We start from the raw sequence: 72,089 nt of genomic DNA, 5'->3' as shown, positions 1-72,089 counted from the left end.
TAGCTTCTGGCAATTACTAATCTATTTTCTGTCTCCATGGATGTGTGCCTGCTTTGGACATTTTATATAAATGGTATAGAGTATGAGATTTTTTTGTCTGATTTCTTTCACGTAGCATACTGTGTTCAAGGTTCATTCATTTGTAGCATGAATCAATACTTTATTCCTTTTTATTGCCACATAATATTCCGTCATATAGATTATCCATTTTGTTTACCCATCTTTGGCTGAGGGATGTTTGAATCGTTTTCACTTTTCAAATACTATGAATAATATTGCTATGAACATTCATGTGTGAGTTTTTGTGTGGATATATATTTTTATTGTTCCTGAGTATCTACCTAGGAGTGAAGTTGCTAGTTACATAATAACTAGGTTTTACTTATTGAGGAACCACCGGACTGTTTTTCAAAGTGATTGCACCTTCTTACACTCTCATGAGCAATGCGTGAAGGTCCCACTTTTTCCACATACACTTCAACACTCATTCTCATTTACCCGTTTAATTTAAGCCATCCTAGTGGGCAAAGTTTCCCATTATGGTTTTAGTTTCCCTAATGACTGATGACATTGAGTGTTTTTTTTGTTTGCTTATTGGACATCTATATATCTTCTTTGGAGATATGCCTATTAAATCCTTTATTCATTTTTTGGTATTGTTCTTTGTCTTTTTATTGTTGAGTTCTAAGTGTTCTTTATATCTTCTTTTTTGAAGTATATTTTATTGATTTTACTATTAGAGTTGTCCCAGTTTTTGTCCCCTTTATTTCCTTCTGCCCTGCACCCCCCTCCCAGCAGCATTACCCCACCTTAGTTCATGTACATAGATCATACGTATAAGTTCTTTGGCTTCTCCATTTCCCATATTATTCTTAGCCTTCCTGATACAAGTTCTTTATCAGATATATGATTTGTAAATATTTTTTTTATTTTGTGACTTTCACTTTTTTGGTGGTGGTATCATTTGAAGCACAAAAATTTTACATTTTGATGATGTCCAATATAACAAGTTTTTCTTTCATTGCTTGTGTTTTTGGTGGCACATCTAAGGAACCATCACCTAATATAAGGTCATGAAAATTTATGTTTGTTTTCTTCAAAGAGTTTTACAGGTTTACCTCATACTTAGGTTTACAATCTCTTTTGTGTGAATTTTTGTGTAAGATGTGAATAGAAGTGGTTTAACTCATGGAAGACTCTCTTTTTGAAATTGCTGGGCTCAAAGACCATTATTCTTACTTTACATGATCTTCATATATTGAGTAGGCTGCCAACCCTCTTTCCACCAAGTCCAAATCATTCAACTTCTGGGACCTGCTCTTTCGGGTCGATTGACCAGAGCGGTAGCCTTTCTTTTTAAATGACTCCTGTAGATTAATAATCGTGGTGACATGTGTTGAGAGAAAATGAGGTTCTACATGCTTTGGAGTGGGCTGATCTAAAAATGGTTTTCTATATGTTGATCATATAGAACATACTGTTCTGGACTTTCGGTCACAGTCGAGTTTCGAATTTAGTAAAATATGTAGCCTTGTCTAAACTAAATAGAAAGTTATAATTTCCGGAAATAAAACATTTTAGTAGCCTTTCACTTTTAGGACCTTAAAAGAAAATTTGTTAACATCAACTCAAGTCGGTAGCTGATCATTGGAGGTTTAACAGGGCAGCGTTTATCCAGGCAGTAGTGGGAATGAGTCTGCTTTCTAACTAGGTTGCCAATTTACTCCTGAGGGTAGCGCCTGGTGATATAATTAGCTGGCAAGGCTTGCAGACAGGCCCCCTGGTGGTAAAGATGAGCCATGTGCTCCTGTTAATTGCTCCCTGGTTACAATCTCCAGCTAGAAGCTGACAGTTCACTGTATACAATTCTCATTTGGCAACTGAGTTTTCCCAAGTCAACAAAGCATAAGGTCATTAATTCTCAGAAGATGGGAAAAGGAGCACTTTAAAAATGATTTGCATGCACAATGATGCAGTGGTTTTTCCACAGGTCTAACAATCAGAATAATATTTTGTTTCAACTAGGATTGAAATAAGTTTCCTAAATTGATAACAAAACTTCCATCATTATAATTTTATATTCCAGTGTCCTTATGTGTGTTCTCATTAAAAATATCATGCTGTCCACTTTATAGAAGGAGATACTCAAACAAAAGCACGAGACATGACAGACACGTGGTGCAAAGATGCTCAACAACACGGTTTTGATGGATTGTTGCTCCAGCTGGTTATAGATAACCAATTCATAATGAACTGAGCTAGGGATCGAACTGAGCTTATATCTAAAAAATTCTTAATCCTGCTTTCCATCAGTTCCAGATTTAAGCAGTTTTGGCTTGCGTGTGAATTTGTTGTAAAACGAATGAAGCTTAAGTCTCACAGTCTTCTGCTTGCCAGCACCCTATCCAGGCCCTGTATCCAATTTGTTTCCCCAATTTTGCATTCTTTTTTTCAAAGTACTGCCCAAAATATTTAAGTTTCAAGTTTCACAAATCTGGATTCACTCTTGTCTGAGTTACCCAGGCCACCTTTCCTTATGAAGCCTATTTCTTTCTAATTGCAAGAAGTAGTGGCTTAAATGCAGGTGACTCCTAACATGAGTTATTTCTTCAAGTTATATGAAGAGATGGCAAAAGGCAAAAACCCTGGGCTCTTGTGTCTTAAGAAAAGTATCTCTCTTTATCTGTGGACTCTATGTATGTCTGTTTTCGCTCTTTTGTTTCAAACCCACGGTGTATCACTGAGTGAACAGCTGGGGTCTCATGTGTTTACTGGCTGCGGAGTTCGGCTCTCGACTTGGTGGGACTGGTGGAGAAGCCAGTTCTGCTCTACCTGGTGGCTCCGTAGTCGATGCTGTGTGGGGTATTCTACTAGGGCAAGGACTCGGCGTGCCCACAGGCTTTGCCAGTCCGGGCGGCAGTTTCTATGAATGTAACACAGGTGTGAATTGGCTTTCCTACTTCAGAGATTTCAGGTGCAGGTCAATCGAACAGATACTATTAGGAAAAAAGATGATTGGAAAATAAATCTTACACAGAAACTTCTGTGTAAGTTCTGTGAAGGTTAGACTATATGCGCTTTTTATTTTATCTTTTACCCCCCAGTATAGTGCAAGACCTGGTGTAGAGTAGGTGCTCAATAAATATTTGCAGCACAAGTAATTACACTAGTAGGCTGTGGTGGTTTTTTCGTTGAGCTGATGCATTAGTTATGATACCACTGGCTGTTTTAATAGCAGTCCCGAAAATCTCAGTGGCACAATGTACAGAGTTTACTTCTTGCTTATAGAAAGGCTGTTGTGGGAGGGAGGAAGGCGGTTGAAGGGAAGAGCATTGAGCGGCTCAGAGCATCAACATCCGGTTCGCCGAGGTGGAAAGTGAGAGCGCAGGAGGTACCATGGGCTGGGTTTGGAAGTAGAGTGCAACCTTCTCATGCTCCGTTGGGAAGAACTCAGTCACTTGGCTTCAACTTACTGCAACTAGCCTGGGGTGGGGTGGGGTTGAGGTCCCTGGCCAGCTGGCTGCTTCCCAGGAACACCTCTGCTCAGTGGAAGACAAAGGGTGGCACAAGGGGGCAGCGCTGCATTACGGGACCCACAGAGAGACAGGCAGGAGACAGGTGATCCCAGGTAGGAATGATGTGGCATCTGACTAAAAAGGAACAAGGAGGAAAAGAGTTTCTGGAACATCAGCTGGAGAGGATGAATGGAAGCACAGTAAGGATGCAAAGCAAAAATAGAAACAATTAACGTGAGAAACGTCCTGTGAGCCCTTTGTTTAAACACAAAGCTGCATGCTTTGCAACCCCAGTCCCTGTGTCTCTCGCTCCATTTTCCTCCTTGACCGAAACCTTCCATTCATTGTTCATGCTCTGCTCTGCCACAGAGACGATGAAAGCCCTTCAAAAGCAGTTTGCAGTCTTGACTTTGAGTAAGAATGCTACACAATACTAAGTCTTCAACATTCGACTTACTCCAGTTTCGCCTAGGTGATGTTCTCTTAAAAAGTTTGTGCATACTGTTTAGAAAACAACTTGTCATCCATTAGCAATAGGAGTTTTTTTTTAGTGTTTGTTTGCTTTTTTTTTTGTAAGCCTTCCCTTGCAAGTGACCTGGGCATCTACGAAATGCATTTCTAAAGAAGGTCTTCACACCAGAGTGAAGATGGCAGTCTACCTCTGGGAATAAAATTGTGCTGAAGTAGTTGCGAGTGAGTCAGCCTCAGAGAGAAGCAAATTGTTTGAACGATAGACTTAATTAACTTGTGTTTCTGTTTCCATCACAGCAGGTGTGATGTTCCAGGGCACTGCTGATACACCTGAGCAGGAAACTAGAGATGCTTCTAGAAGAGTTCGAAAAATGACAGAAGCGTTCAATAAGGCCACGGTGGTCCCAGCAGCTCTCCCCTGCCGCCCTCTGAGAAGGCTCCGAAGGGAGGGGAAATAGAGAGCTGAGTCTCCTGGAGCTTTGTTTACTGTATTTTTTCACTTTAGAGGAGCATTTAGCACAAACCGAAGTGCAGTTTGGGCTGACTGATGACTCCATTAGAGGGTGCATGCTGCTTCTGGGTGATGGGGAGAGCCCAGAAGGTGAGGTGTGACTGGTTTATATGGAAACCCAAATTGAATTGATTCCTTTCCCATTTCTGAACTGACAGCCAGAAGTTTTTCACAAGTGCAACGAAGCACGTGTGGGGAAATGCCTTAAGAATTTTCTTAGGTGTAGTTCTCCAGTAAACAGATCAAACAAATCGCTCTTTGAAAATACTTCTAAGTTGGACTTGCCTTCATTAAATGTTCTTTTTTTAGCCTTTTTTTTTTTTTAGTATTTATTGTGATGTGTGTTAAATATGGCAGTAAAATCCCCATGGACACACTGCAGAACACAGACACAACTTCTTGTCTACTTGTGATTTCAGTCTGGTTCCATCCACTAATGATCAAGCCATGAGAGTCACGTGGGTCTCCTGCATATTAAAGAAAATTCCACCTACTTCTTATTAATAGTACTGAGGAAACTAGTTGCATTTAGGGTCAATGATGCAACACTCGCCTGGTAGAGAAATAGTCCCCTCCTTCAATTCTTATTTTTGGCCAGAAATTTTGCTGCCAGTTTATGACATGGTTTTGGAGTGGAAAATATAATTAATAGGTAGAACTTTTTGAAGATTCACGTGAATTCTGGGAGATGAAATAATTAAACACATTACTTTTAGTCAAGACTCTGATTACAATGTTGATGCATAATTTGTGTGCATTTTTATATATGATTTATTCATTCATCAAATATACGATCAGCGATGATTGGGTACTTCCCCTATGACCAGCAGTGTGCTGGGGCCGGCAATGCAAAAGTGACCGAGACTGTCACAATGAGTTCGCAGCAGGAGGAGACCTGATCTGGCCAGTTTATCCATTCTATTGTGTTCAAAGAATGTACATTACATGTGACCTCAGGAATAGGTTTTACAAAGTTCCCTTACATTGTCCCAGGTAACTGTTGGCCTTTTGAAAGTCAAGAGATATGTTGCAGGTTGGTTTATCCCAGAAGCAGGTGGACGGATGGAGTTAGGGGAGGAAATATTGTATTGGGTCGTAACACCCGTGAGGGGAAGATGGAGGAAGCCTGTCTGGGCGGGAGGAGCCCTCGGGTCCCACAGACCCGGCCGACCCGAGCTCTGGAGCACAGATTCCCAGTGTTGGGTAGAAGTGGCTGCATCTGTGGTTCCTGTGCCATGCATTCAGCCTCCAAGGAGCCATGGTGAGCACACAGGGGTGCTGCGGGGTGTGGTACATGTTCCAGGGAAACACAGTAACATTTGTCAGACACCCTGCAAACTACACCGTGATCTTACTATTTCATAAAGGGAACTGGTCTTAAGGGGTGTTAACTGGTCTTAAAGGGATTTGGTCTTAAGGGGTGCCATGAAAAAATGACTGAGACTCTTCATAACCCGAAGGACTAGGCCCCCCTCTTTGGCTTTGAATAAAAGATTCCTGATTGGCCTGGCTTGGGTCACATAGCCAGTTCTGGACCAATTGCTGTGGCTGGGGAATGTTTGGTCCCATCTGGTCTCAGGTCACATACTCCTTCTCAGGCATTCACACACTTAGCTTTCTCTCGTGATTCAGGTCTGTCTACTCCAGTGTCACGTCTTCCAAGTCCCATAGGCAGCGTTCATCGGCCACCCTGCTTAATTCTCTTCCTGACACTCATCACTGTTAGAAATTATATTATTTACTTGTTACTCTGTGTGCTTATTGTCTGCCTCTTCCAGGAGAATACAAGTTCCACAGGTGCAAAGTTTATACTCAATCAGTATTTGCTAGAAAAATCGATGAGAACCCAGGGAGGAATGGTCCCACGCTACATCGAACCTCCACGGGCATGGTTCTGGGGAGCAGAACCGTGGAGAGCAGTTCTCCCAAGGAAGCAGAGATTTTAGACAGAGAAAAAGCAACAGTCAGCGGGCTGTTCCAGGTCGGAGGCAAGGTTCTCAGTTCAGCTAAGGCTGCCCTCGCTGTGGGTTGTATTCCGGCTCCTTTACCCCAGCTGGGCCATTCGATTGGACTCAGTTCCCTTGATGTCAGCAGACACGGCTGTCAGTGGGATTATCAGAGAGCTACAGCTGGTGATTCCAAACAACTTTATGGAGAACCAGGAGCTGCTATGCAGCCCTAGTATCTGTAATCCCCCAGAGCCCTCGTGGTCTGACAACGCATTTCCATCTCACAAATGTGTTATATGGGTCTTAGTGTGACTATTTAGTCACTAGGCGCAGGCTTATGAATAAGCTTTTATGTGTTGAGCCTTGCATCTCACTTGTGAACTGCTTCTTATCTAGATGATAGAAAGCAATTTCAGTAGCACTTAACTTAATTGGTTTGTGACCAGACAAGGACCCTGGGCCCCACTCACAGAGCCTGGGCAATATGCCTCAGTAATCATAGAAAGCATGCAATCTTTTATGTTCGGTCACCTCCTTCAATCACCCACGACTTCTGAGCATGAAGGCAGGCAAATTCTCTGCCCGTTAAACATGGTTTGTGGAACTTCACCTTGCAAATAACGGAAAGAAATTATTAGACATCCAAAAGGTTGAGCTCTATTAACAAAAATGAGCCAGACTTCTCATCTGTCTTGCCTATTTTTGCATTTTTATTTCCCCTAGTTACAGAGCTGCGTTCCTTTATGTTCACATTAGCATCCTATTCCCAAGCTCCCATTTGCACTATTTTCAAAATATTCTTTTTGCTTTAGAAAAAAATAGTCATATGTACTTGATTGTCAACTTGGTCAGAGCAGACTGTGAACTGGGACTGTTATTAAAAGAGCCCTCTGCATCCACCACATCAGTTTTGACACCAACTCACGTCATCTTGGAGGTCTCATCCCCTCCTGTATCAGTTTCCTCACCTGTAAAATGAGGAGCCAAAAGGCCCGTTAGCCTTTGTGAGTTTATAAATTTCAGCACCCTGGCTGTGGGGCGCTTCCCGCTCCTCCCAGCCGGTTTCCTCTTGCCACTGCCTCAGGGTGAGGGTCCCTTCCCTGGTCGGCTGTTATCTTCATCAGGCTCCCATCCTCATCTCCAGCTCTGGGCTCAGATAAAAGCTGCTCTGGAAGCTGCTTTTACCGAGGCAACCCCAGCCTCCTTTCTGGAGGGGAAGACATTTGCTGCTCTGACACCCATGGGAATTTCTCCTCTTCCCAAGGTAAGTTTCCGTGGTAAATGCAACACAGCCCAGGGCCCTCTGCTCGGCTGCTGAAACCAGGCCGTTGGCTGTTGACTCTAGCCAGTGATACTCATGCTGCCTGTCGGGGTGGGGGAGTTATCTATTTTTACCTGACATGATGGAGTATAAATCATTTGCCTGGTTTACAGTAGCTCAGGGCCAAAGAAACCCCACACTTAATAGGAAATACCGACCCGGAGCACTCAGGCCATCTTCTGAGGCAAAACGACCCACACAGAGGGCGGACAGGGCAGAGGCTGTGACTTTAGTTAGCTTTCACTTGAAGGAGGGAATAATTATCGTAAAAATTAATTTCACGTGGCTATCAGGCAGCCCAGGGTTTAAATGCTATAAAAGAATTACAGTAATTAGTGCATCCAACCAGCACAACAATACAAATAATCAGTGGCATTTGTGATTTCCAGCAGTGCATTTGCTACCTGGGTAACTCTCCTTTTGAGTATGTGTTTCTAAAGAACGTGGTTTTTAATAGCTTTGACTTGACATTTGTATCTTGAGCAAAACTGAGAGGGGCAGCCCAAGACGAATTGCGCTAACAATCCAACAAGCATGGTTGCTAGCGCTCCGGCAGGGGGCGCTGAAGCAATGCCTCAGTGTGTCTTTTTCTGTGTTTTCCTTTCCTGTTCTTCTTTTTAATTTATTTTTTTATTCATCAGTTCCTTATTTTAGGTTTATTTAATGGGAAGCTGATTGCCCTAGCCAAATGAGTCTTTTTTTTGCATAATCTACAATGCAATAACCTAGAAGCATTTTAATTTTAGCATTATTTTAAATTGAGGTTTCTGCTCTGTTAGATTCTTTCCATTCAGAGAATACAGAGATCACAGAAAGAGCACAACCATGGCCTGAGCGCCAGCTTTGGATGTTTTTGAGCAGACCCCCTGGCTTGTTCTCCCAGCCGCTGTGCAGCTAGGACACAGTGCTCCGCTCGGTGTTGGAGCCCATGGCAGAGGGGAGGAGGAGGGGCGCCCGGGAAATTTAGTTTCTATCAAGTCAACAGCCAAATCGAGAAACAAGATTTTCACTAGCAAATGCTAACTGTAATGAAAAACTCCTAACCACGTACACAGGAGGAAAACGGATCTGTGAGCACTGCACTGTAATTTCTCGTGGATCACAGTTCGCAGCGTTTGGCTGCACAAGTCAAGGACCATCCAGGTAAGATTATCTAGGAAATCCCCTGCTTCAGAAGCCAGCATCCTTTAAGTCTTCAGTATTTAAATGCAGCTGTATTGCTGATTACATGTCAGAACTAGAGCACCACTGAAGTGCCCTGTTTAGTGATTAACTCAACGGACCAATTTTGCTTTCAGACACTTCCACTGGAGGAAAAATTTGCATACAAATTTGGAAACGACTATCATCTTTCTGGGTTATGCAGGGACTGGAGGATGCAAAATTTGTAAAGGCCACAATAATCCTCTTCTACAATTGTCTTCTCTTTAACTTAATCGCTCACTGAATCATCTTTATCACCAGGAGCATGGTACGGCCGCAGGGAGGTTGCCTGGACTAAGTCTTTTCTCATTTTCAGTGCTGTATTGATTCGCATGTCCCCAGTCTGTCTGCTCAGTAGGAATCAGCACTCAGGGGGCTTTCAGCTCTATGGCTGGATTAAAGTCTTTGGCTGTATGTGAAGGTTCCTTAGTACAAGTAGGTACCTGCTTTCTTGTTTGCTTTTGTGTTTATAATTAATCCACCTAGTGCATTAGAAGTTTGAGATAGAATCTCAGCATTCCTTGCCACAGAGAGAAACTCCTATGCCAGCTTAAATGCCCCCTCCCTCCCAGATCCCCAGGCACAGGTAAACAAGGGCCTCCTCTGCCATTGCCGGCACTGTGACCCACTGAAGGCCAGGAAAGAGGCGTGAAGCAGTTTAACTGTAAAACCCAGCCTCTCTCAGCCAACTGGGCCATTTGCTAGTGATGCCCGGGGCACTTCTCCACGACCCTGGAGGCTTGTGCTCGATTTGGAGACTGCATTTTCCACTAAACAGACTGAATGGAACATAGAAAGGACCAAGAATGAGACTAAACTTTTAAACCCCTGAATACATAAAAAGCCATACTAAGTAATGAGCAGCAGATGTTTATTAGGGGCCTTGGAAGAAAGCAAACGCAGTTGGTGAAGACTACCCATAAAATCTGAACTGTGAGCAGCTGCAGACTCAGAAAACCTCCCGCAGTTGGAGAAGAGGGTCTGACACAGGAGGGGTCACGAGGTGCACCCTGACCAGGGGTCAGAACGGCAGGCCCACTGCTGACAGTTGTGAGGTCCAGGGTGAGAGTACAACAGGGGACCCACATACTATATGTTTGAATATTTAAATCAGGTTCGAGAATTCAAAAGTAAAATGTGATCAAACTCCCTATCTTGAGAAAGGCAATTTCATAAAGACTGGGAAGGTCAGGTTCAGAGTGAAACCTTTCATTGTCCTCAGGCCTGTGACCTGTTCCCTTTTCTTATCACCCCAGGCTTCCTCTCACATAGCAAGGGTCCTCCTGTACCCACATGAGGGTCCCTCAGCTTGAGGGTCCGAACTTCAGCCACAGCCCTGTCAATAGCTGACCCCTGGCCACCACTATGGCACTGGAGTTGCCTGCACCATTAGCAAGGTCCCCTCCTCAAGAGACAGCCCAGGAAAGAGCACGAACATCTCGGAAGTGGGCTCTTGAGCAGGGAATTCCGGGGTCCTGGATACTCATGGGGAGACCTGGAAGGGGGTGTGGGCCCCAGATATGTCCTGTGGGATGGGATTCTCTAAGTCCTGGGCGGGCTCTCCCACCCTGGCCCCCAGGCTGCACAGGCACACAGAAGAGTCTAAGGATCCTCGAGATGAAGACTCGAGAAGAACATCTGGGCCAGATCAGAGTGGGGACAGTTCCCTCGTCACACTGGGCCAGTGTCAGCTCTTCCTGGTGAAAAGGAAATGGAATTTCCTACAATCACAGTACTCCACAGTGTGCTGTGTGTAAGTCGTCGTGTGTGGTTGTACTCTAGTCATCTGTCCATGGTTCTCGCCTATCGTGTAGGTTCAATGATTAAACGTAGCCTTACCTCCTTGAATCGAAGCCCTGGGTCCAGATGAATCCCAGACAACGATGGCAGTGCCCCTTCTGGCAACCAGCGCAGAAAGACCAGTGATCAGTCTTCGGGGATCTTGAATGTTGAATCCTATCTGTGGGCGCTGTAATCACCAAAATTCTATCACAGGCGTAGGAGTGGGAGAGGGGGTTGGAGCAATTAGGAGTGAGAAAACTGTCTATGCTTCTATGCATGTCATCTTCCTTCACCTTTTCAATAAACCTAAGAGATGAGGTATTTTTGTATGCACCTTATCTCAGAGAGCTGGAATACTGCCACACAGCTCACAGCTCCTATTACGACACTTAAATATTACTGTACTTTTTTATTTATGACTTTTCCCCTGTGGATTTCTTGTACGCACAGTCCATGTTTCTACCTGGTATGTTATAGGCACTCCATACATATTGTTAACTGCACACTAGTTTCTCAGGCACTTAATATTAATTATGTGAGTTATTTAAAAGCCCAGCAGATAATGAAGCATACATACCAAAGAGAGAGTTAATAGAGGCTGAGGAACCCTGCTAAGTGGACAAACACAAGACATGAGCATGTTAATGCTGTCATTTCTAGTCTCTTGAGTAGTTTTGCAAATTAGCCTTGAACCAAAAGGGGGTTCACCAATTCCGTGTCCCTGAAATGCAGTTGAACAGTGCCAGGGGCTGCTCCACGCGGAACCGAAAAGGAGAGGAGCACACGACGTCCAGCTCTGTGCTGAATGGCCAGCTGGCGTGGGGCAGCAGCCCGGAACCTGGGCGCAGGTGGTGCTGTACGCTGACCCAGAGTAGGACATGACCACGGATAGATGGTGGATGCTAAAGTGGCCCTCAGCGATGGGGCTGTCCTTCCTCTGCAGAGGCATCATTTGTGACGGGCCACCTCCTGACCCGTCTTTAGTGATAGCAGTTACATCAGATTGTGCCATTTTACCTACAAAGCAAAAAGATTGTTTGCATGGCCTAGCTGTCGGGGTGGAGGAAGGCCTTGTCCTCTTTGGGTGAGACCTGGATGAAAACTCTGCCCTTTTACAGATCGCGCTGATCAGTAAGCAAGTGCGGATCTGTTGCCCAACAGGCTTCCTAGCATTTCCTCACTTAAATTATACTTTTAATTTAATTTACTGTGCTTTAAACTTACTTTAAATGATACTATTGAATTACACTGCTCTGCCCTCCAGCAGGGTGGGGGGACCACAGGGAATGGTGACAAGTACGAGACAGCAGGGCACAGTGCTGGCCCCCGTCAGCTCTTCCTCCCAAGCTCACACTTTGTAACCATCACTTCTTGGGAGCGGTAGGGGAGGGCAGCGGGGCCTGGGTTGCTGGGGAATAGAGGTTTCCTCCTTCCGTGCACATTCCAGCAGTGGTCGCTAAGTCATACCTCGTTTATTGGCTTGGGAGATTTGAATGCAGTGAGTTAGCGAATGGCTTAAGGAACCGTATGCTGCTCAGTCTGCCTATTTGTGTCCTGCAACTACAAACAAAATATTTAAGAAGCAACAGTTTCTTTCTAGGGGTTGTGCTTCTATTAATATAATTGTAGGTCCTCTTCTTTATGACACCCTTCTTCTGCTTCTCTCAGGGGCTTGATGTTATTTCTGAAGCAATTTGGGGCCCCGCACCTGCTTCCAGCTTTTTGATGGTATGTGATCAACTGATTAAGATAAACTACCACCAATAAAACTATATAGATGCATCACAAGGGTCTTAAAACAACTAAATATGCCAGAAGGTACTGTAATAGAACTTTAAATGTCAAACTTGCTTTTCTTCAGTTTGAGTGGATTATCTATTGCTTTTCATTGAATGCTAGTGGCCCAAAGTGCCTTCTTATTTCATTGAGATCACAAGAAGTTCAGCGTGATCAGTTCAGTGAAACATCTTTTCATGACTTTTTTTTTGAGGAAGTACCATGAGAGTTAGAAAGTCCCCGTCTTAAATGTTCACTTCTACCCCTTTACCCGTTTTTGGTTATTCGGTTTTTTTGAATTATTTACCCAAATATAGTGTCCTGAGAAGAAATCAATAATTTATTTCATTTTAATGATGTTTTATTGATTTTGCTGTTACAGTTGTCCCAATTTTTTCCCTTTTGCCCCCTCCACTCAGCCCTGCCTGCACTCCCTCAAGCAATCCCCACACTATTGTCCATGTCCATGGGTCATGCATACGGTTCTTTGGCAACTCCCTTTCCTACACTGTACTTTACAGCCCCATGCTTATTCTGCTACTAACAATTTGTACTTCCTAATCCCTTCACCTTTTTCTCCCCACCCCTTGACCCTCCTCCTGTCTGGCAACCATCAAAATGTTCTCTCTATGGTTCTGTTTTCTGATCTGCTTGCTTGTTTATTCTGTTTTTCAGATTCGATTGTTGATAGATATACATTTCTTGCCATTTTATTGTTCGTATTTTTGATGTTCTTCTTCTTAAAGAAGATCCTTTAACATTTCATGTAATGCTGGTTTGGTGGTGAAGAACTCCATTAACTTTTTCTTTTCTGGGAAGGTGTTTATCTGCCCTTCAGTTCTAAATGATAGCTTTGACTGCTGAAGTAATCTTGGTTGTAGGCCCTTGCTTTTCATCATTTTGAATATTTCTTACCAATCCTTTCTAGCCTGTAAAGTTTCTTTTGAAAAATCAGCTCACAGTCTTATGGTGGCTCTTTTGTAGGTGACTAACTGCTTTTCTCTAAGGTAAGAATTCAAAGTATTACCATTGAATTGTAAAAAGTTGGGATGCATTTCTACTCGATCTTTTATGATTAAAAATATGGAATGAAAGACATGAAATTTTCCTTCCAGAGTTAATATGTAAATATGTTTACATATTTAAATATGTTGCTTACATATTTAAACATAAGCAACATATTTAAATATGTTGCTCATAGTGATCAAGGGTCTAGAGAAGACAAAAATAAGCAAGGTCTCACCATGGCAATGCTTGGGGTATTCTACAAGTTGAAGGCATTGTTTCTGTTTTAATGTGGGCTTGGGGCGTTAGTGATTTCTAGTTAAGACATAAGATGTCTAGATTTTTTCTTCTCATATCTCATGCAGATATGTACCTGGAGGGAAGTTTCTCTCTAGTACATGTTCCATTTCATTATTGGACTTGGCTTTGGCTCATGTGGAGCAGTCCTGGCCAGCTTTACAAACAGATCAAAGCTCTTTAAACCTGTGCTGCTGGCTTTTGTTCGAGTTCGTGATGGCTGCCTGCCTGCCCCAATGGGAACACAACTCTCAGGTCCTCTGTAAGATGCATGGACACTGAATGGTCTTCCCTTCAGGGTCTCCACCGGGTGAAGTGCCGGGATCCAGCTAAGGACACTGTGCAGTGAAAACAGGCTTGCACAGAAAACTCAGTGTCATTGTTTGAGCAGCGGCAGGTTTTAAGAGGAATCTGAGATCCAGGAGTTCTGTTTTATTTGCTTTACATTATAATGGATTTCTAACTCAGAACACCAAGATGAAATTGGTCAGCTGATGATTTCAGAAGGAGCAGCTAGAGTTTTTTTAATGTAAACAAAAAGTCAGCTAGATATTTCATCAGCAAAAGTGGGTTTACTCGGGAATAGAGAATTGCAATCCTGGGCAACCCTGGTAAGCCACAGGGTTAAGCCACAGAGTGGAAAGGAAGTTGGAAAGGGCTATTACAGTTTCCTTGAACTTTGTGATTGAGGTGGGGTGTAAGAGCTCCCCCTTCTGGCCTTCCTACTTACCTTTAAATGAAGTTTCTGCTTACTAATTTTTTTCCTTTTCCTTTTTAGTTTTCATGAATGCTATAGCTTTCCTTTTGCAGTGGGCACCTGTTGGTTTTTTCCTGCTTCTCATTTCTTCTGTCTTCTTCTGTTTCCCAGGTGGGACTTCCTCTCCCCAAGAAGAAATGTGAGGAAGTAGTTATTACCTAAATTCTTGTCCCATGGCCATGGGCAAGGTGCTCCACTTGTCCAGGTGTCAGATTTCTTATCTGTAATGATGCAGTTCATAGGGTGAGGGTTGGCACTTAGCAAACACTGAATGAATGGTGCTCTTATAATGAAAATCATGTAGAAAGCCAGGGAAGTATTAGTTTACTCACCTGCTGTTTAGCTGGTATCTACCTGGCATAGGTGTTGGGAAAGGCCTTAGGAAGCAGGCTGTGTAGATTCCAGGGGTCAGACCCATTGGCTGAGGGAGGCGGGCATAGATGCTCAGATTTGGCAATCCTGTCTCCTAAGTGCAATGTATTGGTTTCTGTTGGAGAATTGCCCTTGGCAGATTTCTGACCTGGAGCCTGTGCCTCTGGGGCCTGCTGAGGACTAGGACTTTGGCTGTCTGCTCCTCACAGTACTGTCTCCCTCACTTTTCAATTTCACCCCTTGAGTGGCGTTTCTTTCTCTTTCTGCAGCAAGGGAACCTCCTCTGTTGTTGCTCCATTGTTCTGCTACAACTTTTTTTGAAGATTCAAGCAAGGTTTTAATACATTAACTTATTCTTAAAGCAGCTTAAGAAAAGATTAGTCTGTTTTCCTTCTCTGTCTTGCATAGGGTGGAAACAGTTTGGTAGATGAGACTCTCATTTTCTTTCCTCTATGCCCACGACCAGCAGCATCAGCATCACTTGGGAGTTTATTCAATACGCAGGTCCTGGGGCTCCGCCGTACACCTAGTGCATCAGACAGACACATGGGTGGGTTTGAACAAGCCCTCGGGATGAGAGCTCACTAATCTGTGAGAGCCACTGCTGGTTCTGTGACTTCAGAACCAGACTTCATCTCTAACATGCTTTTCTTCAGTTTGTCCTGGGGAGCCCCCAGAGCGACAGACATAGAGTCAAGGACTGTTGTGTCTGCTCAAAGCATCCATTGCCCCACTCAGTTTTGTGTAAGTACTTCATTCACTGGGCTGGATAACCCCGTCTGGAAGGCTTCCCGTGTGGCCACCAAGCAGGCTTGGCCTCTGCTTATTTCTGTCCTAACTGGCTCTGTGTCCCACCCACCTGTGTTCCCCAAAATGCCTTCTCTCAGTAACTCCGTTATCTCAGAATGAACCAGTGATGCTTCAAATGCACTTCAGTGAACTTTCTGGACTTTTCTGATCAACATTGTCCAGATTTTCTCTACACGTTTGTGTTGGGGTAGCCACAAATGGCTACCCCAATCTATTTTTCTCACAGTTTTATTGAGATGTAATTGACATACAGCATTGTATAAACTTAAGGTGCATAACATAATGACAGCACATATATACTAAAAAATTGTTGCCACAAAAGTTTAGCTAACATCCATCACCTCATAATTACCAAACATTTTTGTCTTTGTGATGAGAAGGTTTAGGATCTACTCTCAGCCGCTTTCGAATACACGGTACAGTGGTGTTAACTACAGTCATCGGGTGTGCTACATCCCCAGTGCTTATTTATCGTACATCTGGAAGTTGTTACCATGCCTTCCCCAATCTTTAAGGCGATTTCCAGTTGCTCCAGTTATGGACGAACACCCAAAGCTTTACGAGGGTCCCAGTACTTTCCTGAGTCCTGAGTGCTTTGCCCTGTGGGGATCACTCCGGTTAGGTCTGGAAATGTGACTTCTTATCTTCTGTAAGGTGTCTCTGGACCCCAGAGAGCCCTCTTTCCCAGTCCCATCTCTAAGAACAGTGGGACCCGGGAGCGCCTCCTTCCAACTGTCTCACCTGCCTAGCTCGGCCTCTCAGATCTCATTTCCCTTTTTGTGTCTGGCCAGGACCCACCCTTCCCCCAGAACACAGTGCTCCTCCCTCTGGCTCACCTTCCCACCATTTCTCCCCTCCTCAAGGGGAGTCTGACACATGCCTTTACCCCCACCATTAGTCTTGGAAAATTTCAAACCCACGGAAGTGGATAGACTAGTCCAACAAAAGTGTCTACCCACTTCCTCTGGACTCCCCAGTGGCTGACATTTGGCCACATTGTTTTATGCTCTCTCTCCACAAGCACACACTTTTTTTTTGGAACCATTTGAAAGTAAGTTGCAGATGCCATGACACTTTACTCCTAAATATCTCAGCCTGTGTTTTCTAAGATCAAGGACATTCTCTTCCATAGCCACAACATCATTATTCTATTCTGTGCAATACATGTAACGATATTATGTACTATGAATGCTAACTCACATATAGTCCCTAGTCAAGTCACACCCGTGTCCCAGTACTTACTGTGTGTTAGTACGTCTCTGTAGTCTTCTGGCCTGGAACAGTCAGTCCCCTTGCCTTCTTTAAAACTTTTTAAAGTTTTCTCTTCCATACAGTGGCATTTTTGAAGAGTGCAGGCCAGTTGTTTTGTAGAATGCCTTACACCTGGGATTTGTCTGACTGTTTCTTCATGATGAGATCCAGGTTAACGATGTTCAGCCAGAGTCCTACAAAAGTGATACTGTGCTCTTTTCACACTCCAGTGTTGGTGACATCTAGTGAAATTCGGGTTACACAAGTATAGGAACATATAAGGCCTCTTATAGGGCCTCACAGTCTGATGCAATGACCTTATGTTGCAGAGAAGTCACAGGACTGTCCCACGACACAGCTGGTGGCAGTTAGTTATTGCTGGGACACCATGTACTGAATTCTCCTAAAATTTTAGCATTTACTTTCTTCAACTGTTTAGGACCCTAGTGGGGATGAAATGAACACCGGAGACACGGGGCAGCTGACGCATTTGCACAGACGCCAGAGTGTATTACCACAAAGCTTTTTCCCCCTGGCTTTGCAGTCTGGCAAATCCCCCTGGTGACCTCCCTGAGAGGTACTCCGGAAGCAACGAAGGTCTATTTTCAACAGGAAAGACAAGTTTTATGGAAGGAGTGGCCTCTACCAAGTTCAGAAACACTTCTAGGTTAAGAGAAGCAGCAGCCCAGCACTTCTGAGCTATTTGTGTCGACTTAAAAGGCAAGCGTCTTTCCATTGACCTGTTTTCAGCGCTATAATCCCATTACCTTGGCGCTATCCTCTGGAGTTTTGCTTTGTTTGGGAATTTTAAATTCCTTTATTTGTAACAGATCAAAAGCTATCTGGCACACTCGCCGCGCGCTGCGGGCTCTTTGATGGGTCTTGCAGCCTTCCTGAACACTCACGTCGGCATGTTTCCTAGGTAACCGCTCCCCGTTTTAAATCTCGACCCTGCATGCAAACCTTTCAACTCCTCTGCCTAAGAGATTAACTGGGAACTTTGTTGAGTAGAAAACCATGACTTATCGTGAGACTTCTCAGATAGCTTTGTGCCATTGGGTGGAGCGTTCAGGTTTCAGTGGCAAGGGCTTGGTGGGCTGCGTGCTAAATGGTCTGTGCAGGGAGTGGGGGGCATGCCAAGTCCCACCGCCTCACCTCCGTCCCTGCTTGGGACAGTGGGACAGTGGGACAGTGGGACAGTGCCCAGGCAGAGAGGTGTGGTGGGCGATTCAAAGGGCTCAGAGCAGGGTCCCCAAACGGCGGCCTGTGCACCAAACTCAGCCACCTCCTGCTTTTGTCTAGTCCACTCTAAAAATGGTCTCACACTTTTACCATAGTCAGGAAAACCCCAAAAGAATGATATTTCTTGACATGGGAACATAATATAAAATTGAAATTTCATCGTCCCTCAATAGAGCATTATTGGAACACGCCCACGATTACTCATTTATGCCTTGTCTGTGGCTGCGTCTGCATGACAAAGGCGGGCCCAGTAGTTCCTGGGCCCATAGCACCTAGAACAGAGAGCATTCATTCATTCGTCAAGTGCCCAGGAGGCACTTTTATGGGCGAGGCACTCTGCTAAGCGTTGGAGGTTGACAGATACATAAAAAAACAACAACTATGTCTTCTTTTGGGGAGCTCCATGCACCAGGTGGCACAAGGTAGAGAGAAAAATTACACAATGAGGTAAGTGCCATAGTACGCATGCGTGAAAAGTGCTACAGGTACCCAGAGCAGGTGGCCTTTCTTGGAGCCCGGGGCAACAGGGCGGTGTGGAGGGGGAGGCCAGCAGCCGACCATGCAGCTGCTGGGGTGGGGGCGGGGAGCTCTGCAGTCCTCCCTCACACAGCCGCTACTGTACCATTCGTGGTGTTTCTGAACGGTCTCCCTTCCAGTGCGTGATTTTTATGGTTGCATTCATAGCACAAATATAATTTTGTATTCTACTTACTTGTCACTGGCTGTCTGTGGGAGGCAGTTTCGGGCTGGCATTAAGTGCCAGTGTTGGGATTAAACTGTCTGGAAAGTCACCAGACTTCTCTAAGCCCCAATTTCCTCATTTGTAAAATGAGGACATAATGCAAACTGCCTGTGGGAGGGTTCCACGAGAAAAAGCCTCCAGCACATTTAACAAAGGACCTGACGGGTAACAAGCACTCTGCAAATGTCAGCTGGTACAGCCCGCCTTCTTGGCTTCAGCCCACTGCCCCGACTCGTCTCCTCCGTGCAGGAATCCACCAGGCAGACGGCGAGTGGGTGGGAGGGAAACAGCAGGATGGGGGTCAACTCTGGGTAGGGCGCACTTCAGGAAACAAGGATGCCTGTGCAAGGGCACTGAGGTGTCGAGTCACATGCTGTCCCCCAAGCCAACAGATTTAACAGATTTAGTTATTCACCCGTTACTTTATCAAAAGATTTGAAGTAGATTATATGGACAGATAAAAACTGCTCAATGGGACTAGGGCTAAGGGCCGTTGACAATGGTGCTGCCCCCCTGTGGCTTCCAGGAAGCAGCTCAGGGCTTTCGATGTACCGGATGCGCAGTGAATGTTTCTTTAATGAAAACACGGAATGGCATTTCAGGTAATGGAAAGAGTTTGGCACAGTGAGGGCCCGAGAGAAATGGCAGGAAATGCTGCTAAAATAATGAGGGTTGAGTCCTGCTGCTGGTAAATTTGTGCCTGTTGTGGAGGTTTTCCAGTGCCTTAAGCTGCACACAGCAGTAAGTCCAAGAATTCGAAAACATTTTATCTTAGCAAGAAATTTAAGAAGCATTATGGAAAACCGAAAGGGCAAATCCTGGAGTCAAGGAGCACCAGGTAGAAAGGTCCAGGAACAGCTCAACTGAGGAATAACAAAGTAGAGATCCAGAGGATGGATTGGGGAGCAATTTTTGCCGTGGCGGGATTGAGTGTGACGAACCAGGGAGAAGTGTCCGGATTGAGAAACTGATGATACAAGAAGGAAATTGTTATGTGGCGCAAAGTGCTGTGAGTTTGGTTGAGTTTGCATTGCTGTGGGGTTTTCCAGGACTGAGCTGGCCCCGGGGCCCTGGGGCTCTTGAATGGTTGGGGCCAGAGGTGTGGAGTGGAGTCATCAACACCTGGGCTGGAGCAGAAGCTGCAGAAGTGGAGCGGTGGCCTGGGAGAGGAGGCCTGGGAGCAGGCAAGGCACAGGACAGAAACTCGGGAATGTACACATGCGAGGAGCAGGTGAAGCGAGGGGAACTAGGGGAGAAGGGAGAGAGTAAAGAAAAGAGAGTATCAATCAGCTAAGGGAGGGAACCTGGAAATGAGGAGGTTCAAACAGCCACGGAAGAAAGATTTCCAGAAGCAAGAAGTGGTGTCCAGGACCCAGAGCAGGAGTTCAACAGGGTGAGCCCGGAGAAGAAAACATCACATTTTCCGTCATCGGGAACCATTACGGACAGTTGTTTCACCAGCATATCAAGGGCAGGATTTAGTCTGTGGTGCTTCTGTGAGTGAAAGGATAAAAAGGAAGTTGATTGCCTTCCATCTTCCTTGACTATAGCACTGACGCCTACTCATCACCTTGAACTTGGGTGTAAATAGTCAGAAAGTGCTTTCACCACAGCACCTTCCTCTGCACCCTTGCTGGTCTGCTTACCCAGGGCCCCAGGTTACAGTCAATTCCCCAAAGAGAAAGACCTACTATTATCCTTTAATGGAAAACCTGGGCAAGCTACTTCCCGCTCGAAGGGTACCAGTGTATCACATTCTCAATTAGTAGAGCTTATACCACCAACATGAAGGGGAGACAAATGCTGTGGCTGCTCCTCGTGTGATTTAGAGTTCAGCGTCTTTCTGGCCGTATGTGCGACACTACACGCTCCGTACGTTCACACTAGAATATCCCAGAGGCATTTTTTTTTTACTGGTTGGAACAGCAAGAAACAAAGACTAAGATAAATTTAATATTTAACTCTAAATCTTTAGTTTCCCTCATTAGGCTGACTTGCCTGCAGCCATCTTGCTGTAAATTAAACCGCTGAAGCTGGTGTGTTGCCAAAATACACAGCCGGAGAGATGTTAACAGTTCTCTCCTTGTTCTTACACCGATCAAGTTAAAAAAAAAAGGGTTATCTGTTTGCCATCTAGAGAGGTCACTGGAAGGGATGGTTTAAAAAAAAAAGAAAAGTCAACTTATTTTAGCAGTTGGGAGAGAAAACTGGCTCTGTCATGGGTCTCAGCTTGTCTCTGCAAAAGGGGCTCCTGGGGCTAAGAATGAAAACTGCTTGTGCCGATGGGGCCTCGTCGAAGGACAGTTCCAGAGGCGGCTCCTCCAATGAAATCCTCTTCGTCCAGAGGGATGAAGAGAAGGCCCCCGACCAGCAGAGGTGAGGACCGCAGGGTAAAGCCTCTGTGTGGAGTGCCCCAGGCGGGTCCGGAGGCTGGGTTGCTCTGATGGGGCGGTCACTGTGCCAGAGCAGACTGAGCCCTCCTTCAGGGGTGCTGCCTGCCCGGGTCTGGTTCTACACGGAAAGGTGTGCTTCTCTCTCCATGTTTAACTCATTGCATAGGTTGTATTGTTCAAGGATGGACAGTTAGCTGTGATGTTGTCCTCCTACAACACAAGGGACAGAAAACAGCTCTGATTGAACAAATATTCATTGAACAGGACAACTGTTGATAACCAAAGAGGAATAGAGGAGGACAACATGTGAACCTTACCTCTGCTTTCCCAACGGGTTTCAGATTAGTGGGGCCAGGGACAAACACAGTCCTCCATCTGTCAGCCTCGCTGGTCAGAACTCCACAATTATGTGTACGCACATCTTCAGTCGGGCTTTCTCAGCCACGGCTGTGCATCTGAATCACCCGGGGAACTCGAAAAGCACCTTGTGCTCTGGACGCAACCTAGACCAGTGATATCATGACTTCTGGGAGTGTGACCAGACATCATTATTTTGTAATCTTCCCCAATAATTCCAATAAGCAGCCAAGCTTGAGAATGGCTGTGTTAATTCTAAGGTCTGGCCACATATTAGATCCACCTGGGAACCAGCCCAGGCTAAGCTAATCAGAATCAGATATTTTTTTTAGAAGTTTCCTAGGTGATTTGCCATGGAGTGAATCATTTCATCAGATTTTTTTTCCCTGAATGGATTTTGATTTGAGGCAGAACAAATAGGGCTGACAAGGGAAATCAAGGACAGTATAGGGAAGAGGACTAGAAAAGGGTCTGAGGTCCTAAAAGTCAACCTTTCCAAGTTTACATTTTTGTCCAATGTCATCTTGACCTTGACTTAAAATCCAAAAGATGAAGACAAACCAGTATGTGCCCCCTTTACAGACACCTTTTCTTAAACAATAAACAGAGGCTTCTTGCCTTCACCAAGCTCCCTCTGACACAGAACGTGACCATGGCAGGAGGGCAACCCTTGACTACTTGCACCTGAGCAGCCAAGCTTCTACAAAATGCTTTCTCAAATTCTCCTCACAACCACCAGGTGGCAGCAGCAATCCAGTTTCTGATCTAGCGGACGCAATATTCAATTAGGATGGCTCTACTTTGTTTAAATTAGTGTACTGGTCATAGAACTGTGCAAATTTAGACCCAACAGAATATTTTTTTAAAGTTATGCTTATAACCACAGATGTTTAAATGGAGGGAAAAGAAGAACACATATATTAAGAACACTTCATATTCAACAAGATAAACTCAATCTTGAAGGGAAGGGAAATTGTAGCATATCCTGACACCTACTATGTACAAAGCACTTAACTGAAAGCTCTGAGTGTTATTTCATTTGATTGTCAGTACAGACTTGTGACACGGATGTCAATGCCTCCCTTTTAGAGATGGGGAATCTCAAGTGTGACAGATTAAGTAACTTGCCTGAAATTTCAAAGAATAAGTCACAGAGGCAGGATAGGGACCCAGTTTGGCCTCGGGAATGCACGATCTTTCCACTGTGTCAGGCCATCCTTTGCACTTGGGAGTATCAGGCACTGGCCAAATGGGCTTTGAAGGGTGCACTGGAGTTGGATCACAGTATGCATGCAAGGGCGGGGTGGAGGAGGAGGGTTGAGAATTACCAGCCAAATCACAGGAGTTTGGTGGTGAGGGAACATGAGTATTGTTTATGCCCCTTTTGTTTCATGTCTTGCTGCTTGTGCTTGTCACAAGAAGTCAGAGATTGAGTGCTTTCTAAATTCAAACTGTCAGAATACTCAGGAGAAGCTTCTTGAACTCAGAAGAGTCCTGACCTTCAGAGAGAATTGTGTTCTGAAGAGGGGACAGAATGTTCCCCCTCCCCACAGGACAGTATGAATTTGAAGTAAATGCCAGATTTTATTTTAGGTCGAGTTGTGGGAATATTTATTAATGCAGGTTTTCTCAACCTATTGTCTGGTAACTAAATAATACATTAAAATCTCCATTTCTTAGCATATCTCTCATCTCTCAGTAGGTAGAAGAAATGATCTCCTCATACGTTCCTACGCCTCTCCTCCCCACAAGTTCTGCAGTCCTGGCTGCTTATGCCCTTATACTTATGTTATTATCAAGGTTATTAAATGACACCCCGTTCTCCAACCGTAAATAACAGTGGCTGTGATATCATTACACAAAGAGGATTTACCGCAGAACAGAGCAGTGTGCCAGGTCAGCCGGGAAAGACGGGCCGTGCTCTGGGGCTGACCTCCTGACCTCGTAAGGGGAATTGTCTAATCGCCAAGGCCGCATGCGTTCTCCCCGTAAACACGTTCAAAATCGCAGCATGTCTGGCTTATGGTGTCTGGACCACAATTTTCTTATAAATGCTTTGTTTTTAAAGGTTTTATGTGCCTTTTCTAGCCCCGAATGTTAGAACAAAATACGCCTCGTCTGTCATATCACGGGGCTGTGGCCCCTGGCCCACACAGCTGGAGCCGTGTGGCCTCGAGGGTTTGCTCCACACCTGTCACGGCGCGCTGTGTTCGTATTGCACGGCTCGCCTGGTTTCCCTGTATGTCAGGTTTCAGTTTTCGTCTTCCACTGGATTTGCTTTCGTATTTTGTTGAAATACGTTCTTAGCAATCACTTTAGAAATAGTGTACGGGGAGTGTATTCTCCAAGGGTTTGTGTTTCTGGGATGTCTTCTTCGCTTCCTCTCTTGATTGAAATTTCATAAGAAAAATGTTCTTCTAACATCCCTGCTAATAGTTCCTAGTCCCTCCTTTATTTTTATCTAGTAATAAGTTATTAGAATTAATGTTAGTTATGTTTTGTATAATTTCTATTGAAATTATTTCAGTATTGTTTTATTTTTAACAAAAGAGATTCCATGAGTAACATATGGTGTTACATCAGTCTTTTTCGGCTGCTTCCGGGAAAAATAAATCCTCCCCCGTGCCCTTTACACCTTTGCTACACGTAGTAGGCGTTTTTCCTCTTACATATTCTACTCTTGTTAACATGGAGTTTTCTGGTGGGGTTTTAAAAGCAGTGTTTTTGTCATCATTTGGTGAGTCTCCTTTTCACAACTCACTTAGAAGCAAAATATTTTATGAGAAACTGTGTGGGGCCCAGAGTGAGTGAAACACGTCTTGTCAGGCCAGGTTTAGAAAATAAAGGCTTCCAGTAGATTCAAAGCTGGAAAAGTCCATCTGCGTAAAGAAAGGCCCCTTAGCCGACCAAGAAAATGTCTGCAGGCTTCAGAAAACTCCTTTCCCCTCCACATTAGAGAGAAAATGGTCAAAGTTTTTTTTTTATTTATGCCCTAATCCATTGCTGTTTATAGCAGAGAAATCTGCAGTTCTCTTGCCAATAGAACAAAAGTTGCTTTTAAATGGTTACAGTAAAAAAATGCTCAGACCCAAATATTTGCTGTGTTTTCTTAATGATCTCATAACACCCGAGTGCGTATAATTATTTCCTCGGCCCGGTGGGTGAAGCAGCCAATTTGTTGTTTCCTCCGTATATGGAGAGGAATGTAATACCGTGGTCGGATGTGCCTACTTGGGCTTGGCTGCCATTGTTCAAATCCTGCCTCACCTACGTCCCAGCTAAGCAGCACTGAGCCATGTTGCTTAAACCTCACAGCTCATCTGTCCCTCCTGCTCCAGGTGGTTCCGCTGTGAAATGAGGGTAACAACAGCATTTTTGCTGCACGGTTATTGTCAAGGTTAAGTGAGGTAGCCCCTGAGAGAGCTACTGCTGTGTCCCTGACAAGCCTTCCATGGGTGTTCACGGGCCTCATTATCATGTGGCTGTGAATTAGGCTGCCAGGCTGAACCCTAAGGGGAGCCCGGGTGTGTGCCGTGTCCAAAGAGAGAGAAGTGTGCTCACTTGGGGTTGGTGGAGGGAGAGCTGGAGATGGAGTCCTTTTTCAAAGCTTTGTCGGGGGAAGAGAATGGTCGGAAATGAAAACAAGTGCTATTGGCCTGGTCTAAGAGAGATGTGGAAAAGCGGTGATGGGAAAGGGAGATTGATGGAAATGCGCACCCACCACGTGTGCGATGGGTAAAGGGAGGGTAGCATTAGGAACGACAAGGCGAAACCTTCACGTAGCATTCAAAGGATACAAAAAAAAAAATCAGCTAACATTCTAGAAAGGGAAATCTGGCTTTCCGTGAACACATTATGTAGCCTAGCAATACTTTGTACGTGCTGTCTAAGCCACCAATAACTTGAACACACCAATTCAGTAGCTAACTGAGGTACGGTACTAAACACGGCACAGCAACTGTACCCCCAAAGCAAGTTATGAGGAAGACTTCTCAGAATTCCGAATTTTGACTTAGCATGGAGGAAAGTGCAGGCTCGAGTGGATAAGGACGCTGACAGTGAGGGGTGGCCGAACAGTCACCTGATGGACGGGGGCTGGCTCCCTTTCCTGTTCACCTTTGTCCTGTAAGCCGGGTCTTGGTTTCCTGGACTGTGAAATCTGAGGGTGGTGCTTAATGAGGCCTATAAGCTTCTCCAATAGGCCGATTCCTTCACCATTTAATGTGTGTGAAGTATGTGAAGATGGACATTCGGGGGTAAATGCAGGAAAATGAGTCCATAAAAAAAATTTGTTTCTCTTATTTCATGTTTTAAAGACTAGATGGAGAAGAGGAGAAAAGGTTTAAAAGGAGGTCAAATCTAGCATTTTTTAAAAAAAAGATAAAAGGCACGGAAGCTATAGGGGCGGTCACATTTTCTTCTATGGGTTGCTAAGCAGATTTTGAAATAGTGTGCAATGAATCTCTGGGTGTCTGCAATATTGAGAGAGAATATCAGCTTTCCATCTGAACTGAGAGACTAAACTTCCTAGTATATGGTCCCCTAAGCTCTCCTAAAAAGCTAAACTTAAAACCTGACATTACTTTGTGTTCAAATAATTACTTTGCGGATTGTCTTAAGTTCACTTGACCATGGGCTTTTTGATATCATTAAAGTGCCTAACTATTCGTAGACTGCATGTAGTAACTGTTTAAAAAGTGTTCTTATGCCCAGTGAATTTCCTTTCTTGAGCTGAGATGAGCAAGGCTTAGCTGTGCTTCAGCCTAGCATCGTAAAGGTTGAATAGGGCGGCTCATCTGGAACGATGTTACAGCTTCACCTGCCGGGCCTTGACCTCTTGGCCGTGCACACCAGGTCTCCATCTGAGAGTGTAATGGCCACCCTGCTCCCCCACCCCCCTCACTCGCTCAATGCTGTTGCATCCAGGATGCAACCACGGAAGGAAAGTTAGAAAAACAAACTTTCTTTTTAAAAAAAAACATTTTATTTATTTATCTTTAGAGGGGAAGGGAATGAGAGAGGAAGAGAAACATCACTGTATGGTTGCTTCTTGTGCATCTCCTGCTGGGAACTGGCCCCTTGCCGGGAACTGGCCTGCAACCCAGGCATGTGCCCTGACTGGGAATCGAACCACGATCGTCTGGTTCGCAGGCCTGCACTCAATCCACTGAGCTACACCAGCCAGGGAGAAAAACTAACTTTCTTAAATAGTAAATATATCTCTCCAGGGATTGGAAAATTGGAAATGATCTCAAGATGTCCATCTGACAAAACTTGGCCCAAGAAAGGGCTACACCACGGCAACAGGTCTTTGGCATGTATTACACACTGTTTGTTCCTTGGAGTAAAGCGCTACACACTCTTGTTTACCTATAATTTAACCATCCAGAAAGATAGTCTTTATCTTTAAGAGGAAGAGACAGCTCAGGTAGTGCAGAATTGGGGGCACCTCAAAGCACAGTAGGCTCCCCTTGGCTTAAGCCCATTCTGAGATGATGTCAACTGTGTGGGACCTTCCTGGTGGCACCCCTGAAGCACTGTAGAACCTTGGGGTCACTGTGCCTCCTCTGAGGTGGAATTTACACAGTCATTTTCCTAGTTGTATTCCACTGCTTCCTGACTCTAATGATTTCCAACCATTCTGGATAGATTTAAAGCCAAGGCTAAATATAGCGAGCCAAGCTCCAGATGTTTAAAATGATCTTTAAGAGTTATTGTCCCTGATAACACATGACTTTTGACTCTTCTCACCTTTCTTACGCAACTTACCTTAAAAAAAAAAACAGATTAATTTTAATCTGTTTAATCTGTTTAATTTTTTAACAGATTAAAAAAAAACAGATTAAAAAAAAAACATGATTAATCTGCATGGGCACATTAATGAAACAAAACACGTGAAAGTGGTTGACTCAAGAAACCACTGAGATCCTTATTTCTTTAAGTCATCACTACTTTGTGTTTCTAAACTTCTTATAAAAATAAGTCAATTTCTAGCAGCAGTGCGAGCTGGTGCCTGCTGAGCCTGTGGTATCATTTGAGGGGTGTGGGAATTAAGTGAGATTTCAAGCGCTTTGCCTATCCCTGACACACAGAAGGCATTCAACAAGTACTCATGGCCTCAAAGCCCAGGCATAGAATCAATCTTTGGATTCTTTTTTTCTAGTCCGTTTTAAATATCTTCAGCTTATTCTTTCATTCACATATCGATTCCTTCACCAAATCTTCATGTGCCCAGCCCTGAGTCGGGCATGGGATGGGGTGGTGAGTGACAGGCCCCCAACCCGACAGAGCAGCGAGCCAGGTGTTTGTGACACAGCAGAGATCATTCCCTGGAGGGAGGAATGACACCAGGAATCTGTATGAAGGAGGAGGAGCCGGGAAAAGGGCCTTTGGAAACAAAAGGGGTTTGGGGGTCCCTCAATCTACTTCTCATCATGGTTCAGAGCTCGCCTTCACGTCACCCTTGACTCTGTACCCAAAGGTCAAGGTGAGAATGACATTCTTCTTAACTCTGGCTCAAATCCAAGGGCAGTGGTGCCAGAAGAATTGCTGCCTTAAAACAAAGAAAGAGAACAAAACAAAAACCATAACAAAGTAAAAGCCTGGAAGCTGGAGAAAAACAAAATGTCATGATTTGTGCGTTTTTCTGCAAAACCGATTTGTTCTGGGGTGGAAGATAGAGTCTGCATTTGATTTCTACAAGATATGCGGTAATGGGTTATGCACTCCAGGGAAAGACTATTCCTAAGGGGGCGAGAATGTGATGGATTCACTTCCCCGGTGAGGTTTATAATATGTGGCAGTTTTAGTGCGAGCAGGTATTTGGTCCATAAACTGGGAGAGCACAGCCTTAGTGGTAGTTCGTCTCTAAATGAAGAAGAATGCCGCTCTCCTCCTTGCTCTGGTTATTAGTCCTTCTGGGGATAAACAGGAAGATTAAGTGTTTTCCTGATGTTGTGTCTGCCTGTCACGGTGATGTGCACAGGCCCCACCAGCAGCACCCTTACGCCGCCCTGAAGCCCTGCTATTTTCGCGGGTGGGAGCCGTTCGGGGCGAGGCCCAGGTCTCATTCTGTGCTGAGTGGAGTCGAGCTCATTTCCGCCCCTTGTTCAAATGACTGCTCCCTCTCAATTAGATGCTCTCCAATTAGCTGCTTTGCAATTAGACACCGGATCTCTTAGGCTGTGAACATACAGTTTCTTGGTCCTTGGAGGCCATTTTATGTCCTTACTCCTCAAAGCCTGCTGTTCTGCTTGTTGCCGTTTAAATGGTGCCAAAGAGAGACAGACCTGGCAGCCAGCTGGCTTCCCTGAGGGTCTCTGGTCCTGGTGGGTCACCGCAGACCCAGGTCTGGTCCTCAGATGGGCGGGTGGGGACATGTGTTGTCAACTCCAAAAGTGATTTCATTCTATGGGTCTTATTCATGTTAACTAATCTCATAACAGACGGGCTGATAGATTAAAATGCCGATTTATTTACTGACTATTAGAAGTGTACTTGCCAAGTAATGTATCTGCATCAGCCACTCAGTTTGTTCTCTTCACACAATTAAAGTCCGGGAAACCAAATTATAGATCATGAGGTTTCTCGGCGAGAGTAAAACGAACGCTTGTACACTGCTCATTTGAGTGCAAATTGAGACAGATTTTCTGGAAGGCGATGTTTTATTATGCGGAACCTTTGAACAAGCATGATGAGTTTTTCACTTGTGTCTCCTATCACCCCTTGACAATTTAGTGGTGGATTCTTGCCCTTGTCACTGGCTGAAAACTTGGCTGGCTTCCTGACTTTTCTGCTTACTCATCTGGAATAGACTGGCCTGTGGCCAAAGTCACAAACATAGCTCGATTCAGAAACGAAGAGTACATGGCATGGACCCAGCTATTAATCAGACTTCAGCCTTGGTTTAGAGATAAGACTTTTCCTCCCCTTTTCTCAGCTGAGGCCTGTGGTTAATGCGCCACCTATGTTCTGGATAGTGGTATTGGTGATCTTTCTACTTGCTAACTGCATCTCCTGGCCTCTCAGAGGATGGAGCCTGGTGAAGAAAGAGGATATTAAGTGTGATTGGAGGTTCGCCATTCTTCCCTCGCCCACCTGTGATGGGGCCCCAAGCACAGCTTAGCTGAAGGCCTCCTTCCTGGTCAGAGACCCAGTTCCGATTATAACCTTTCAGCCCTTCTGCCCGAGTAATCCAAGGGAGGCGAAATATTCTTTGTCTCCGTCCTTTCACTCTTTTGTTCAGGCACCGAACTTTGGTGTGGAACATCGATTGCAATTAAGATCCAGGCACACTAGTTTGTGTGCACCAGTTGGATCAGACTAAATGCCTAGGACTGGAATTGTTGTGATCACGAGTGTGAGCACACAGAGGGGGGTTGGAGTGTGGGTTCTGGAGTCTGTTGTTTCCAAGTGCCAGGGTCAAAGCTATACTTTTAGCTTTTTCTTTTTTAACGTATGCATTGAAAGCCTTAAAGATGTCTTATAGCAAATGCTTCTTCAGCACTTGCTCAATCCCAGACACGCTTCCAAGAGCTTTATCTGCAGTAACAAGCTCAGTTCCTCAACAGTCCTGTGAGTTAGATGCTATTAACTCCATTTTGCAGAGGCAAAGAAGCCAAGGCAAAGGCAGACTACACAACTTGCCTGGAGTCACACCGCCTGAGAGGGACAGACCTGCGCTGCGATCCGAGCAGTTTGACTCCGGCACGCGCACCCGCCATCGCCCTGTTTCCAGACTCGTGAGTGAACGCTGCCACTCCAGTCCCAGAAACTTAGACGGGGAAACAGTGAGAGCCACGAAATAGGGCGCCTGGAGCTCAACTGCAATATCTCTAATAACTCAAAAAACTGCATACAAATCTTGTGTTTGATAGTAGGAGATTGCTTAAATAAACAATGGCGTGTTAATTGTTAAAACTCAAAGTCTAAAGATGTATTTTAGAAGAATAGCTACACATTAAAAATGTAAAACTGCACTAGTCATCAAAGAAATTGCAATGAAAGTAAAAGCGGACACCATTTTTCACCCATCAGAGCAGAAAAAAGGAAAAGGAGACACGATATTTGGTGCTGGCAAGGATACAGGACCAGGCGTATTCCTAGGCTGTTGATGAGAGTGAGAATCGCAATGACCTTTTTGCAAAATAAGTTGACAGGGCCTTCTAAGATGTTGAAATTTTAGAAGTATGCAATCCTTTGACCAATATTTTGTTTATGAGAATCTATATTATAGAAAGCAAAGCATGTACATCAACCAAAAATCTAGAAATAATTTAATGTCCATAAACGAGACAATTGTTGATTAATTATGGTATGTCCATGCTACCTTATATTAATTCAGTTCTTTACAATAATAAGTTGGATCTTGGTTTATTGACCTGGATGAATACTTATGATGTTTTGTGTGAGAAAAGTTGCTTTCCTAATAAAGCATAGAGCAAGGTCCCATTTTATAAAAATGAAGAAAACAATATATGTGTATGAAAGTTTGAATAAGGGTAGAGAAAGTTCTGGATGGTTTCAAATCAAGATATTAACTTTGCCTACCTCAAGTAAGTAGCATAAATTGGTACATGTATATGCCTTTACACATCTTTGTATTATTTCATTGGTTGTGGCAAGCATTCACACATACACATTTTTTAGTAATGCGAAAAAGAATATTAAATGATATGAAAGGTAGCTATGATCTATTGCCAAATGAAAAGAAAAAATATATAAAACTCCTTTTAAAAAGCAATCCAAAATTATATACATGTGTTTATGTGGGTGTAAAGAAAAAGACTGAAAAGATTACATAGTTCAAAATGTTAACAGCAATTATTTCTGACTCATAGAATTTTATTGTCTTTGTTCTGTTTGTGTTTTCTGAATATCAAGCAATTAATTTACCTTAACTTTATAAAGAAATATTTGTTAGAAATAAGAGGAGAAACTGGTTTGTAAGGAAAGATAAGAGTTAGAAGTGAGTTTGAAGAGAATTTTTTTTTTGCAAGGGTGATCGGTAAACCAGAGTCAGATCAGAAAGTTGAATGCTTTGAGGGTGGTGAACTGGAACAGGCAAGCTCCTGGAAATGCCCGCCCCCCCCCCCCGCCCTGCAGGTGACATCACCTGTGTTATTAGCTGGTGGTATTGTCACAGTGCGTGAATGACCCAGAAAGATTAGGGGGAGATCCAGTTTTGAGATTTGTTTCATAGAGGCAACATTTTCCATCTAAAACTACCTGATTATTACAAAGAGTGATTCCTTCCTTCCTTCCTTCCTTCCTTCCTTCCTTCCTTCCTTCCTTCCTTTTTCTTTCTTCTATCTATCAAAACATTTGTAATAAAGATTAACAAGAAACGAAGATGAACCCAGAAGACGTGTGGATGTAGTACATGGTCGGAGCCTAGAGTTGGATGTGGTGCAGGTGATGGTGACAGAGTGTCCATGTGGGATACATCCCAGAGCTACAAAGCCATTGAACACAGTCATCAGAACACCAGAGACTGAAGACCTGCTTTGTGTTAATAACTAGACTTAGCTTTTTCAGCCAAAGGCATGTGAGGTTTGTGCCACTTGCCACATGCCATTGGCAGAACTCTGTAAGGTGCATTTGGAGGGAATTGGAGTAGTATACAACATTCATCAAACTCTCATAGGCTTAGGATGGAAGGTAGTTTAGGAAAAATAAACCTTTTTCCCCTCTTCCCCATCTAGATAAAATCCAAACCAAAGCTTCAGTTACATAGAACTGCACATCTGGTATCTTTTTAGATAAAGAAAGTACATGAAGAATAGAAAGTAGAATGATTATTCTAAAATTAGAGAAATAAATTTAATGGCAGTTAAAACCCCGAGCTTCTCTGTCATTTAAAATTGTGGTCGAAGTAAACCCTCATTGATCCGACTATATCATAAAACTGAAGCTGTGAAAGGCCAGAGACCAGAATTCTTGCTTTTTAAGAGGGATCCCATTCAGGAAGATGGCTGTAATGCGAAATGAGGAATAGACAGCACTTTATTTTTACTGTCTCTGATGTAAGTAGTACGGTTTTGAACCCCATTGTTACGGGGAATGTCAATGGTCCCTAATTGGTCCCGCGTCACCCAGAGGGGAAGAGCTTTGCCTCGGGGCTGTAGTGTGGCTTAGGCAGCTGTTGAGTGCTGGAGTTTTCCTGGCAGGCTGTGAGATGGAATGCCTTTTCCTTTTATGTCCCCTTTTCTCTGATATTTTCGGTTGTTAACTCAAGGTAGAGCTGTAGACCAAATAAAAACCTGAAAATAAGCGCTGCGACTAAAACTTCTGTTTGGCCTGTGCCGCACAGGATAGGAAACCCAGGCTTCTGGCTTTTCAACATCAATTAGAGCAAATGCTATGGGAGATATTTCTGACTAGGCCCTTAGGGAGGAATCCATGACATGTAATCAAGAACTAACCATTAACCTTACTGCTGATTTTTTAAAAAAGAGCTTCCTTGTGTACGTTTTCTTCTTCCCTCCCATTTCAGAGGGTTAGATGTGAGTGTTCCTTCAGAAAGGTGCTTTGTCGCCTCTCCTGACTGAGCTCACCCCCACGCAATCCACTGACTTTTATCTCTGGGCGCTCTCTGCCCACCAGAGCCGTTTTTCGGCCCATAAACACACTCTCTCTCATCCTTTAAAACCACTAGTCCACCGAACCCCAAAAACCTCTCAACAGCCAGCCTTTTTACCTCCTTTCTGCAAACCTAAGTTCACTAGGTCTGTTGTCTGAACTTTCCTCTTCTATTGCTTTCATTCTCCCCTCAGTCATTTCTGAACTAGCCTTCACCGTCCTCTCTCGGGAGAAGGTAAAAAGGCTCCGGGGTGCCAAATTCTGCTCCTTCCTGAGCTCTAAGGCATTGGCCGTTTCCACGGCTTCTTCCTTCTTGGAATTTTCATTCCTCGGGTTTTGGGGTGCCACCTACACTGCTCTTTCTCAGTCCCTGCTGGCTCAGGCTCATTCTGCCTGTCTTTAGAATGACATTTATTCGTTTCAGGTACTATAATAAAACCCAGCAATGCAAGATGACCAAAACCTCACTACCTACTAAAAACACCTTGGTTTTTTAATCTAAGAGTCCTTCCTCTTCTCAGTTTTCTCATACGGAAGTTGGCGTCTAGTTGGCGTCGTAAGTACCTGTGGTCCAGCCCTGCATTCCCAGCTCCCTCCTGTACACCCCTGGCTGCAAACCCAACATGACTAGAAGCAGATGACTCAATGCTCCTTCTCTGCAATCTCTTCCTCCCTCAATAGTCCCTCCCAAGGTTAATGGCAGGCACATTGGTCTAGTTGGGGAATCACCCCACATCTCTTCTTTCATGTCCATAGCTGATAATTCTCCAAGTCCGTCACTTGTCTATCAGAAATATTACTTAAATGCCTACCACTTCTTCACTGGCCCACACCTCCTCGTTCCCACCTGGCAAATACTCTAGTAGCCTTTGCTTGACTTTCCTCCAAGTTCTACATCAACCTCCAAATTCATCCTTCACAACGCTGCCAGCGTGATTATTTAAAAACACAAATTTGGTCACCTCTTCTCTGCTCTTGAAGACCTCAAAGGCTCCCCATTGTCTTGAGGGGAAGATACTTCCTTCTTTGTTCACCCCGTCGATTCACAGTCTCGTATCTTGTCTCCTCCCCCTTCCCAGCCACTCTCATTTTGTCCACCTGTGCTATTGGGTGTCCCCAGAGAGGAGCGAGGTCTCTGTGTTTTGGCTTAGGTTGTTTCCGCTCCTTTCTCTGCTTTTCTCCTATTTCCCCACATGGAAACATTCCCCCTGGGTTTCGAGACACACTTCAAAGGCCCCTTCGTCTGTGAGACTTTCTTTGATGAAAGAATAAAGGAAGAATAAAGCACTTCCCGTTCACTGGCGAGCTCACAGAACTTTGTTCCCCCTTCTTTTCCTACCGTATCAGGTTGCGTTGGTAGATGTTTGAGAGTTATCTTATCTGCTTAGGGAGTAAGGACTGCTTCTCAGGTATTTCACTATCTCAATAGCTAATCATGGTCCTGTGGCACTCCATGAAATTACTTCCATGAAGGGAGGAATGAAAGAAAAAAGCCTGCAGAATGCTGCCAGGCCCAGGGCTACGTGGCAAAGCCAGGTGTGTTGACGTGAGCATTAGAGCAATTTTTGTCCCTGGTCCCAACACATCCCAAAATACTCACTGCCGCAACTAAGCCTGAATGCTGTGACACTCAGAGTTCAAGGCAGGAGCAAAGCCACAAAGAGAGCCATTTTGTCACATGGGGGCAGCAGAGTCACTTTCACAACGTACGCTTGGTCCTGGGGTCTGGCCAGATTTCTCACTCTGAGGGTCCATTTCTAGCCAGAACTCTAGACCCAACTTTTTCCCAGCCTCCAAGGCCCGAATTCAAGAATCTGATTCTCCTTCACCATCGTTTCCTGGACTACCAACCCCCTTGTCAATAGTAGGAGGTCTTAATGTTTAGGTTATTACAGCAAAAAATCGTGTATGTGTGTGTCTGTGTGTTGGCGGGAGGAGGCAGTTAATCATAAATTGCTTGCTCCCAAGCACAGTAGTAAGCTTAAATTACTCACTGCGTTCCTAAATAATGAAGAGGCTTCCCTACACAAACAGCACCGTCTCACACCCAGGTGGGCAGTGACGTTTCTGTGGGTCCCCAGATGTGTGTGACGAGCCACGTCAATGACCCCTAGGGTTTTACTCTGGTTAAACACAAGTGAGTGATTATTCCCAGACTCATGCATATGGCACCGGCATCCCTAGGGTCAACAATAATACGAATTTTTCCAAACTTTTTTCCTGCCACATTCTTACTTTTAAGAGCAGGCAGTCACAGCTGTGACCAGTATAACATTTCTTTCCATTTCCTTTTAATAACACCTCTTGAGTTAGTTTGTGAAAAGATTCTCAACGAAGGTCTTTCCTTCTATCTTCTAAAGTGTTTATTTTTACAAGAGTTGACTTTCATATTTTCTGAAGAAAATTCGTTCCTAGGAAAGGTCAGAGGTTGAAGAAGAGGGAGCTAAAATTAGATTCTTTTTTGGCTCTGCAAAAGGGACTCAGCCATGGAATAGTCAAAAGCTGTAACCTAACAAATGGCTCCAGACTAGAGCTTTCCTCTGTGACTTGAAAGCCCTCCTCCTGAATTCTGTCTCGCGATCACTCCCTGATTTTTACGGGGCATTTTAAAGCTCGAGCGAGTGAGTGCCTGCCCGTTTTATCCTTTGAGCGAATCTCGTGGTGAACTGTGTCCAGTGTGGTGTGTCCAACTAGACTCTCACCCTGTGGTTCATCTGCTGATGACTAATTAATTACGCTTGCCAGCCTTCAGAAATCTCAGTGACTAAGGATTAAAATATTTTGTTTTATTAATATGCCTGGATTCCTTTTTAGCTGAAGGAATCAAAGTGTTTCCTGTTAATTTTCAATGTACCTAGAGGAATTTGGTAGTGAGTATTAGAAGGAAATAGAGTTATAATAATGGTGATTGACCTCCCAAGGTCATTCTCAGTCACCAGCAACTGGGATAAGAATTTGGAGATCTGGGTGACCTGTTTTGCTTAGTTAAGATGAACTTGGCTCATTACACCTAAACCATACTGCTTATCATCATATAGTCTCAACTGGTCCTTGCCTGTGTAAGCAAGAGACATTGTGTATGTGTGTGTGTGTGTGTGTGTGTGTGTGTATAGTGTTTGTATATTTACAGGAAATGTTTTATCCCAAAGTTAATACTTCTCGTCTCTGAAATGGAGAGAGAATAAGAAAGCTGGGTCAGAGTTTGTCCACAGACTTCCAATGGCTCTTTGAGATTTTCCTGCTCTTTACCAAACAACAGGGCCCACCAAAATGTGCAGAACAATCTGTGACTTACACTGAGAATTTAGAATACCATAATTCCTCTTTTCTTAAGAAAGTTTTTGTTGTAAATGAGGCTGCATCCTCTGTTGAAGTGGAATGAGAGGGACAGCACTGATCTAAGGTGTAATTAATGTTGTCACTAAATTTCTGTGTAATTAGCAGTAAATTTCTATTCTTTAATAAAGGTGATAGGTTCTTCCAAGCCAACCGCATCTGGAGTTGGGAAGTGGAGTGTGGTGGTAATGGGGGAAGGGCAGAGAAGGGCAGTTATGCAAAGATAGGCCTCCCTATGGTTGGTCAGGTGAAACACACACCTGCTAATTGAGATAGATATTTGAAGCTGAGGAAATGAATAGAAGTAAATGTCTTCTCCAGAAACAGAGAATGAGGCTAGAGACTGTGGGCCGAACTTGTTTCTAATATTGGTACTGTGGTGCTCACAGGCCACTGGGCCAGCCTGTAAAACGTGACACTAATCTGATCATTCAGGTAGTTGGAGGACAGTATGTATTGGGGAAGATTTTGTTCTATTTTGGGGGCCTTGAGGGATCTCCAGAGTTGTTCAGCTAAATTTAAGTTGTCCTTTTAATTATCATTAATTTATTTTATTTTTGATTTTTAGAGACAGGGAGGGAGGGAGAAGAAGAGGAAGAGAAAGATGTATGTGAGAGGGAAACATCGACTGACTGCCTTCTCTGTGTGCCCAGAATGGGGCCCAAACCTGCTACCCAGCAATGTGCCCTGACTGGGAATTAAATCCACGGCCTTTTGATTTGCAGGATGACGCCCAACCAACTGAGCTACACTGGCTGGGGCCCTTTAATTATCTTTTTATCATCACTACCCCATTACTGCCTCTGAATGATAGCTTTGTGCATTTTTCACTTATAGGTAATGAACTGCTCTCTTAATCTAGTCCCATCATTCAACTTTGTTCCAAAGAGTTTCTTTATAGGCAATTTCCATTTTAATCAGAAGTGAATGGGACTATTGCCTTTAAAGTGGACCATCTGTGGGCTTACCAGGAATGTTATCAACTTTGATCTTTATTCAATTTAACTCTCTGCTAGAGCTTCCAGTAAAATTCTTTCAGACCTGCAGAAAACAGAGGGTGAAGGCAATTCCCTCTCATTCCCTATGCCAGGGCACAGGCTCTGTGCAAAATGAAGTGGTTTTGTTTTGTGAATTACCAGGCGGGAGGGTGGGAGGAAGCCCGTTGGGAAGGTAAGAGAAGGAAATGTGTGGACAGAGGCTGCAATGCTGGTGACGGTCTAGGTGACATTGGCAGCTGGTAATCTCCTGGAAGATCTTGAAAAAGTCTTCAAAGTGACTCTAGTTGGAGACTCCTTTAGTCTAGCAAGGCCATTTCAATGGAAACTGCTCTCCGCAGTGTTATAAGGTGCTGATGCCAGCCTGGGCTGAATGTGATGGGCAATACAGTGATGTAATCGTGTGGACAGGTCCAGCCCAGCCCACTGTGCAGCAGGACCAGGAGACACATGAAAGTTTGCATGGGGGCATGGGCAACTGGGGCGGATGGGCTGGGCAGCAGGCAGGGCCTTACAGCACCCAGCTATTGCAGGCCACAGCACCAGCTTGGCTTTCAAGCTCCAGATAGTTCTCTGTCCTTTGAGGGGGAGCAAGTTGGTTACCTGTGGATCCCTCTGTGTTTAATGAACACCCCCTGCCCGCTGTCTGAGGATATGTACCCCCCACTCTGCATCCTCCCACTCAGTTATCTTTTACACTTGGACAGGAATTCTTCTTGACTGTTAAAGCTCCTAGTCGGCTGCTTTCCTTCTTTCTTTTAAAAAACAACTTTATTGAGATAGTTGATATACAATAAACTGCACAGAGGCAACTGACATGCAATACACTGCATAGGTTTAACCTGTTTTGCTTTATAGATCTCGACATAGATATTGACCCCAGAAATGGTCACCTCAATCAAGATAATGAACAGATCCTTCATTCTAACAGTTTCACAGTGACCCTTAGGCATCTCTTCTTTTTGTCCCCATCTCTAGACAACCACCTGAACTATAGATTATTTTGCATTTCTAGGATTTTATGTAAGTGGATTCATCTTTTTGGTCTGGTTTCTTTCCTTTGGCATAGTTATATGGAGATTTATTCATTATTACATGTATCAAGAATTCATTCCTTTTTATTGCTGAGTAATAATCCATTGCATAGACATGTCCCTATTCGTTAACCTGTTGAAGAATCATTCTTCTTGCTTTGCTTTATAAGATCATAGTGTTAGAACTGTAAAGGGCTTTATCACTTAATCTAATTTTTAAATCTAATTAAAGAAAGTCATTATACAGATTAGATAACTGTGTCTAAGGATCTCCTTGGAGGTTATTTAAAGTTGTAATTCATGCCTCTTCCTTCCATCTGAGTCCAGTGATGGGGTGGACCTAGGAGTCTGCACTATTAACAACAACCTCTGGTGATTCTAATCCATGTATATGGTCTACTATATTTAACATGCTGAACCAAATGAGTTAAATAATTTAGTCAAGGTCATAGAAAGCTAGGAGTAAAGGCTGGATGTAAATCAACAGGTTTTGATATTTAATTTCACGACCCCTTGTACTACATTATGTCCACACCAAACAGCATCTGACACGTGGTAGCCTGACACTCTCTGGTAGCATGAATCACTTTGCCGTCTAAAGAAAGAGAGTGCCACAGCTCTGGGAGTTTGAGCTACTCCCATCCNTTATAGATTTCGACATAGATATTGACCCCAGAAATGGTCACCTCAATCAAGATAATGGACAGATCCTTCATTCTAACAGTTTCACAGTGACCCTTAGGCATCTCTTCTTTTTGTCCCCATCTCTAGACAACCACCTGAACTATAGATTATTTTGCATTTCTAGGATTTTATGTAAGTGGATTCATCTTTTTGGTCTGGTTTCTTTCCTTTGGCATAGTTATATGGAGATTTATTCATTATTACATGTATCAAGAATTCATTCCTTTTTATTGCTGAGTAATAATCCATTGCATAGACATGTCCCTATTCGTTAACCTGTTGAAGAATCATTCTTCTTGCTTTGCTTTATAAAATCATAGTGTTAGAACTGTAAAGGGCTTTATCACTTAATCTAACTTTTAAATCTAATTAAAGAAAGTCATTATACAGATTAGATAACTGTATCTAAGGATCTCCTTGGAGGTTATTTAAAGTTGTAATTCATGCCTCTTCCTTCCATCTGAGTCCAGTGATGGGGCGGACCTAGGAGTCTGCACTATTAACAACAACCTCTGGTGATTCTAATCCATGTATATGGTCTACTATATTTAACATGCTGAACCAAATGATTTAAATAATTTGGTCAAGGTCATAGAAAGCTAGGAGTAAAGGCTGGATTTAAATCATCAGGTTTTGATATTTAATTTCAGGGCCCCTTGTACTACATCATGTCCACACCAAACAGCATCTGACACGTGGTAGCCTGACACTGTCTGGAAGCATGAATCACTTTGCCTTCTAATGAAAGAGAGTGCCACAGCTCTGGGAGTTTGAGCTACTCCCATCCGTTGCCAGGAGAGGGCACTGATAACAAATCCTTCTTTTCATACAATTCTTCTTCTTCTTCTTCTTCTTTTTTTTTTGTTGCTATATTTCCTCCCTCCCTCCCTCCCTCTCTCCCTCCCTCCCTCCCTCCCTTTCTTCCGTCCCTTCCTCCCTTCCTCCTCCCCAGCCTCCTTCCTTCCCTCCTTCTCCCCTCTGCCCCTGCCCCATCCCTTGGTGTTTGAGTCACTTAAGTTGCAAATATAAGCAGCCATGAAGTGAGACAACCATGGTGTGGGGAAGTACTTCACTTTGATAAAGAGACAAAGCCCTCTAGAGAAATTTCTTTATTATATTTTAATACAACTTTGCCCATAGGTATTTTTGTTTATTGGCCTCTATGTTTAATTTTGTGACTCAGTACTTCAGTGACCTTCTTAAAACTGTAGAAATAAAGGGGACTGAATAAAACATACAGGGTCAAGGATGCTAAGATTTAACCAAAACTGAAGAAACAAAAACTTTGATCTTTAGGAATAAAAACTTTGATCTTGGAACGAACCCAAAAATTCTCATTTAAGTAATCTTATTCCTTACCTCTTTCTGTTGGTTATGTTAGGAAGTAACAATTAAAGCCTCATTTAGTAAATTTTTCTCTGGTTACTTCAACTTCAGTGATCATTGGGCTATTTTTCTTTAAACTTTGAAAATTTGAATTCAGAAAATCCTAAACCCTGACTTGGTATCTGGTGGTTGAAGATGTTGCTTCTCTAGAGTTGACTGAGCAAAGCTATGAAGATTGTGAAAAACCACCCAATAATAAAGCAGTTGAAAGAAAACAGAAGCAGGAGTCCAACCGAATCTGACAGAAAAACTTACTTCATTGTTGACAGACGTGGCATTTTCCTAACAATACTTTCACGATGAGTTGGGGGATTCAAACGCACTTGCTACTCTCGAAGCCCTGGAACGTCGCAGGCGTTCCCTCAGTCACTGAGATGGACTAAGACACAGCTCTGAGAACTCGACAGCTCCCCTGGGCAGAACTGTGAGAAGGCACCTGTGTTCTCAGGCCTGTCAGACTTGCTTCCTCCTCTCCCACAGCCTCTTCTTGCCCCTCTTTACCAGGTATGGGCATTCCATTGTTTTCCTTATGAGATTCTTAGTGTAAGTTACTAAGCATCTCACATGAAGTGAGACAGCCATGGTCTGGGGAATTATTTAAGTATCCTGCGCTGTGTACACTTACATTGTAACATGAATTGTGGGGATGACAGGCTTTATCTTTACATCACAAGGCTTTGGGAATTAGAAGTTCTAATCTGCGTTTATCTATTTATTATATGTGAGCCTGTAAGCAAGTCATTTCTGAGTCTGTTTCCTCATCTGTAAATGGTAATGACGGTTGTAACCTGCTCATTTGTGAGTGGCTGCAGAGATTAGACGTGACATATATAAAGCACCTGATTCATAAATGGTAGTTAAAGGAATGTCAGACATACAAGGGTCAGGGATGAAAAGGACAGAAACTTTTGGACTTTGCCTTTTGACAAAAGGACTTTTACAAAATGACAGAAACTGGATCATCACAGTGGAGAGTACGGACCACCCTCGCGATTAGAACGACTCCCTGCGCCCTGCTGTGGTGCGTCGGCCTCTGCACGTGCACCTTGCTCCTGGAGCCCGGGTCTCTGGAGCATTTGTAAAGAGTCCTAAAGCTACAGAGGGAGTGCGGAACTGAGAGGGGACTCCAGGGTGCTTGTGAGTCGAGCTATTTCAGTGTTGCTGCATTCGAAACACAATTCTAGAATACACGCCTCTACAGAATGACAGATGATCCCTATGAGTCTGACAAGGAAACGAATCTCGTTACTTTGTGGTCACACTTCTGTGACAGTGTAATTTTATTTTGCCAAAATGTATATCTGTGTTTATGCATATGTACGTGCTCCTTGATGGCTTATTTCTGTACACAACCCCAAATAAATACAATAACAACTGCCTCTTTACGATCTGGTTAGTTATTTCTTGCACGTGTTATGACAGAAGCACTCACTGTAATTCCTGCTCTCAGGTAATGAGAAGCTGTGATAGACATTAACAGAAGAGGCTTCAAGTGAAAAGTTCGCCCAGACTTTCTCATTGCCTTCTTCCACACTTGATGTGCTGTGATGTTTTTAGTCATATTGTTTTAGAGTCTGGGTGGTGAGGCTGAGAAAAAGGAGATGAAGCACTGGAATCTAAAAACGAGTAAATAGCTGTCAAAGAATATTCCGAACAAGGGTCCTAAAGCTTGGAGAAGTTTTAAAGAGTTCATTCTTGGTACTGTTGCCTATAATCTGTAATTAGTAACCTATTGAAATAGCATTTGTTAAACACCTACATTTAGATAAAGACTATCGAAATTACATTCAGCCAGTGGGAATATATACTGCAATATTCACTCTGTAATAGATTTTAGTCTCTGGGAATTGGCAGTTAGCTTGAAGCCAAATGGTTCTTGGGAATCGATAACCTAATTAGCCCCAGGAGACTAGGATTTCTAGACCTAGCAGGGTAGTACAGTTGCTGAACATCTGCCCCTGGGCACCCACCTTAGTGGAGAGATCTTTCTTTTTTCAGGCTTTAAAGCTCAGGAGAATTCAGCAAACAGCCCTCCAGGTGCTGATCAACTCCTTGTCAACATTACGGTTGGACTCACCGCTGTCCCTGCCCTGAAGCTTTGCTGATGTCTCCTTACAATTAGTCGGCTCAGGGTTTAACCTGGCCAATCCCACTTGGTTTTCCCTCAGCCCACAGAGAAGGAAGAAATGTCCAGATTTCCAAAAGGTTTGTGGTTTTCAACATCTTGCATCAATATCAGACATATGTGGTAAAAAGGAAGCAAATCATTTTCCTTATTTAAGGGATAGATGAGAAATATCTGCAAGTGTCTCCAACGCAGGCAGAATCAAATATGTGTATTTCTGCTGCACAGCTGAGCTGACTACCAGGCTGTTAAAGAAGTTAGTTGGTAACAATTGGTATGTTGGCAATTTCTTATTCCCAGCAATGCTCAGTTGGGGCAGACAGTGAGTATAAAGCACAGGGTTTATAAGACCAGGCACCAATAATAACTCAGGTCAGAAAGCTGTCTTTGCCACTAGCTACCAACCTCTTTTCCAATCAATCAAAGTATATGTGACAAATCTTTAACTAGACTCAAAGAAAAAACAAAGAGAAGAAAAGAAAAAAAGTGGGAGGACTACTATATTATATCATTCACAAAAATTAACTCAAAATGGAATAAATACTTAAATATAACACATGAAACCATAAAATTCCTAGCAGAAAACATATGTGGTACACTCCTTAATACTAGTCTTGGCTATGATTTTTTTATCTGATATTTAGTTAATATCCAAGATACAGTTATTGGATATTATACATACAGTTCTATAGTAAAAATACATAGACACATACAGTTCTATAGTAAAAATACAATTTGGTTAAAAATGGACCAAAGATCTGAATAGTCATGTTCCCAAAGAAGAACAGATAGCTAACAGGTACATAAAACAATGCTCAACATCACTAGTTATCAGAAAAAAGCAAAATAGACCATACTGAAATATTACCTCATGCCTGTCAGAATGGAACAAGCATTGGCGAGGATGTGTTAAGAAGGGAAACCTTGTGCACTGTTGGTGGGAATTAAAATTGGTACAGCCACTATGGAAACAGTATATGTTCCTCAAAAATTTAAAACTAGAACTACTGTTTTACCCATCAATTCCACTTCTGAGTATTTATCAAAAAAGAACTAGAACAATAACTTGAAAGGATACATGCTTACAGCAGCCAAGATAAACAGCGTAAGTCTCTATCGATGGATGAATGGACAAAGAAATTGGAGATCATATATGTGTGTGTGTATGCAATTCAGCCATAAATAAGAATGACATCTTGCCACTTGTGAGAACATAGATAAACCTTGAGGGCATTGTGCTAAGTGAAGTAAGTCAGGCAGAGAAAGAAAAATACTACTATATTTTTACTAAGTGAAGTAAGTCAGGCAGAGAAAGAAAAATACTACTTCACTTACGTGTGGAATCTAAAAAGAAAAAGAAAAGAAAAGAAGCCGAGTGTGTAGATGCAAAAAACAGATTGGTGGCTGCCAGAGGTGAGGGGGTGAGAGTAGGCAAAATGAGTGGAAGGGTCAAAGGTACAAGTGTCAGTTTTAGGACAGATGAATCATGGGATGTACTGTGCAGCACGATGACTACAGTTAGTACCATGGTGCACATTTGAAAGTCGCTGCTAAGAGAGATCTTGCATCTCCCAAAAATAGTTTTTGTAAGTATGTATGGCAACAGGTTTTTGGTGATTATTTTACAATGTATACAAACATGAAATCATTAATTATCTACTCCTGAAACTGTTGTAACATTATATATCAATTATTTAAAATTAAAAATTATTTGTGGAAATTAACAGTGGCCTGAATTATGTCAGTGGCATGAGATGGAGTTAAAGGGGTTGGATTCAAAGTTATTAAAATGGGAGTCTAAAGAGCATTTGGTGACTGTATTGGTTTCTTAGGGTTTCTGTGACAAATTACTGCAAACGTGGTGGCTTAAAACAACAGACATTTAGTCTCTCACTGCTGTGGGGTCCTGAAGTCTGATGTCAAGGTGTTGGACAGACTGCACTCCCTTCAGAGACTTCAGGTGAGAATCCTCTTTGCCTCTCAGCTTCTGGTGCCTCTGGGCTTTCATTGGCGTGTCGCTGAATGACTCCAATCTCCACCCAATCTTCACACAATGTTCATTGATTTCTCTCCTTGTCCAATCTCCTGCCTTGCTCTTATAAGGCAGATTTAGGGACCACCCAGATACTGTATTTCTGGACCATAAAACACACCTAGGTTTTAGAGGAGGAAAATAGGAAAAATTTTTTGAAACAAAAAATGTGGCAAAATATTTAATAACATAAATAACATAATATTTCACCAATGTAAGTGTAAATACAACTCAACAGCAGTATTAACAACCATCATTCCTCCCAAATTTGGCAGGGTGGGGGGGGGTGNCACACAATGTTCATTGATTTCTCTCCTTGTCCAATCTCCTGCCTTGCTCTTATAAGGCAGATTTAGGGACCACCCAGATACTGTATTTCTGGACCATAAAACACACCTAGGTTTTAGAGGAGGAAAATAGGAAAAATTTTTTGAAACAAAAAATGTGGCAAAATATTTAATAACATAAATAACACAATATTTCACCAATGTAAATGTAAATACAACTCAACAGCAGTATTAACAACCATCATTCCTCCCAAATTTGGCAGGGTTGGGGGGGGGTGGGTCTTATAATCTGAAAAACACGGTGATTCAGGATGATTTCATCTTGAGATCCTTAAATATATTTGCAAAGACTCTTTTTCCAAACAAGGTCACATTCACATGTTTGGGGGTTAGGATATGAACATTTCTCTGTGGAGGTCACTATTCAAGTCACCACTGTGACCACCTGCATATGTTACTTTGGCTGAGCGAATGCCAGTGAGGAGGTATCCCAAGTCCCTCGTCTGGAGAGGTGGCAAGTGCCTAGAGAAGGGGCACTAGGGGAGGTGCTGTTTTTGTGATCTAGACACCAAGGTTAAGGTGGGGAATAGGGAAGTAGAAACTTGACTTCACCATTTTGCCTTGTATCAATGCAATCTTGCGGTTTTCAACAATGCTGTCGTATTATTCAACTTGCAGTTATGAAAATAGGCCAAAAGCCACAACATTTCTGAGTTGGGTTGAGGTTATTGTATCCTTTTTGCAAAGCTTTATTTTAAAAATACCTCAGAATAAATAGCATAATGTATGAGTGGAATTAATTTTTTAATTATATCTGAACAGTAGTTAGGTAGAATTTGAAGTATTCTGATCAAGAATCCCCACTCCAGGGTGATTATCAGGCACTTCAAATATTGCTGTGGAAATCTACTCATGAGGATTGGCTAATTAGCATAAGAAATAATTTTTAGCTGATGAAATTAGTATGTTCGCCATATATATTTACCTGCCAGTCCAGCCACCCTTGCATGAAAATTTATGGGAAACCTGTACGTGTAGCCACCCAGTTCCTTTGGAGAAACCCTCGGAAGAATAGCTCTTTTATTCCCGGCACTCCACAGAGCATCCCGGTCTGCTCAGAGTGCTGCCTGTTTGCACCGATAGAAAAACATGGCTTCTGCCTTCCCAACCTCTCAGGCAAGTTGCCTGCAGGGCTGTCTGAGGAGAGAGAATGGAGTTTGCCCAAACTTACCAGTTCTGGTTGACTCTTTTTGTGTCTGCATGCTGTTAAATATTTGAGTATTTGGCAGAATTTGGCTTAATACTGACCACTTGTTGAAGGGGATAAGGGGAAGTTCACCTTCCTCTAATCTCCAGAGGCTAAGGACCACAATTTTTATTTCCCAGAAGTCTCAAACATTTGTGGAACACATTGGTTTGGCTAAGTTTGCAACAGAATCTCGGGGCCCTTGATTCCAAATCTCTTTGAGGACTGTTAACAATACACTCTCCAGGTACTTACGGAAAGATAGGCTACATGTGGATTTGGGCAAAGAGCTGGGTGACCTCTTCATCTATAATCTGATGGCAGTGGTCTGCCTGAAACAGGGCATCATAGAATCACTGCATAAAAATGAGATTCTGTGACTTCTCTGATTGGAGAGGTTGGATCTTCTGACAGAAGTTCCCAGAATGAAAAATGTTCTATATACATAATAGGCTTGGTGTTTTTTCACTTGCATTTACATTTGCAAATAGAGAGAGTGACCAACCTATTTCAGAGATTCTTTAGACTTAGCAAGGTTTTCCATGTGTACATACACACACACACACACATACACCTGAATAAGAGGAGATAGCCCTGCTTTGTAAATGATGCTTCAAATCTAAAAGACTAATTAATGATTGTTATTTGATATTTGCTTCTATAAATGAGTAGTGTTTTTGATCATTCAAGTAATAGTTCTAACCAGAAAAATAATAGCTTTCAAAGTTCCATTTATTAAAGTCACATGATTTGAAGGGGTGAAAATAATACTTCATCAGTTTTAAAAAAAAGGAGCAGTTCCAGTACCTAAACAGTGCTGTTGGTTCTGTGTATCACAAAGTCATCACCGGGTTTACACTTCTGAATGTGTCCATATTTGCAGAGGCATATATGGAAGAGAGACCCATGTAAGAATTATAAACATATGTTAAGGGTAAAATTCTCTAAAATATTTTATGTTGCTAAGAGTAAAATTTGCATATGGAAGAGAAAATGGTTTTTATAATGAGGGAAATGTATCAGTTTTAGAGAAGACTGCAAGCAAAAATGTGAAATACTAGCTATTTATAACTTTTAACTCAATCAGTATGGAATTTCCTCAAAAAACCAAAAATAGAACTGCCTTTTGACCCATCATTTCCACTGCTGGGAATATACCTTAAGAATCCTGAAACACCAATTCAAAAGAACCTATTCACCCCTACATTCACAGCAGTGTTATTTATAATAGCCAAGTGCTGGAAACAGCCTAAGTGCCCATCAGTAAATGAGTGGATCTAAAAAATGGTACATTTACACAACAGAATACTGCACAGCAGAAAGAAAGGAGGAGCTCCTACCTTTTGTGACAGCATGGATGGAAGTGGAGAGAATTATGCTAAGTGAAATAAGCCAGGCGGTGAAAGACAAATACCATATGATCTCACCTGTAAGTGGAACCTAAACAGCAAAACAAACAAGTGAGCAAAATACAACAAGAGACACAGAAATAAAAAGCAAACTGACTAACCAGAGCAGAGGGGAGAGGGGGATAATGGGGGGAAATGGGGGAAGGGTTGTCAAGGAATGTGGACAAAGACAATGAGGCGGGGAGGGAGGATTGAATGTGGGAGATGGGGGTGGGTAAGGCAGGGGAGAGTAATGGTGGAAAATGGGGACAACTATAATTGAACAATAAAAATAATAGTTAAATCTTATTTTCTCCCTATTTTGGGGGAAGGAATTAATGACTAGGCAGAAACAGAAAATGTGCTGGAATTTTATTGGAATTCTTTTGCTTTTTTTATTTTTTAAAATATATTTTATTGATTATGCTATTACTGTTGTCCCATTTTTCTTCTATTTATTCCCCTCCACCCTGCACCCGCCTCCTACCAGCATTCCCTTGACCCCTGCCTTTAAGTCATGTCCATTGGTCGTATGTATAAGCTCTTTGGCTTCTCCATTTCCTATACTATTCTTAACCTCACCTTGTCTATTTTGTACCTATCAATTATGCTTCTTATTCCCCATACCTCTCCCCCCATTCTTCTCCCTCCCTCTCCCCACTGATAACCCTCCATGTTATCTCCATTTCTGTGATTCTGTTCTTGTTCTGGTGGTTTGCTTAGTTTGTTTTTGTTTTAGGTTCAGTTGTTGATACTTGTGAGTTTGCTGTCATTTTACTGTTCATATTTTTGATCATCTTTTTTTTTAGGTAAGTCCTTTAAACATTTCATTTAATAAGACCTTGGTGATGATGAATTCCTTTAACTTGATCTTATCTGGGAAACACTTGATCTGCCCTTCCATTCTAAATGATAACTTTGCTGGATAGAGTAATCTTGGATGTAGATACTTGCCTTTCTTGACTTTGAATACTTCTTTCCAGCCCCTTCTTGCCTGTAAGATTCCTTTTGAGAAATCAGCTGATAGTCTTATGGGTACTCCTACATAGGTAGCTGTCTCCTTTTCTCTTGCTGCTTTTAGGATTCTCTCCTTATTTTTAACCTTGGGTAACGTAATTATGATGTGCCTTGGTGTATTCCTCCTGGGGTCCAACTTCTTTGGGACTCTCTGAGCCTCTTGGACTTCCTGGAAGTCTATTTCCTTTGCCAGATTGGAAAGTTCTCCTTTATTATGTTTCAAATAAGTTTTTCTTACTCTTACTCTTCTTCTGGCACCCCTATGATTAGGATGTCAGAATGTTTAAAGTTTTTCTGGAGGTTTCTGAGCCTCTCCTCACTTTTTCAAATTTTTGTTTCTGCATTATGTTCTGGTTGAATATTTATTTCTTCCTTCTGCTCCAAGTCATTGATTTGAATCTTGGTTTCCTTACTAATGGTCCTTTACCTTCACTGGTGGTCCCCTGTACATTTTCCTTTATTTCACTTTGCATAGCCTTCACTTTTCCCTCTATTTTGCAACCATACTCAACCATTTCTGTGAGCCTCCTGAGTACAAGTGTTTTGAACTCTGCATCTGATAGGTTAGCTCTCTCTTCATAGCTTAGTGTATTTTTTTCTGGAACTTTGATTTGTTCTTTCATTTTGGCCATAATTTTTTGTCTTGGCTCGCCTACTACATAGTAAAGGGCAGAGCCTTAGGTATTTGCCAGGGCAGGGCAACCCACTTTGCTTCACTGTGGTGTTGTATGTTGGGGAGGGGTCTGAGGGGGAACAGTGCCACTTGCTCAGCTTTTGGCTGGTTTTTAGTTACTTCCCCCACAACCCACAGACAAATTGGACCCTTCTGGTACTGATTCCAAAGTGGTTGGGCTTCTGTACATTGTAGAATCCTGTGGGTCTCTCCAATAAACTCTCCAGTGAGGCTGGGAGTTTCTCCTGCCACTGCAGCTCCCACTGATTTTTATAGTCAGAGGTTTTGTGGCTTTATTTCCCCTCACTGGAACCCTGGGTTGCGTGGTCTGTCTCGATCCCCAGTTGTTCCTCCTGGCTTATCTGCATATAAATGTGGGACTGCCTGGTCTTCCAGTTGGTGCCTTGCCACAAGCCGGCTCCACTCCAGCTGCCTATCTCCACCCCTCCTACCAGTCTGTATAAATATTTCTTCTTTAACTCCTTGGTTGTAGGACTTCCATACAACCTTGGAGTTGTACTTCCATACAACTTGTTCAATTTTCTGGCAGTTCTGGATATTTTTTGTTTTAAAACTTGCTATCCTTCTTTTGGTTGTGTAAGGTGGGAAAGTATATTTACCTATGCCTCCATCTTGGCTGGAACCAGAATTGTCTTTCTAGAGAAATCTACACAATAACTGAAGGGTAATCATTTAAAATTGAGACTTCACTTGAAGTAGAGCCAGCTAGTGTGACATAGCTATCCAAATCTTAAGTCTGAACAATGCAAGAGGCTCTTGGCCAAAAGGTCTTACTGTGATAGGAAAAAGCAGGGAAGACAGATAAGGAAAATGAAATGGCCAAAGGAAGGATACAAATCCAGTGAAAATCCAGTGAAAAAATAGTGTCTATAGACTCATAGAATCTTAGCAGCAGAGGTTTGAAATTCCCTCCCCTCTCCCCTTTTGTCACTGTCCCCCTATTCTCTATTTCAGTGTCTTTGGTTATATTTTGCTTGCTTGTTTGTTTTGCTGTTTAGGTTCCTGTTAAATGTGAGATCATATGGTATTTGCTTTCACCTCCTGGCGTATTTCACTCAGCATAATGCTTTCCAATTCCATCCATGCTGTTTCAAAGGGTAGGAGCTCCTTCTTTCTTTCTGCTGCATAGAATTCCATTGTGTAAATGTACCATAGTTTTTTTATCCATTCATTTACTGATGGGCACCTAGGTTGCTTCCAATACTTGGCTATTGTAAATTGTGCTGCTATGAACATTGGGGTACATAGGTTCTTTTGGTTTGGTGTTTCAGGGTTCTTAGGATATAATCCTAGCAGTGAAATTGCTGAGTCAAAAGGCAGATTCATTTTTAGTTTTCTTAGAAAGTTCCATACTGTTTTCCATAAAACTGGTTATACCAGTCATCCCACCAACAGTGCACTAGGGTCCCCTTTTCTCCACAACCTCTCCAACACTTTGTTGCTTTGTTTATGATGGCCATTCTGACCATTGTAAAGTGGTAGCTCATTGTGGTTTTAATTTGCATCCCTCTGATAGCTAGTGATATTGAGCATCTTTTCATGTGTCTCTGGATCCTCTGTATGTCCTCCTTGGAGATGTGTCTGTTCAAGTGCTTTGCCCACTTTTTAATTGGGTTGCTTGTCTTAGAGTGGAGTTGTGTATGTTCTTTGTATATTTTGGAGATTAATCTTTGTCTGAGGTATCATTGGCAAATATGTTTTCCCATACAGTTGGTTCTCTTTTTATTTTAATACTGTTTTCTTTAGCCGTGCAGAAGCTTTTTATTTTGATGAGATCCCATTTGTTTATTCTTTCCCTTATGTCCCTTGCTCTAGGGGACATATCAGTAAAAGTGTTGCTGTGTAAAATATCTGAGATTTTCCTGCCTATGTTCTCCTCTAGGACTTTAATGTTGTCATGGCTTATATTCAAGTTAAGTCTATTATCCACCTTGAATTTATTTTGGTGTATGGTGTAAGTTGGTGCTTGAGTTTCATTTTTTGCATGTAGCTGTCCAGTTCTCCCAACACCAATTGTTGAAGAGGCTATTTTTACTCCATTTTATGTTGCTGTCCCCTTTGTCGAATATTAATTGACTGTAGAGACTTGGGTTTATTTCTGGGCTCTCTGTTCTGTTCCATTGGTCTATGTGTCCGTTTTTATGCCAGTACCAGGCTGTTTTGATTATAGTGGCCTTGTAATACAGTTTGGTATCAGGTATTGTGATCCCTCCTACTTTGTTCTTCTTCCTCAAAATTGCAGCAGCTATTCAGGGTTGTTTATGGTTCCATATAAATTTTTGAAGTGTTCTATGTCTGTGAAATATGCCATTGGTACTTTAACAGGTATTGCATTGAATCTGTAAATTGCATTGGATAGTATGGACATTTTGATGATGTTAATTCTTCCAATCCATGAACACGGTATGTTTCCATTTGTTTGTGTCTTCCTTGATTTCTTTCTTCACTGTTGTGTAGTTTTCTGCATACAGATTTTTTACCTCCTTGGTTAGGTTTATTTCTAGGTATTTTATTTTTCTTTTGGCTATATCAAATGGGATTTTTCTCTTGATTTCTGATTCTTAGCAGCAGAGGTTTCTTATAGGTCACCTAATTCTGTCCCCCCAACCATGTTGCAGCAAGTGGCAACCCTGGCCCACCTCCACTGAAGGCAGTATTTACAACTCATCCACTCTAATTGGTAGATGCTTTACCTCACAGTGAGTCCAACTGCCTCCCTTTAGATTGATGGGCCCTGGTTCTGTCTTCTGGAATACCTGGATCACTCTTCTCCATCTCTGGTTTGACAACCTTGCAAATATTCAAGACAGCTGACATCTCTTTTCCTGCCTTAAAATAAATAGATAATCAGAAACAGTTAATATGTCTGAGGTTTAGAATGGCTGGGGAGTGCTGCACCAGCCCCATTCCCTCCGTGTGGGGAAAACAACCTGACAACATACACAAGAGTCCTAAAATAGATTTATCAATTTGTTTGTCCTAATCTCAGTTTGTTTGGTCAAAAGGCTGAAGAAAAAATTCTAATGCTATTTTGAATGCTTTGTTTTTAATTGAAAGCTGAATAAATTCTGAAAGTCATGAATTGTGATATGATTTTTAAATTGCTATTTTTTTCATGATTAGCCCAGTTTCATATCCTTGGTTTTATAAACCAAAAATAATAAATTCAATGCAAATAACAGATTAACATGGTGTTTTGATAATGCTTAGAACAAGAAAAGTTGTTATTTTATATTAAATTTGAAAAAGGAATCCCAGAGACACAGACTAATAGGGACTTGCAATTTGAACGTAAAATAGCAGGTATTGGTACAGAAATCACCCAATCAATACCCTTTTGGACATTGACTGGTGGTATGTTGCCTGAAATTTATTTTAAAATACCTTACTATGGACAGTGCTTTACTTTTGTGTACTGTATTAGCTTCGTAGTGCACCCAAGTGATGGTGAATTCCATTTGAAGTACCCCGATTAGGAACACACCATGGAGGTGGTTCTCCAACGTTGGAGGGATGGGAATTAGGTCCACGCTCTCAGAGGAACTCCTCCAACACCTCAGCTTGCTTCTTAATTTTTAATCAACACCAGAATTTTAAATGGTTATATTACTAGAAATATATTCATGTTAATTAGAAATAATTTCCTTATTGATAAAATTAGTTGTGATAAAAAATGTGGATTTGCTGAAAATACTGTACAAACATTCTTGCTCTTGCATTCACAGGGTGTAAGAATCTCACAGTCCCAACAATGGAGCCTTCAGAAAGACACTCCTGACTTCTGCCTCTGACCCAGGAGGCTCAGATTTGGAAGATTCTGGTCATTTGACTTCTATTAAAAGTTAGATAAATACTGCCACTATAATACACCTTTCATTCAAGGCACCTAAAAGGGTAGATATCCAGGACTTTGTCAGGTTTACAGAACAGTCTGTATGACTGCTTTTGTGCCGACTTGCCTGTATGTGTGGCAGAATTCTGAGACTTACTCAGATTAGATCATTCTACCTGGTAGCAAGTATATGGGAGAAAAGACCTTGCCCTCTCTCACCTGTAGTTATTGAAGATGTGTTGGATTGGATTATTGTTCAAAAACATCAATTTTCCCTCCAAATTCCCACACACCCATGTAAGGAATACGCTTTCCTATTCTTTGACCTTGGAATGGCTATGGGATGTGCTTCAGCCAAGGTAATGTTCATACCACAATACAAGCAGAGGCTTGAAATGTGCTTGTACTGGAGGGTTGGCCTCTCAAATCTGGGCCAAGACCTTGAGAGGAACATGCCCTAGGTGGCACTATGGGACAAGAAAGCTGAGGAATGCAGGGCACTGTCCTGGACCCAGCCTACAGCTCAGTCACCCAGGCATTGGATGAGCCATAGCAGCAGTCCCACAGAAAAACCTGTGTTTACTGTTGAATGACACTGAGATATTATGGTTGTTTATTCTGTGGCAATCACTGATTGGTGTATGAGGCTACCCATACTTACCTCCCAAACCTAACAACTGTGGATGTCCAAATCAGATTAGGTAGTAGGCGTTTTACAAATATTACTTCACTTAATTCTCATAAAAAATCTGGGAGGTAAATATTATTTGTCTTATTGTATAGATAAAGTAAGCAAGGCTAAGAGAGAGAAAACAACTTGACCCAATCACACTACTAGGAAAAGAGAATGGGAGTTAGTTTCAATCTAGACTGGAGAGTCCATCCTTTCCCACTACACTTAATTGCTCACTCCCACCAACTCGCACAGATTGAACTGAATCTTAACTAAACCTACATCTATGTGCACAGCAAGAGGGACAAGAACTGAGCCCATGAACTAGCGAGGGGCATTCATGTGCACTTTCATTTAACACACGTTTAATGAGCACCTACTATCTGCCAGTGTATTGTGGTATGTTTTGGGGGGTTTAATGAGAAGCATGATAGATACTGTCCCTGCTCTCACAGGGATTGCACTCTTATTATAGAGGTGCTTGTTAAATACATGCTTCAAGTTTTGTTTGTGGTGTAAGAATTCTGGCCTCATTTCACACTGTGTGTCTAAATAAAAGCCCTAGACTAAGGGAACTCCCTATCTCTGTGTGGGTTTTAATGGGGCACCTAGTCACTAACCGGAATGCAGGTAATAAATACTCTTAGAAATGCATTCAACTGCTAATGATAAATCTGGGTGGCTGTTGCACAGAGTTCTCCCGTATGTTATAGATCAAAGAGTTTGGAAAGAACAAAGTTACCTCTACTGATCTACATGGGGGAAAAAGTAATGCGAAATGATAATTTTTATTAATAAACATTATTAAACTCAGATGATTTCTGAATTTTAGAATAATCTACTGAAAGAATGGTAAACCAGGAAATATTAAAAATTATAATTAAAGAATTGGAATGACATTTAGTATCGGAGGCATTGCAGCTGCTATCTGAGCAGCACACTAAATGAAGTGAGGTATTTCCACCATAATAATGGTATTTGGGTATAATAAAATGGCACACTAGAAATCTAATTGCAACCTGCCACAGAGTTAACAAAAACCCACAGTGATAATGTAAAAATACAGGAAGAATAGCTATGATCTGTATTTTTAAAAGAACATGGTAATACTACTATATGGTTCAATTTTCAGATATCAGGATTTACTATAATAAGGAAAGACAGAGAAAATGAAAATTGGGGAGGCACTTGAATAGGTGCTTTAAGAAGGGGATTTGCAACTGAACAGAAGCAGGCTGATTTTGATTACACTTTAATATGAGATAAAGTAAAGATGGAGTAAATCCAAAGTAAAACATAATTATAAGTTTCTACATAATTCCTGGCAAAAATATTAAAGATTAGATTCCAGAATTGTGTTAGTAGCTTCATACTTTCACCATTCACATTTACCCACTGTATATTAAGCATTGTCAGAAAATAGATGAAAATATATTCATACATGGAAATAATTATAAAGGTATTTAATAAGGTATCTGGATTTTAAAGTTTTGCCTTCTTTCTGAAATAGAAAAAAATCATAAATACAACTTATAATAGAAAATAATCCATGTAAACATCAGAGTGAGAGTCAGACAGACAGAATGCTATGAATTCATTTTTAAATAGAAAAAAATTAAGCGCCAACTACTTTCTCTATTTAGAAAGCATAAACTATGCTTTATACTACCCCTTGATTTCTTTTCACAATATCTTTTGCGAATATTGTCCAATTCCCATGGGAGCATATTTGGAAGGGAAGGCAGGTAATTAGTCTTGAGTGTTAATTGACCACAAACTCAGATGAGCAGTCCTAGCTCCACAATGACTGAGAAAGATGAGTATCGTTCATTCTAACATAAAAATAAACATCAAAGGTGAACAGAAAAGTCATAACTCACATACTGACAATCGATAGATTTGATGTACTGCATAGAGGCTAACTTCTCCTTCTTTATTGTACTATGCCTTATTGTGAATCACAGACACTGCATTTTTTACAAATTGAAGGCAAGACCCTCTAGCAAAATGACTACTAGTAGCTGAAGGTTCAGATGATGGTTTACATTATTTTAGCAATACAATATTTTAAAATTAAGCTATGCACAGTTTTACACATAATGCTATTGCACACTTAGTAGACAAAAGTATAGTGTAAATGTAACTTTTATATGCACAGTGAAACCAAAAAATTTATGTGACTTGCTAGATTGTGTTATTTGCTTTATTGCAGTGGTCAGGAACTGAATGGACCCATAATATCTCCGAGGTATGTCTACATAGAAGAGAATAATAACCTCATTACAGGTAAGTATCTGAGAGTTGGGAATATCTGATTATGAAGAGTCTGAAATTGGCCAAGTAAGTGTTCATAGAAACTGTTCATGGAATCTGACCAACATCCATTTTATACTCTAAGAAACCAACAGTGTGGTAATAATCAGGTGATTTGAGTGTCTTTTATTTGTCAGTCTACTCTCAATACAGAAGCAGGTGGCCGCACAAAATAAGCTTCTACTAGAAACCTGATGAACAATAAACACCATCTGTCAATGCTAAGTCCAATGTACTTTTATGAGCTGGGTGGAGGCGGGGAGAGGGAGAGAAAGAGAGAGAGAGAGACAGAGAAACGTGCATGTACTAGAAAATAACTTTTTTAGAGATAGATGCAGACATTTTTGCAAATGAAATTCAAAAAGCAAAATACAGAAAGCATTGTATAAATCTAAGTAAAAGTTGCATTCTTACAGTAATGTCGTCTCTAAACAACTTGTTTTAACTTTATGCATTTCAAAGTCTTTTCCTGAAATGTATAATTAAATAATATTGGCTTATATCTTATTTTGTATGTTATTTATTATTTGTATCTTTATTGTATTTTTCTATTACCATTTAGTCCCCTTACATCCCCCTACCCCTGGCAATTGCTGCGCTGTTGCCCATACCTATGACTTACATTTGAAAAAGGATAAAGAGATGTTATTTTTATTATTATGTTACTTTCCTGAATTCATTGTTAAATATATTGACATTTGAGGTGGTTAGAGTACTAGAACACCTAGATACAGCTATGAGTTTAGGAGAATGTATATTTTATTTCTGATCATAATGGTATTACATTTGGGGCAATTTGGATAATAAGAATCATAAAAAAGAAGAAACTGACAAACCTTTCATACAGATTGTAGGTATTATCATTCTGGTACATTATCATTTTGGAACTCTTACTGCTTTTAAAAAGTATATGTGTATTGTGTTACAAATTTGTGTCCTATTTTTCTTATACTACATCAGAAATCTTTTCCTATTCAATTAAAATTTTTCATAGAAATCATTTTTAATTGCTGTATAATATTTCACTACATAAGTGGGCTACACATTAATGTTGTATTTATTTATATATTTATTTTTGTGACTTTTGATGACCTCAGAATAAACATCTTTACACTTTAGAATATTTTCTTTGCAAAGATCGTGAGAACTGGGATTGAGTCAAAAGCTAATATTTTATGCACTGCTGTGGCAGACATCAGCTGACTATTTGCCAGACTTGTTCGATTCTCCTTCTGGACACAGAAACAGCATGCATTGCTCAGCCTCTGTCGTGGTTAGGTGTGCACACAAGAAAGAATTCTTTCCGAAAGAATGTGTCCAGAAAGGATAAAATAATGTACAATACTTCCAGGGCCACCTCTCACACTGTGCTCAACCTCTCTCTTTCCTGTCTGTTGGCTGCGTGTCAGTGCAGGGCGAGCTGGGATGGTTTTTGTTGAGGACCTGCCCGGCTGTCTCTGAAGGATGCTGGAGACCCTTAATTTCACCCCTAATTTCACCTGCCTCTAATCGATACTATGTGAGTGAGAAATAAAATTACATTGTGTTAAGCTGCTGAGATTTGGGGGTTTATTCATTTTAGAGCTAGCACTATCTTAACTAATAAGGATATGGCATTGGAAGTAAGGTACAATTCTCTAATAAAAACCTAAAATACGTGAACTTGCCATTGGGTGTGGAAACCAATATCTCCAAACATGGAGACCCATGTAACACAGAAGTTAACTATGTATTGAAAACATCACTGGAAATAAGCTTGAAGGCAGACTAAGTACTCACTGCATCTGTGGCTCTAGGGGAAGAAACTGGAAAACAGAATTTTGTGCTGTGCATTGGTTGTTACTAGTTTCTAGGAGAAAGATAGTAGAAGAAAAAATAAGTAAAAAAAAATAGCCAAATGGTTTTCAGGCAGAAATAAAAAGAAATACAGAGAGAGAAGAATGGGGGTGGGGCAGGCATGAAAGAGTTGGAGAAACTATGTCTAGACCCCAAACAAGAAAATAAGATTGAAAATGCCTTTAAGTGGTGGCTCTGTGACAAAGACCAAACTAAGGGCTTAGTTTCCTGTCCCAAGACTCCCACACTCCTGTATGGCCTCAAGGATGCTGGCATTAAGTTGTGTGTATGTGAAAGACACAGGAGGCTGAGGGAGCAGGAAAGAAATCAGGATTAAAGGTCATGTTGAGGAAAAAATTTGGAGTAGGGTTCCTGATTTGGGGGGCTGAGTGGAAGCAAATGGATTAGTAGCCTGCTAAGTAAACCATAGCCAAAGAAATCAGAAGCCTGGACTGAACAAGTTGTTCATTGCTCGAGCCTTAAAATAATCCTTGGGTCTCCACACTGCATGAGCGAGAAATGAGCTGAAAAACCGTTGGGTCCCCTGGAGGAAGTCTCCACTCCCGCTGCAAATATGGCCAAGACAGAGAAGCGACCTCCAGAGGATGAGACCAGCGCCCACAGAGGAAAATGGACAGAGAGACTTCTTACAGAAAGTGGAGTTAAGGTCAAGGCAAGGAACTTTTCTACCCTCGAGGTAGGAGTCCTCAGAATTCCTCCTTTATCCAGAATGTTCCCTTCTTTTGAGTGAGAGGGTTTCTTTTAGTAGTCATCAAACATACTATTTAGCAATAGAAGTGAATGAGACATGTACTGATACATGCTATGAGATGAATTTCAAAAACATTGTGCCAAGTGGAAGAAGCCAGACACAAAAGGCTGCGTATTGTATGATTCCATTTTTACGGCATATGCCCAAAATGCACATCTGTTTTTTTAAAATTCTCTTCATTTTATTTTATTTTTTAATTTAATTCTTATTCAAGTACAGTTTTCTGTTTTATATTCCCAGCCCTGCCCCCCCAGTGCTCCCCACCTCCCTCCCATTTCTGCCCCCACCTTAGTTATTGTCCATGTGTCCTTTATACTTATTCATGTGAGTCCATCCCCTTTTCCCCTATGATTCTCTCCCCTCTCCCCTCTGGCCCCTGTCAGCCTGTTCCATATTTGAGTGTCATTGGTCATGTTTTGCTTGCTTGTTTGTTTTGTTGTTTAGCTTCCTGTTAAAGGTGAGATCATATGGTATTTGTCTTTCACCACCTGTCTTATTTTGCTCAACATAATGCTCTCCAGTTCCATCCATGATGTTGCAAAAGGTAGGAGCTCCTTCTTTCTTTCTGCAGCATAGAATTCCATTGTGTAACTGTACCAAAGCTTTTTGATCCAGTCATTTTCTGATGGGCATCTAGGTTGCTTCCGACTCACATCTGTTGAGGCAGAATGTGGGTTAGTGGCTGCCTGGCCCTGGGATAGGAGTGAGGAATGATTACAAATGGCCAGGAGAGATGTGGAAATATTCTAAAGCTGGATTGTGGTGATGGTTGCACAATGCTTATATAAGAATATTTTACTTATATAAGAATATTGAATTGTATTCTTAAAACAAGTAAATTTTTGATATATAAGTTTACCTCAATAAAAAAAATCTGCTTGTGAACATGGAGGAAAATAATTTTAATGCATAGTAAGAGTAAACTTTGGTGTAGCCTTTTTTGGGATATCAAGTAATATCTATCAAAACTTTAAATATTTATATTTTCTTACATAGCAATTCCATTCCTAGGAATTTATTCTAAGGAAATAATTGGATACATGATACATAGTTATTTCTTGCAAAGTTGTATACAATATTGGATAATTGTATTAACCTAAATGTTTATCAATAGGGGATTGGTTAGAAACATTAGGATATTTCCAAACTGTAATAGCCCACAAGGGTGGTTTTACCATGAAAATCTTCATGTATTTATGTAGAAAACTGTCCAACAAAACAAAAATGCAATTAAGGTACAGTGTTTATGGTATGGATCTATTTACTTTACAAAAACATGGGGGAGTAAGGGTGGAGGATACTAACTTTTACTTTTCCTGAAATATATGATTCTTTTCAGATACTACGTTATCAGGAAAATAGCAGTAAAGAAATATACACTTTGGACATAACCTTATGTTAAAGTAAAACAATAACCAGATGAAAATCTCACACCTTCACTTGGTGATACTGGCATATGTATATTCATTTGACTAAATTCAGGGATTCCCCCATTCCAGTTCAAAAATCACTATTTATGTGTAGGTATGCAACTCATTTGATGTTAAATAACCCATTTGACATTTTTATATTTTAATTTTTTTCTTTTTAAAAAATTTATTGATTATGCCATTACAGTTGTCCTATTCCCCACCTTCATTCCCCTCCACCCTGCATACCCCCTCCTCCACCATTCCCCCCTTTAATTTATGTCCATGTGTCTCAAGTTCTTTAGATTCTATATTTCCCCTACTATTCTTACCATCCCCCCATCTATTTTCTACCTACTGTCTGTGCTACTTATTTTCTGTACCTTCTCCCCACTTCTCCTCCCACTCCCCTGTTGCTAATCCTCCATGTGATCTTCATTTCTATGGTTCCACTCCTGATCTAGCTGTCCTCTTGGTTTGCTTTTGTTTTAGGAGTGGTTGTTAATAACTGTGACTTTGCTGTCCTTTCACTGTTCATATTTTTCATCTCCTTTTTCTTATATAAGTCCCTTTAGCATTTCATATAATAAGGGCTTGGTGATGATGAACTCCTTGAACTTGACCTTATCTGAGAAGCACTTTATCTGTCCTTCCATTCTAAATGAAAGTTTTGCTGGATAAAGCAATCTTGGCTGTAGGTCTTTGGATTTCATGACTTGGAATACTTCTTTCCAGCCCCTTCTTGCCTGTAAGGTCTCTTTTGAGAAATCCGATGACAGTCTGATGGGCACTCTTTTGTAGGTGACTGTCCCCTTATCTCTTGCTGCTTCTAGAATTCTCTCCTTCATTTTAATCTTGGCTAATGTAATGATGATGTGCCTTGCTGTGTTCCTTCTTGTGTCCAACTTCTTTGGGACTCTCTGAGCTTCCTGGATTTCCTGGAAGTCTATTTCGTTTGCCAGACTGGGGAAGTTTTCCTTTATTATTTGTTCAAATAAGTTTTCCACACATGGCTGTTTCTTTCCCCCTTCTGGTACCCCTATAATCCGGATGTTGGAACGTTTAAAGATGTCCTGGAGGTTCCTAAGCTTCTCCTCATTTTTTTGAATTCTTGTTCCTTCATTGTTTTCTGCTTGGTCATTTTTTTCTTCCTTCTGGTCCACTCCCTTGATTTGAGTCCCAGTTTCCTTTCCATCACTATGGGTTTCCTGTGCATTTCCCTTCATTTCAATTAGTTTAGCCTTCATATGTTCCTCTAATTTGTGACTAAAATCAACCAATTCTGTGAGCATCCTGATCACCAGTGTTTTGAACTGTGCATGTGATAGCACTGTGCTATTTCTTGGTCACTTAGAGTTATTGGCTCTGGGGCTTTGAGTTCTTCTTGAGCCGTGATGTTTAGGTCTGTTCGCGCCTGTTAAATCTGAGGAGCGGAGCCCTAGGTATTCACCAGGGCGGAGCCACCTAGGTAGCTGGGTTGTGACGCTGTATGTGGGGGCGGGGGTCAAAGAGGGGCAATGGGGGTCCCCTCTGCTGCTTCCCACCGCTGGGGCCTGCGCGGTCCGTCTCAATGCTCACTCCGTGTCACTGCTCACTCCTTTGCCTGGCTTATCGGTGTGGCTGAACGGTTCGTTGTCATCGGACTTCCGTATAGTTCAATTTTCTGTGTTTGGTTGTGTTTTTGTTACTAAAACTTTGTTGTTTTTAAACTTGGTTGTGCGAGGAGGCACAGTGTTTCCACCTACGCTTTTATCTTGGCTGGAAGTACCTATATTTTAATTTTTTTGATGTTGATGAAATAAATGGAATAATTCACCTTCATTTAATTTTTGCTATGGGTTGGTTTTAATTAATGAAGAGTTCCAAAAGTAAAATCCAGTCTGTATTCTGTGAGAGACTCAAGCCTGTGGTACAACATACTAGATTACAAGATCTTTTAACAAAATGAGCTAAAAGTGAGATGTGGTCTGGGGTGGAGGTCACTCTTCCAGTCTTGTCCTTCACAGTTACCAAAGGACACTGAAAAGTAGATGTTTAGAAGCTAGATTCTTAATAGGAAGTAAAAGCAGAAGGAATCTGTAAATTTCTTTTATACACAAAAGTAAATATTTAAGGAACTTCTACGTCAAATAGGCTGAGAAAAATAAATGTGGCTTTCATAGCTCTTTCTTACAGTATGTTACAAACACATTTGCTTAAGGGATTTATAATATTTATTGATGGGTGCTAAACTCCAAAGTAAAGGATCTTTCTGTATGAATGTCAATCAACTCTAGGATAAAAATCAGTACATAGATCAGATTATATACCTGAGTTTTCTGAATAGGTTAGAGCTGCTACTGGGGGAAGACAACAGAAAAAGTCATCTCCTTAAAAGGGAATTATTTTCAGAGCTCCTCTGACATTAAGCAGCAGGGAGAGGCTGTGTGTTAGAAACTAGTACTGTCTTGTAGTTTGTTTCAAAAAGGAGCAAAAATAGTATATTGGTACATATTCTAAGTTCCTGATCATGTGGGTATCAATAAAAATTATGAATTTCAACTAATAAAACCTGAGAGGTGACACATGAGTAATTGCACATTGTTTGGAACCAATGAATATTCATGACAATAAAAATAGGAAGAGAGAGATATTTGGATATGAAGCACAGGGCATTAACTGCCTAAAAAGGAGAAAATATTGGAGCTATTTGAGAAATAAAGCACTGGACTTTTATATAAAAAACTACCATTTTTAAGTCCTTCTGTAAAAAAAGTAAAAGCTTGTCTTGTACTTTAATAGGAAACTGTTGCAAATTTTTAAACTGACAGACGATATTTAGTATTCTATCATCATTTTCAACAGGTTATTATTTTCCCCCAGCTTCCAGATGTAGTAGAAATCTCGTACTTTTTGACTGTGCAGTAGGCTGTGGCATCGTATTCGTCTTCCTTTAGATCAGATCAAATTTTAGGGCCACTGGGTTGGGCATTTCAAGGTCAGTGTTATTGCCTCTCTAACATTTCCTGGGTCTGCTTCTTTACCATTATTTTGGCCTCTAGGCAATTGTTTGCAGCCTTGGCTGCCACTGGAATCACTTGGGGAGTTTGGAAATAGTGATGCCTAGGTCTGACTGCCTAGGTCTGACTAGGTATGAAGTCAGATGTAATCTGCCTGGGGTGTGTCTTGGCCATCAGGACTCGAAACAAGTTTCCAGGTGATACTGGTGTGCAGACAAGGTCGAGAGCCAAGGGTCTAGTCAACAATATTCACAGCGTGCTCCCAAGACAGAGCAGAGCAGCACTGGGCAATCATGAAGAATGCAAATCCCTAGACCCAACCCCAGACCTCCTGAGCCAGAATCATGGGTGCGGGTCCAACCCTCTGTGTTGCACCCAGCCTTTCCGGTGATCTGAGACACGTCGAAGTTGGGGAACCACTGCTTTAAGAAACCAGCCTTTCCCTTGGTGAGAACGAAGCAAGCAGAGGGAGTGAGCAAAGGTGGCCGCTGTTCCCCGCTCTTTTCCATCTTTAGAAGTCATTGATAATTGAAGAGGATTTTGAAGACTTTTCCAAGGGTTGTGTTCCCTCACAGGTTTTACTGTGTAACTGGAGACATGTGACGTATGTCTATTATAAAGGCTTTTCTTGGTTTCTTTCTCTGAATTGAGTATTTTTAGACTTGTCAACTATCTGTGTGTAGACACTAGTGAAGAACATGCTATTAATTATACCCAGTAGATGATCTTCCATATCTTCTGATAATGTAAAAACTGAATCTGAAAAGACAATCTGACTATGGTAGAGCAACTGAGGGTTTTCTTTAAGGTTATGAAATTGTTTACTATGATCACTGTAACTATAGGTTTCATTAAGACCTCTAGGCAGAGAAATTGTTTAATAAGTACAAATTCCAAGGGAACAATAAATATGCCATCTCTTAGGTGGTAGAACATTCAAGTGAGGTATGTTTCTTCAGTAACGACACTGTTTGTTCCCAACTTATCTTCTTTTCTGTATCTCTTACATATTGTACTGGTTTCCTACTGCTTTCTAACAACTGACCGCTAATTTGTGTCAGAACCTTGAGGTGGGTGTATGCAGGGCTAAAGTCAAGGTGTCGACAGGACTGCATTTCTTCAGGTGACTCTGGAGGACAGTCCTTTTTCTCGCTTTCTTCAGCTCATAGAGGCCACATGCCTTGGCTCGTGGCCCCTTCCGCCATCTTCAAAGCCAACAGTGTAGCTCTTTAAAGCTCTCTCAGACTTCAATCCTCTCTTTTCATTGTCATATCTTCTCTTTTTTGATCCAGGAGCCTCCCTCTTATAAGAATGTTTGTGATTACGCTGAACTCATCCAGATAATCTGGGATAACCACCCAACCCAAGATGCTTAACTTAATCATATCCATAATGTCCTTTTTAAAAAAAAATCAAGTAAGAGTCACAAATTCTGAGGGTTATGATGTGGACATCTTTGGAGGGCTGTTACTTATTCATCACACATATCAAGGGACAAAAGGAGGGGAACATTTTCTGATGAGAGACCCTTGGAGACTAGACTATAGTGAAGAATTGAAAAGTAGCTCCTTGGGGGGATCCACAAGCAGTATGTTTCAAATTGTGCGTGCTTAATCATCACCTGGTGATTTGTAAATTATGTGTATTCCTGAGCCCTGTCCCCAAAGATTCTCATTCAGTCGGCCTGTGGTTCACTCTGCAATCTGATTCAGTGCAGGTAATCCACAGATCCCACCTGGAGAAGCCAATGGGAGGGAGGTGGTGAAAAGCACAGAATCTGAGACAACTCTCAGGCAATATCATTATTGACTCTGAGTAAACATCAGAATTACTGGAGGAACTTGAGCCCCGTGCCAAGAGATTATGATTCTAGAGGCCTGTGGTTTTGAAAAATCCTCACCAGTGATTCTGAACGAGCATCATCGCACCAGTCTCCCTGCAATTCTCCTGTCCTTGGAAGTCCTACTTGCTCCAGCTGTGGCCATGGAAGTCTCCTTTTTTCCTGTCTTCAAAAAAATGATTCTACTAGCAAATATTCTTTTTCTCTGTGGCTGATTAAAGTACAGATCATGTTAATTATTTTTGTGTCCCTGATGCCTTTCTCAGAGCCAGGCATCCAGTGGGTACCCAATAAATGCTTCTGGAATAAATCAGAGGTTCTCAGACTTTCCTCTGAGTCAGAATCTACGGGAGGGCTTCTTAGAACTCAGAGGGCTGGGCCCAGCCCCGGAGTTGCCAGCTCAGTCCCCACCTCTGGGCGGGGCCCAAGACCGGGAATTTTGAACAGTTTCCCAGGTGAGAGACCACACCTTACAGTCACTGGAATAATTACAGTTTAAATTGTTAAAGCTCTAATTCTTTATTACAAAATAAAAATTTTATATGTGATTGAGGGGGTTAGAACTTCACCTGGTTTTTGAATTGTAGTTTTTTTTATCATTTCTATTTTTTTCTCTTAAAAATTTTAAGCTCCAGAAATTGAAAAAGAAAATCATATTTCTCCAGTATTAGCCATCTACAATGTTCTATTGTTTATTTCTTCTCTGTATGTGAGTTCTCTAGACAAAACAATCGGTATTTGGGGAGTTTCTGTTGATAAAGAATGTTTTCAAACTTGTATCTTTAGCATTGTGGATACACAGTCTAACAGTAAATTATCTTTTAACCTGAAGCTTTAGTTTGATTTGCATTTTTGCTTGTTTAGTTAGTTGATTTATTTTGCTCATATTCCTCAAAGTGGGTGAAAATATAAAAGAAGATAGTTACTTGCAAATCACGTAACGTAACATTATGCGTCCAGCCAACACAATGAACAAAGAACTGCCGATTGGTTTGTCGAATTTGCCTGAGTGATGGCAGTGTACGCTTTTTATTACAAAAAGATATAAAAATTATCCATTGTATATTTACAGGAAATTATATTTCTTCGGAAGAATAGCTGAATTTCCCCCTGTACTTATTTAGCTAGAGGTCACACACAGGGGATTAATTTTCCTTATACATATGTTTTAAAACTAAGAAACTCTGTGGAAGATTTCAGGATAGCTTTCCTTACTCATACCAAATTAGCACAGCACGCTTTCTTCATAAAATAGGTCCTGAAGTTTGGTTCAGCCCTGCAGACAGCCTTTTTGTTTTTAAAATTTGGTTTAGTAATAGTTTCTGGTGGTAAATTAATAAAAGCCATTGACTTTATCTATTGTGCTCCCATGAAAAGGCTGTATAATTGAATTGACGGAATGGAGGATTACTAAGAATATTTTTATAGGGTTGGAAAATTTTAATCTGTATACAGTACTGAATTTGACTATTGCTGGAATCTTGTAAACAAACTCTTGCAATGAGTTAGTTACTCTTGAGTGGCTATTAGTAGCCAGTACATTTTTACTGAGTGCACGCCATGTTTGCAGCACTATTTAAGTCATTTTCTATCTTGCAAGGTTTCTGTTTTTGCCTTTTGTATACTTTTACATGATATAAATTATAAAAAAATTTGGTAAAAAAGTTGTTATCCCAAATATGTATATTCAAGTTAAAATTTTAGGATAACATTTGCATACAATGAAAAGCAGAGATGAGATAGATTTTGACAAAGGCATGCATTTCTGTAATGCACACCCTTATCAATCAAGCTGGGAACTTTCATCACCTGATAATGTAAAACATTATCATCCGGCGATGATAATGTTTTCATCACCATGAAAGTTTCCATCAAATCCCTTCCCAGTCAACTCCCCTTCCACACATAACCACTGATCCGATTTCTGTTTTGTGCTCTCTCTTGGGTCAGACTTCTTTGAATCAGTACAGTGCTTTTGAGATTCATCCCTATTGTGTGTATCAGCAGTTAGTTCCTTTTAATCGCTGAGTAGTGTTCTACTGTACTAGGCACGGGCAAATTTCTGGTCCTGTTGAAGCTTCCCCAGTGGAGAGAGAGCACAGACAGTATCTGAGGGCTTCTTTATTTCCTCCACCCTCCATACATTTGAGCCATTTTTTCTCTGAAGTGCCAACTTTGGATTTCTTTATCAGTGTCACTAGCACCCCACTATTAGATCTGATATTGATAGATCAGACTCTAAATCCAGGGTAGAGGACCTGGTATTTCGAGGCCAGCTCATTGAGATACTAAAGACTGTTAATGATTGACACTATTGCTTCAAGCAAACCCTCAAAGGATTAAAGGCTAGAAGAATAAGAAAAAAAAAGTGGCCAAATAGCTCCCAGCAATTCATGTCGATAAACTGAAGTAAGCAGGTTTCCAGGATTAAAACAGCAGCCGACTGTGAAAGGAGCAGGAGTCCCAGGGCTCAGGCCTGATTCCTCCTTGGAGGGACATAGAGACCTGGACCTGAGCAAGTCACTGCTTACCTCGCTGCACTTAAAAAGAGAGGTTTGGGCAAAACAGAAGGGGGAGAGGTGAAAAGGAAAAAAAAGCAAGACTGTTAGTTTGTGGTGTCTCAAAGGGAGAGAAAACAGATTTCAGTTTACCTAAAGAATCAAAGCCATTCCTTGCTTTCCCTGATCACTCTCGTCCCACCTGCTGCCTCCCCAGGGCTGCGAGCTCACCTGCGTTTCCCTTGTTTGTTGCCTCCCAGCAGCAATGTGAGTACCGCTCAAAATGACAAGAGCAAGCTTATCAGTGCTTCTGAATCACTGGTTGAAAATACAGCCCCAAGTAAGGGGATCTTTTCTCTCCTGCTCGCCAATACGGTGATAAAATGCCAACACGATAAGAACAAGATACATAATGACAACGATCCCCATGGCACACCCAAAAATGTCAGGCCGGTGCTACACGCTGTCCAATGAAATGTTTCAGATGATCTAGAGGCTGGGAGGGGAGTATGTACTTTTCACTTACACAACTAATTCTTTCAAAGTGCCAAACTGTTATGAAACATTTCCACCATTGCAATGAAGTATCTGGCTATCTCATACTTGCAGTTGCTGCACAGACACTGTACACAGATAAACATACATCTCATATTTCATATGTCTTTGTCAGCACTGCTTGGGGCACATCTCCTTGGTTGCCGTCTCACCTGAGAGTCCTGAAGCTGAGCGCTCAGAGGGCCTCTGGCTACGCTGTATTAACAAGCTATGCTGTATCAATGCAGCCCCACCCTCTACTCACCTCCAGCCGGTTCCTCTTTCTACTGGGCTCAGAGGGGAGAGGAGGGGAGAGGAGGTAACTGAAGCCCTTCGGACCATTATCCTAGCCGGACTTTTCCTCATCCTCGAGGGAGAAGCTTTTACCTAGGCTTAGATCCACAGAGTATTTTAGATACAGGCAGTAGTACACATTGTTAGTGAAACACAGTCTAACAAAAGTGCAAAGAAACCCTTATTCAATGGTCTTACTGTTAGTAGTTAATATTGATTTTTATTATATTGATATTATTTTAAAATTATTGCATGTATTATGCTTATAAACTAATGTGTTACTGTTGTAATTATGTTGATGATACTGCTGTTGAGAACCATAATTTTCACCATAAGAGAAAGGAGAGGCAAATATAAAATTTTTATAAAAAGTTAGTAGGTTACTTTTTTTAATAAGTAATTTTTTAAAATATTTTATTTATTTATCTTTAGAGGGGAAGGGAAGGAGAGAGGAAGAGAAACATCAATGTATGGTTGCTTCTCGTGCATCCCCTGCTGGGAACTGGCCCCTGCCAGGAAGTGGCCTGCAACCCAGGCATGTGCCCTGACTGGGAATTGAACCTGGATCGCCTGGTTTGCAGGCCTGTGCTCAATCCACTGAGCTACACCAGCTAGGGCTGGTTACTTTTGATTAAATTTGTTTGATATATCAAATATTCAAATACATTGGAATATTTGATATATAAGAATGAATTTGTTTTAAGTAAACATTTTTAATGTTTTAAAAATTCAAAATGTTAAAACACCTTGGGTTTTTCCCCTGAAAACACCCAGAAGCAATGACAACCCAGAGACGATGTGAATGTTAGCGCCCCAACTCTAAACACGACTTCCTACTGAAAGGAGAGGTCACTGGTTCCAGGTGTGGAATGGCAAACAACAAATCAAGTCCAGAACAACTTATGCTGGAAAGCAAGGAAGCTCCCCACTAATCAGAGGTGGACGATTTGACTATCAAAAAGAAAAATAACAGCTAATGATTGAAACACACTAATTAAATAAGTATCCCTGAATATTTCATGATACTGAAAAGAAAAAGCCAATGCAACTAACACAACTAATTTGTCACTATAGGAGGTAGGTAGTCTATCAACTCCTTACTCTGAGAATGAGCAATTAAAGGGAAAGAATTAAGTCTTAATTTGCCTTTCCTATGAAAACTCTTATTTGTAAGTTATAAGTAGCTCTAGTTGATGAAGAAAAACTTTTCTTACAGAAGCATTCTAGCGTAAATATCAAGGAATGATACAATTAGAAAAATCATCATTTTACAATGTCTAATGAAATAATTGATTCAGCCCTGGCTGGTGTGGCTCAGCGGACTGAGCACCAGCCTGTGAGCCAAAGGGTTGCAGGTTGTATTCCCAGTCAGGGCACATGCCTGGGTTTTGGGACAGGTCCCTAGTAGGGGGCATGTGAGTGGCAACCACATATTAATGTTTCTCTCCCTCTGTTTCTCCCTCCTTTCCCCTCTGTCTACGAATAAGTAAATAAAATCTTAAAAAATAAGAATAATTGATTCAGGTCATTAACATGTATATGTATGGCTGCTAAAACTAAGAAGACAAATATTAATGAGGACCTGGGTATTCTGAGGGACCTAAAAAGTCACACTACAACTTTATAACTAGGAATCAGATAGGCAGTCACCCCTTGGATCTACTGATCAATTAGTATTATTAAAATCAGGGCAAACAGATATTAGTTACTTTGTGGTATGGTGTAATTTAAAGTGCATAGGACCACCTGGGAAGTAAGTGTTCATGCCAAGATTGTAAGCTCTGAGCCTAATCAAACCTTCATATGTAACTTCTGGGTTATAGAATCAGAGGAGATAAGAAACAAGTAGAAAGAAATCATCAAAATTCATATGGGACAACTGACACAGTTTTTAAGAAGTTACTGTTCGAGAAACAAGTGATGGGAGAGATAAATATGCCAGACAAAGACTTATCAACCTTAACAACAGCAGCAACAAGATTTCCCTATAGTAGTTAAACCGAGCTCTTGCACTTGCATATGTATTTATAGCAAAAGATGGTGGTTGTTTTGTGATGACACAGTGCTTCTACTAACTTCTTGTGAAGAATGTAGCTGGCCTGGTGATTCCTGCACCCCTTCCCACATTCTCTGACCTCCCCTTCCCAACTTCATCAAAATCCAGGGGTACCAGTTTATGAAACTAATAGCAACTAGAGGAACATAAATGGACAGAAATATTTCTTAGGGCAAATGAAACTTACCTGAAGCAGTCATGGAATCGAGTGGGGATGGGGGTCACAGAGTCAAATGCTGTAATAAAAAACCGATAATTTTGTGACCAATGATAACAATTATAGTTACATATATTGAGATAAAAGTAATCAAATTTCATGCACTATGATGGAAATCATTGCTGCACTATGCAAGATTGTGCTGTAGGGTTCTAAAAAGAAATTTTCCTAAGCTGTGTGCAGAATATTAATAGCTGATTAGAGCTCTCTCTCTAAGTATCAAATATAAGTAGCTCTAATGGGAATAGTCCCAAAATATAAACCCAATTTAATCGGGGCCCTCTGTTTAAAATTCAGAACACATTTATATCCATGTACATGAGCTGTATGTCTGTATCTATCCAGTTTCATTTAACTCATACTTACACTGTCAGAACTGACTTCTTAAAAAAATAATTGGATGAGTTTCTTAGTGAATTATGGCTGGATGCTGAATTATTCCAAGTTAGTGGCAGAGATTAAATATTCTTAAAAGAAATACTAGGCTATAAACTAATCTTCTGTAATAGACCATAATCCTTCTAGATCAATGATTGTTCTACTTTTCTTTTTTGGGGGGGTGGGTCAGAGATTCCTTTGAGAATCCTATAAATATTTAGGATTCTTTTCAGAGAGAGATGTAAATATGTGGAAAATTAGTCTACAGTTTCAGAGATCATGCCACCTCCCCCACTGTGGCAGAGTGCATCTTCCAAAGATGGCCACAGTAAGAGCTTCCATTGTACGTGTTCTTGCTGATCTCTCATCCAGAGGTGAAGCCTAGTTTGTCTCCCCTTACTTCTGGGAAGTGATTTGCTGAAACAAAAGAATGCAATAGAAGAAACATTCCGGGACTTCCAAGGTCAGATCATAGGATGCCTTGCCACTTTCATCTGGGACTTTTGGAACATTCTTGGGACATGCCCTCTCAGGACACTCCATCTCTGAGCATAGCCACCATGCTGTGAAGGTCACAGACTACAAGCAGAGGTGCCTTAGAGCCAACACCCAGTACCAATGGCCAGGTGTATGAAGGCACCATCTTGTACACTCAGTCCAGCTGAGCCATCGGGTGACTCAGCTGCAGCCCACGTCTGACTGCAGGTGCATCAGAGATGCCAGGAGAGCACTGCCCACCTGAGTCCCTTTGACCTATAGAATGATGAGTAATAGTTACAAATTGTTGTTTTAACCCACTAAATTTGGGGTAATGTGTTACATAGATTTTATTGAGATATTGAAAAAAGGAAATAAAGTTAATAGATTGTAGTTAAAAATT

This window comes from Sturnira hondurensis, unplaced genomic scaffold (assembly GCF_014824575.4).
Source record: "Sturnira hondurensis isolate 20B ecotype Veracruz unplaced genomic scaffold, ASM1482457v3 Scaffold0004136, whole genome shotgun sequence".
Classification (NCBI taxonomy): Eukaryota; Metazoa; Chordata; class Mammalia; order Chiroptera; family Phyllostomidae; genus Sturnira; species Sturnira hondurensis.
Note: the sequence above shows the minus strand (reverse complement) of the source record.